The sequence below is a fragment of the Salvia miltiorrhiza genome, chromosome 1, assembly GCF_028751815.1.
Source record: "Salvia miltiorrhiza cultivar Shanhuang (shh) chromosome 1, IMPLAD_Smil_shh, whole genome shotgun sequence".
Lineage (NCBI taxonomy): Eukaryota > Viridiplantae > Streptophyta > Magnoliopsida > Lamiales > Lamiaceae > Salvia > Salvia miltiorrhiza.
In genome coordinates, this window is record NC_080387.1 from 7460317 (window position 1) to 7532405 (window position 72089).

At 40.5% G+C, this 72089-nt stretch overlaps 1 long non-coding RNA gene and 1 other non-coding gene across 2 annotated transcripts; both read right to left on the minus strand.

Moving 5' to 3' along the window:
* Positions 1 to 9037: 9037 nt before the first annotated feature.
* Positions 9038 to 9953, minus strand: LOC131007160 (uncharacterized). The gene is made up of 2 exons (XR_009095934.1): positions 9821 to 9953; positions 9038 to 9244 (listed from the first exon to the last, which is right to left on the minus strand). It is a non-coding gene; the product is annotated as an uncharacterized LOC131007160 (long non-coding RNA).
* A 25551-nt stretch (positions 9954 to 35504) lies between these two features.
* On the minus strand, positions 35505 to 35611 carry LOC131007347 (small nucleolar RNA R71). The gene has a single exon (XR_009096051.1). It is a non-coding gene; the product is annotated as a small nucleolar RNA R71 (small nucleolar RNA).
* Between the last annotated feature and the right edge of the window lie 36478 nt (positions 35612 to 72089).

Consider the following 72089-nt stretch of genomic DNA (forward strand, 5'->3'; position numbering starts at 1 on the left):
GTATAGCTTATTTTTTTAAAATAATTAGATGATACATATAAATATGCACCATTAATTTTATCTAGACTATTATTATTATTATTATTATTATTATTATTATTATTATTATTATTAGTAGTATTATTATTATTATTATTATTATTATTATTAGTATTATTTTTGTTTCCTAATAGAACTAGAACTCTTTAAAGACTAGTATAAATAGAGGCATAATATCTACCCTAATAGAAAAGGAGACACACACGCAAATTCGAGCAGCCGGCTTCTTCTCTCGAATTTTTTTTCTATCGGTACGTGCGTGTGATTACATTAATTGCTTTGTTGTATTTTTTTCGTCAATGTCTAGCTGATAGGGTGGGCCAGTTTTCGATTCTCTGTTTTAATCAATGTTCATACGATGATTGAGGTTGTAATGATTAAATAAGTAATTCTTATATATATAGATTTTAGTTGTAAAACAAGTTAGCCTGATCGTTTTTTTTTTGTGAATTGATTATAATTAATATGCAGAACAAGTTTGAGATTGGTTTCTTTTCCAAATCACAAGTGGCAGTTAATTAGTCAACTAAGTCTTGTAATTTTATTATTCCATGTAATTTCATCTAGCAACAGTAGTTTAGATTAAATGATTTAACCATATTATTATTGTAAAAATTTCTTCAATTTCGAAACATGGTTAATTAAGTTTTCTTAATATTTATAAGATAAAACTTTGGCTTATTATATAATATAGCATGTATAGACGTACTATTATATAGGTTTGTTTATAGGATTTTAGTTTAAGTTAGGATTCATATTAATTAAAACATTTTATGTGATCGGTGCAGTGCAATTAGGATCCTCATTCCGGATTTAATTGAATTTATAGGCTTCGACTTTAAGGTGAGGGATTTTACGCTTATTCATATGGTTATATATGTTTTTTATTATCGCGTTTGATTACTTGTTTACGTGCATCTTATGACTATGTTGTTATGTGTGATCATGGGACCTAAGCCATTGATCTATGTTATGTGTGATCATGGGACCTAAGCCATTGATCTATGTTATGTGCGATCATGGGACCTAAGCCATTGATCTATGTTATGTGTGATCATGGGACCTAAGCCATTGATCGATCATGGGACCTAAGCCATTGATCTATGTATGTGTTTGGTCATGGGACTTAAGCCATCGACTCAAACTATGATTATGTTTGTGAAGGGGCTCTAGTCTCTTGGCGTATGTTTGCAAGTATGATAACGTGATTTAATTATATATGTGATGTATATGGATATTTGTTATGTTCCTCACTGAGTATATTTTCAATATGCTCACCCCTTATCGTTTCAGTTTTGCAGTTTCAGAGTCGAAGTGGCCATGGAAGTGGAGAAGGACTAGGGATAAGAATTTCTTTTACATTGAACATTTTAGTTGAACTTGTTAAGTTTTAGTTTATCGTTTTTTTTTTATTTCACTTTTATGTTACTACTTTAGTTTGGCAAATTGATTTTTTTTTATTAGTTTAAATTTTTCCTTATAAATCAAGAAATTATTATTTTACTATCTTTTGTTCTCTAAATTTTTTAAATAGTAAAGTTTATGAAAATTGGGGTGTTACAAGTGGTATCAACTGACTACGATGTTCAGTTGATCAGTAAGTATTTCAAATGCTTACCTTTTAAAATCAGTTATTTCAGTAAAGAGTTTTAAGTTTTTAGTTCAAAATCTTTTCTCTAACTGATCAGTTTCTTTCAAAAACTTTAACTGATTGTTGGAATTGTTGGAAAATGGAATATCCGAGAAGGACAAGTTTTTTTTTTAAAGGGAAAATCTGTTTTGATTGAACTTGTCCTGACCTTTTTGCCAAAAATCTTTCCAACCTTTTTGCCTCTACAATAAAATTTCTTGAAAACCTCATTGACATGACATAATGCAATGATGCCTTTCAACTTTTTGAAGACGCAGTCCCTCGCAGTGACGGCGGACGTGAATTTTCTCTTCAATTGCATTTCTGGCACAGTTTTCGAAAAACTATTTCATCTTCTTACATGGTTCAAATCTTGTCTATTTATACCATGTTGTCTTCACGATTTTTCTGCATCAACTAACAACTCTCCACAGCCTTCACTGTGAGAAAAATTTTCAATCTTTCCAAAAGTTGCAGAGAAAAATTGTTCCGACTAAAGGAGAAATCTGTGACTGCAAAGTCATGGAGTGGAAGAATGACGCTCACACACCTGGTCTTCACCGGACCCTTCCACTGGACCTCAACGTCTCTCCGGCGTCAAAGTTTGCTCTACCCTCACTTGTATCTAGCGAAGCGAGCGTCTTCTATCCTCATGCCCGGTGCATCGACTTGAAGTATCTGTCTGAAATAACACAGACTTCATCGCTTTCACAAAAAGGCCTCTCGCCTACTGTGAAGCTTCGAAGCCAAGCAACAACAATGAGCAGGAGCTCGTTGTCAACCGAAGCAATATCGACAGTGTCTATCCTCACAATAGTCGCTGATTCGATTTTCCTTTCCCACACACTTCTCCTCATGTGCTTCTTTCTCTTCACCATCAACCCTCTCCTCAACCTGATCCCACCCCGTTCTTCGTATCCTTCATCCCTCCTCCCCTCATTTTTTTTTTCTAAACCCTCCGCATTCTCCATTTACCTCTGACCCTCAGCATCTTTCTCTGGACCATTCTGCGATTCTGTTTCCACGCAGTGGTCTTAGCTTCACCATCAACCCTCTCCTCAACCTGATCCCACCCCGTTCTTCGTATCCTTCATCCCTCCTCCCCTCATTTTTTTTCTTTTCTAAACCCTCCGCATTCTCCATTTACCTCTGACCCTCAGCATCTTTCTCTGGACCATTCTGCGATTCTGTTTCCACGCAGTGGTCTTAGCTTCATCCTTCAGTCAATATCCCACCTTTTTGATGTTGCCAAAAAGGGGGAAATTCTTAAGAGACTTATTCTCAAAAGACTGAAGACGATCAAGCAAAATGATCATCCTATTTCATCAGGATGATCATGAGAAAGATTAGCCTGAGGATGAGACCTCAATTCAACGGAACACAAGTGAGAGTGGAACAAGCTTAGGAACATGAAGACACGAAGACAGAAGATGAAGATCAAGAAATTCAAGGCGCAGCCAAGCAGACTGCTGGAGTCCATGGGTTTCCCATGATGTTTTTGTTTTTCTTTTTACTCCAATGTAAGTCTTGCTCTGTACCTCGACTGATGGCTTATCAGTCTTCTTTAATGAAATGAACTTCTTATTGATCTCAACCTGAAGACAATGACTCTTTGTCCAGGCTCTGATTATGGTTTTTCTGTCTTCTTCTTGTTCTGTTTTAGAACTGTTTTCGTTCTTGCTCTAAGTACAAGTTTTTAGGTTCTATTGTTAAGGGGGAACTGTTTTCACCCCAGTTTTAGAACTTGTACTGTGAGTTCAGTCTTTTTGCTGTCTAGAACTGCTGTGTGGTTTTGGCATCATCAAAAAGGGGGAAATTGTTGGGAACCTTGTGGAATATCCTAACCCTTGTTTTGATGATACCAAAATTCATAGGACTTAACTGTAATAGACTAGAATCGTTTTGAACTCAAATGTTATAGTTCGTTTCTAGTTTAGCTTGCGGTGTCGAAGACTGAAGACTGAAGACTGAAGAACGAAGACTGAAGACTGAAGACTGCAGATACCAACTGAAGTATCAGTTGAAGAATCGGTTGAAGACTGATTATTTAATGCGCGCAAAGGACTGATACTAAAGTCAAGTATCAGTTGAACATTCCTCCTAGGACTGATCTTCCAACGTTCAGAGGAAGCCACGTACGCACAAGTACAGCCGCATTTATTCCTCCTAGGACTGATCTTCCAACGTTCAGAGGAAGCCACGTACGCACAAGTACAGCCGCATTAAATGTAGAGATCTCAGAATATCTTATCTCTGCAGAGGTCATTCCTATCTGGTGGTTACTTTTCAGAGACGTCACATCTCCTGTCCATCAAAGAGAGTCGTTTCCACACAGACAAGGAACCTCGAAGATTGAAGCGTCAGCCCAAATTCGAATTGCTCTCCAACGGAAGAATTCTTGAGGACGATTTACGCCAACGGATCTATTCAAGAGTTCTCCTACAAATAGCGCTCGAGGATCACTTCAACCTTCACCGATTCAACGACATAAGCTGAAGCTCTGCCAAAATTGCTACTCAGCCTAAAGCTTAACCGCCCCAAAGCTTGAATCGAAGAAGAGAATTCCAATGCCAAAATCAGTCACTCCTGATTACATACATTCTCTTAGACCCTAGGCATATATCTGTTTACCCAGAAGCCAAAGGTCAAACTTGCTTCAAAGAACTTGTTCTTTGTAAGTATAGTTGGCACTCGTTCAAACCTCCCCCCCATAAGAGTGTTTGAGTGGTTCGGAGTTCAGGAAGGTACTCTGAACTCTGAGTGAAAAGTCTGAGCACGAGGTGTGCTTAGCAGGGAAATCCTACGCGAGGTTGTGTGGGTGCTGAAGAAGGGTTTTCTTCAGTTCACGGTTGTGTGCACCAGGCAAGCACACGGGTACGGTTTGCAGTGCACCAGTGAAGCACTTGCGGAGTGGATTGTTGGTCTGATCAACCAACCGTGGATGTAGGAAAGGGTTTTTCCGAACCACGTAAAAGTCTTTGTGTTGTTTACAGCTTTCAGTTTTACATTCTTAATTGTGTTATTTCATTTGATAAAACTGAACACTGACTAACAGCAAAGAGAAACCTTAAACAAACAACCTGCTCCACCGAGGCTATTACGAAACTAAGTTTAATTTTCGCTGCGTATGATATCGATCTAACTGAACTATCCTCTGATAGTCAGGAAGAGTGATATCATCTCTATCCTAGCAAACACGACTGAAGCCCTTACTTGCATCAGTTAAGTTCCAGCAACTTAACTGATAACTCATTACTGAAGAGCTTTTAGTATCAGTCGTCAACCCTGTTGGTCAAAACTGATTTCAGTAAAACAGGAGTCCTTGTTTGCGTGCAAAGTTTCGTTTTGATCTATGACTGAGATCACTCTGATTGAGGTCAGTAGATTGTGCAAAAATAGCCTATAGGTGTATTCCCCCCCCCCCCATACACCTATTCGAGACCCACAGGACCTAACAATTGGTATCAGAGCAGGTTGTTCGCAAGAACTATCTGTATCTGACTAGGTTCTATTTGAACTAGATCCTTTTTCTTAAAGGTCTCGAAAAAGTTTTACTCTTTCTTTTTGTGTTTGCTATCTGCTCTATCTGCTGTTATCTGTTCTCTCTTTTTTGATGGAGACTAACCACAGCAGATTATCTTCTCTACCTATGTTTAGTATTGAAAAACACGACATATGGAAGTTTCGGCTTGAAAACTTCCTCACCGCCCAACATTGCCGAATGTGGGAAGTCATCACCAGCGGACCGATCACCATCACCGAAGTTATCAAAAGGGTTCCTGCTGATCTCCATCAGGATCCTTATGATGAGGTCCAGCCCAAGTCAAAGGCAGACTTCACCACAGAAGAAAGGAAGCAAGATGAGTTAGACAACCTCGCCAAAAGCATCATCTCCGGCACCGTTCTCGACAAGCATGTCATGAAGATCATAAAGTGCGGAACTGCAAAGGAGATGTGGGACATTCTGGAAAGAATGTGCGTAGGTTCCGAGGAAATCAAGGAGAATAAGCTATCAATAGCTTGCCAGAAGTTCGACTCCTTCCTCATGCTCAAGAATGAATCTGTCGAGGAAATGGAACAAAGATTCAATCTTATCTTGAATGAAGTTCAATCCATTTCCAAAGACAAATACACTCAACGAGAAATCAACCTGAAGATTCTTCGAGCACTGCCACGTGGAGAATGGCAGATCTACTCAGTCGCTCATCAGCATAAGCCAGGATTCAGTCAGCTCCCGACAAACAAGCTTTTCTCCGGTCTCATGGCAAATGAGTTCGACCTTCTGAGAAATCTTGGTAACAAGAAGGCTGGAGGATCAGACGAAGATGGTCCATCAACCTCAAGAGGAGTTGCACTGAAGGCCTCAACAAGATAAGGCAAGAAGCAGATCAAGGAGCCAACGGAACTCAACCCAGAGGACTTCTTCAGTCAATATGCTTTGTTGACTGAAAGATTCAACAAGATGGAGTCCAAGTTCCGGAAGTACAGAAGGTTCCACAAGGAGCACTACAAAGAAAAAGAAAGAGAAGGCAACTCCAGACATTCCACAGATCGAAGCGGAGAAAGGAAGTCAGCCGCTTACGACATCAAAGATATGGAATGTTTTGGATGTAGAAAGAAAGGGCACTTTCGACATGAATGCCCTGATCTGACTCCAGCTGAGCGCAGAGAACTGAAAGCTAAGAAAGATCGTAGCTTTTCGAAGAAGAAAGCGATGATTGCTGACGATGCTGACTCTTCCAAAGACACATCAGAATCATCTGATTTCGACAGTTCCAGCTCAGACGATGAGAGCCGAGCCCTGATGGCCAATGAATCAGAAAGCGTGGCTGACAACAGCTACGACAATGGAATGAATGGCTCAGAGGTAAACTCTCACTCAAAAACTCCTTATACTGATAACTTCCTGATGCTTTCAGGAGACCACTCAGAATCTGGAGGTAGCTCATCCGATGAAACTGACGAGTTTGATCAGCTCATGACTGATCACTGTCAGCTGAGGAAAATGTTCGAAGATCTCCTCAAGCAGAATCAAAAAATGGACAAGGAGATCAATGATGAACGAGCTAAGAATCAGACAATCATCTACTTTCCGGATGAAACTTGTCTTGATCAGCTAATCATGGAGAACAGCCGACTGGAAGAAGAGCTCAGAATCTCCAATTCAGAATCTGAGAGAGCATCTCATGAGATCAAGAGGCTCAATCACAAGCTGGAAGAAACGGTCAAGAACTGCATGATGCAGTCTCCCATGATGAGCAACTTTCCATCGAAAGGCCTGGTCAACAGCATCGGAGGAAAGGTTGCAACTAACAAAGAAAGGATATCATGAAGTTCGCAAGCGCAGACTGATGGCTAGATCAAATGTTCCACCTCCACGAAGCTACAGGCGAGCTAAGGAGGCCCCCAACCAGATCATTCTACTGAGAAGACTGGAAAGCAGATTTCAGTCAAAGATCCGGGAAGGAACACCAGGAGTCAAGAAGAATCTTCCTCATCAATCCAGGGGGAAGAAAGGCCACATCAGTCAGAGACTGACATCAGTTCAATTTCAAAAGGAACAACATCCATGGAGACCAAGCAATGCTGAGTCCAGACGAACCAAGAGCCATCCACGACAACAAGCTACTGGACATCAGCCAAGTCTCCAAAAGTCTGCAAAGACTCGAGTATCTCAGGGAAGATACTTCGCCGAGCAAAGAAGACCTCAACCACTCATCAGACAGAACTGCTACAAGAGTGAGGCCTTCAAAAGGATTTCTCAACAGAAGAATGCTCATGTGCCACCTGAAGCACCAACGACGTCAATTAGACATTCAACAAAGCGCAAGAGATCAGCCAGACCAATTCTGAAGCAGATATGGGTTCCAAAGGGAACTCGAGCTAACATCGAAGGACCCAAAGCTTGATTGGGTGCCTGAAGAAATTCTTCCTTGCAGGTCAATGCCAGGAAACACAAAAAGAAGGAAGAGGCCAAAGCTTCAATCAGAACATGGTATCTGGACAGTGGTTGTTCAAAGCACATGACGGGCTACAAAGAATATCTATCTCAGTATGTTGAGAAAGCTGGATCCAAAGTTGCATTCGGAGACAACTCAATCGGAGAAACAAAAGGCTACGGTGTGCTCAACATGGGTAACGCCAGTATCAGTAATGTTAGCTTTGTTTCTGGTCTTAAACATAATCTATTGTCTGTGAGTCAATTTTGTGACAGTGGTTTCACAGTGAAGATCAAGAAGGATGAATTCACTGTTAGAAACAATCAAAAGAAGGTGGTTCTGAAAGGATTCAGACAAGGGAGTCTCTACGTCGTTTCTTGGGAAGACAGCCCACCAGAAACGTGCCTCATCAGCAAGAGCAGCTCGGAGCTCAATTGGCTATGGCACAAGAGACTCAACCATCTCAACTTCAAGACGATCAACAAACTTGCTAAACATCAACTGGTAGAAGGCCTTCCTTCTATTGTGTTCCAGAAGAAGCAAGAATGTGAAGCATGCCTCAGAGGAAAGCAGACACGGATGTCATTCAAGTCAAAGTCAGGACATTCCTCTGAAAGGATTCTGCATCTACTTCACATGGATCTGTTTGGCCCGATCACTCCAAGAAGCTACAACGGTAGGAAGTACACCTTAGTAGTTGTGGATGATTATTCACGATATACTTGGGTTATCTTTCTCTTCAAGAAGAAAGAGACACTGGAGGAACTGCAAAAGCTGCTGAGAAGACTGAGCGTTGAAAAGGAAGTCAACATCATCAGCATCAGATCAGATCGTGGGACTGAGTTCCTCAATACTGTCATTCGTAAGTATTGTGATGAACAAGGAATCAGTCATCAAACTTCTGCAGCAAGAACTCCACAGCAGAACGGAGTTGCAGAAAGAAGAAACCGGTCTCTAAAGGAAGCAACAAGGACGATGCTAGCCGAGTCAAAACTCCCCTTGAAGTTTTGGGCCGAAGCAGTCAACAACGCATGGTACACGCAGAATCGCTCCTTCTTCACTCAGAGACATGGAAGAACTCCATACGAGTTATGGAAGAACAGAAAGCCACCGATTGCCTACTTTCATGCTTTCGGTTCTAAGTGTTTCATAGACAACAATGATAAGAAGAGATTGAACACTTTCGATAGCAAGGCTGATCCAGGAGTTTTCCTTGGATAGTCTGGAACAGAACGTTCAAGCAAAGTCTATCGAGTGTTTAATACTCAAACTCTTTGTCACAGCCCACTTATCCCAAGGACGGTTTAAATGGGTTTATGACTTGGGGTAAATATAAGAAGCGGAAATTGAGGGATTTAGACACGAATTCCAAGGAGATAATATTTAATTAACAAACTAGTAATATATAAACAACTGCTTGGGTAATTTACAAACGATTATGCCATAACGACTAGACCCAAGTGAAAGTTAAACAAAAAGAAGGAGTAATAAGTTCCACAATACGATAACAAATTCAGAGTGTTTGCAGCGGAAAAACGTGTGAGTTATGCATATGGAGATGCATACTCAAGGTTTCATTACATATCCATCAAAAGAATTCCCGCTCAACACCAAACCATTCCATCGCCTGCTCAACCTGCACATTTAGAAATACATGCAGGGCTGAGTATAAAAATACTCAGTGGCATATGCCGAAAATACAATCATGCATACATATATAAATTGAACTGCCAACAGTAACACACAGGGGTTTTCTTGAATGACCTGCGCTTACTTAAAACATTTCTTTCATTTTCATAAAGGTGGATGCATCCCATTTGCAGTCTATATGATCCATATCTGTCCTTTCTGTCACGCGCCGGGAAGGAGGCCTCCTTACCACGGACGCCAAGACCGGTCGCAAGCGACTCGCGGTCTCCATGAGTGTACACGTTAACCCTAGCTAGCGACCTTTGTCTAGCATAGGATCCCAATTGGATTTCCTTTAAAGTTGGCGAACCAACACAGATAGGATACATATAAAAACATAAACATTTTTGGCAGTCAATCATTTCATAAACATTCCATCTCATTTCATAAACATTTTCATTTTCATAAAGGGCATAATAATAAACTGAAATTAACAGTTAAAATCATCTCATGCATATATTCGTATAAGAGGCCTACGACACGCAGGGGATCTCTATATACGTATAGTAAAAGTAATGCCCACCTTAAACGTTCTTAAAGCTGGCGTGGATTCGCTACTTCTTCGGCTTCACTTTCTGTCGCCCAGACCTTCATTGATGAAGAATCGATAAGTTCGTGAAGAAATTGTCATAAGACAAAGTCTAATTCTACGTGCCTAGGGTATCTTTTAAAGTTTTAGGGTTCTAGCATCCATAATTCATCTCATTAAAGACAATTAAAAACCAACATAAACTTGACTAATCATGACCTCACGTAAATCACATAACAAACAAGATAAAAGAAATCATGCACTATTATTCGTTTACAAATAACTTAAATAAACCATTTTAATCCTTTTAAAAAAATCCATACTCATAAAGCCTTGAGGTATTATAATAAATGAGGGCTTAATCCCAAAATATTTCTTTTAAAGTCCATCAATAAATTTAAATATATATATATATAAAAAAAAAAAAAAAAAACGGACTTCATTTAAAATAAATAGTCCCAACTTTCAATATCAAAATTTAAATCAAGAGATTTAAATTCACTAAAATAATTTAGTGAAATTCAAACACTTTTAAAAGAAATAAGGCCAAAATTCGTAGGCTTTATTAATCAATTAACAGCCCAAAATCAATTTAATTAAAAACCCATCAGCTTTTAAAACAAAATGGGCCCAGCAGGATTAACTAAATAAAATCGGCCCAACACTTAAAAAAAACTCGGCCCAAAGGAAAGAAGAAGGGCTTGAGCCCCAAAAGCCTAACCTAACTCTAATACATTCATACACACACACAGCACACAAAACACACACACACCTCACGCCACTCTCACTCTCCCTCTCGGCTCTCTCTCTCTCTCACGCCTCTCTCGCTCTCCGTGTTGGTTGAGGGCGGCGCCGCCTCCGGCGCGCCGCTTCCCGTCGCCCTCGTTCTCTCTCTCTCTCACCCCCTCGGTCTCCCCTTCGCTCTAACACTCTGCCTCGCCGGAAGTCAGCCGCACGCCGCCGCCTTCGCGTGTCGCTGCCGCTTCCGCCGTGGCCAAGCACTGCGCCGCCTGGTCTTCCTCCTTCGACCTCTGCTCGGAAAAGTGCGCGGGTAGCCTCCTCTCCATCCCCTCGTCTGGAACAGGGCATCTGCCCTCTCCGCCATAGGGAGCGCACGGCCGCCGCCTGGCCGCCTCCTCCGTCGTCTTTCGTCGCCGGACTCGCAGGTAAGCCCTAGCCTCTTCTCCCTTCATTTCTTCTCTTTTTCTTCTTTCCCCCCTTTTTTATAATCTAACCTCTCCCCCTTTCCCTTCTCTCTTGTTTCAACAGTAAGAGGAAAAAAAAAGGCGGCGGCTGCCGCCGCGCCGCCTCCGGCCGCGAGCAGCCGCCGGCTGCTCTCACCCCCATCTCTCCAATCCCGGACATACACAGAAGACAAAGACACAAGAACCCCCAAATTTTTCAGTCTAGAATCAAAATATAGAACAAGTTAGGGTTTTTGTTTTAAAACTGTTCTTTCTCATTTTTTCTATTTCCTCAGCAAAAATCAAACCTTGTAAATGTAATAGCTTAGAAAATGTATGGACATGTGTGCGTGTGTATTCTACTGTTCTTTGGTGCTTGATTCGAAATTAATCAAGATGGAGTGGAGAGGAGAGGAGTTGCAGTAACCTTGATTTGAGTAAGAAATGAGTAAATCTGAATTCACCAGAACGGGATCTGCAAGTTTATTCAGCCAAGTTTAAAACTTAAATTTTGGATCTGAATATATAAAAGAAGTTGGAAGAATTACTGATGGTTTAAAACATTAATCACCTTCTTATGGATTCGGAAATTTGGACTGCACTGGAAGAACCTTGAATTGTCGACTTTGAACAGAATTTACTTGGAAATTGGATGAGCCGTGAGTGAAGAGTGAGGAAATGGTGAGGGTGATTTAGGAGATTAGAGAGAGAAGATAGAATGTCTTAATGAGTAAGCTTCTATTTAATAGCTTAATAAGGAAGCCAATTTGAAGATAAGAATGGGTAGACCTTTTTGGAATAAAAAAAAAATAGTTTAATAGCAAGTGGGAGAAGATGATAAGAATAATCAAATTGAAAAATGTGGGATGTTTAAGTGGATGTCAATTAAGCACAAAAAAAAAAAAAATTAGTGAACAAGATGTACTATCAAATTTAAATAAACCCATGACTTCATTAAAATTAAAAGATCAAAAATAAAATCTTTGAAGTAAAGCATTTGATAAAAATTAATATCCCATTTAAAAGGAATTTTATGACTTTATGCCCGCTTTAAAAAAAAAATCCATGTGGCTCATATAAATATGCTCAAACCACTAATTAAACTTGTGCACCATATTTATAAAAAAATCCTTTAAAACTCAAACGGATTCAAATAATATATAAAAATAAAAAAAAACAAGCGCATCAAACACACATATAAATTAACTAAATCACATCAGATAAATCAAATCAGTTATATTATTAATGGATGCCGAACCCTAATTATTAATAATTAAGCCTTTAATCACTGATTAAAAGCCGGGATATGACACTCTTTGTGTTGAAGAAACACCTCATGTGATCTTTGATGAGTCTACAGATGGTTTCAGGGAACATGAAGCTGAAAAGTGTGTTCAGAACACTGAAGGTTCCAAAGCTGAAATCCACAACACTGAGCCCTCTACTGTCTTGGTGTGGGGACCTGGCAAAGATGATGATGCTGAGATGCTTCAGTATCAGAAGATCAACCAAAGGTCTGAAGTTCAGACTGGAGCCAATGCAGATGGCATCAGTCAAGGGGGAACTCCAGTTGCCGAAGTCCGAGTTGAACGCGCAGAAGCCGCTCCAGCTCAACTCTCCCCTGCTCCAGAAGGTGCTCAACACCTCAGAACCATTCTGACCGAAGAAGCCCCACCATCTCCAGAAGAGATCAAGAAGTATCGAAGATCTTTTGAACTCCACTCAAAGGAGAACATCATTGGAGAACCATCAGATGGCGTCAAGACTCAGAGATCAATGTGCAACCTCGTCTTCGACATCAATCAGAACTGCATCAACGAAGATAAGAATTTCAACTGTTTCTTATCAACTACAGAGCCCAAGGATATTGAAGAAGCTCTGAAGTCTACTCAGTGGGTCATCGCAATGCTAGAAGAACTCAATGAATTCAACCGGAATTCAGTTTGGGAGCATGTGGATCGACCAGACGATGCAAAGGTGATTGGCTTGAAATGGATTTTCAAGAACAAGGAAGACGAAGAAGGAAACGTTGTGAGAAACAAAGCAAGGCTAGTGGCTAAAGGATACAGTCAAGAAGAAGGAATCGACTACGACGAGACGTTCGCCCCAGTTGCCAGATTGGAAGCAGTCAGACTCTTCTTAGCCTTCGCAGCTCACAAAGGTTTCAAGGTACACCAAATGGATGTCAAGTGTGCATTTCTCAATGGAGTGCTCACAGATGAAGTCTATGTAGAACAACCTCCAGGGTTTGAGGTTGCTGGACCAGAAAAGGTGTACAAGCTGAAGAAAGTGCTCTATGGATTAAAGCAAGCACCAAGAGCGTGGTATGATACTCTCTCAGAGTATCTTGTTGAACAAGGCTTCAAAAAGGGATCTGTGGACAGAACTCTGTTCACTCTCAAAGAAGGAGAAGATCTCTTGCTTGTTCAGATTTATGTCGATGACATAATTTTCGGATCCAAATCCGAACGCATGTGCAAGAAGTTTGCTGACATCATGACCAACAAGTTTCAAATGTCCATGATGGGAGAAATGAATTTCTTTCTCGGATTGCAAGTCAAGCAGACCAACGAAGGAATACTGATCAGTCAGTCCAAGTATGCCAAGGAACTGATAGCTAAGTTCGGTATTCAGCACATGAAGTCAGTCAAGATCCCAATGAACACAAACTGGAAAGTTGATCCAGGTTCAGAAGGAAACTCTGTCTCTTCGAAGAAGTACAGAGAAATCATTGGATCTTTGTTGTATTTGACTGCGAGCAGACCAGATATCGCATTTGCAGTCGGGGTATGTGCAAGATATCAATCAGATCCTAAGGAAGCTCATTTGGATGCAGCAAAGCGGATTCTGAGATATCTCAAAGACACGCCCAATTTAGGATTGTGGTATCCAGCAGACGACGACATCAAGCTCACCGGATATTCAGATTCAGACTTCGGTGGATGCAAGCTTGATCGCAAATCAACCTCCGGAACATGTCAATTCCTAGGCAACAAGCTCATTTCTTGGTTTTCAAAGAAGCAGACTTCAGTCGCCACCTCTACAACTGAAGCTGAATATGTTGCTGCCGGAAGCTGCTGCTCACAAATCATGTGGTTAGTCCATCAACTAAAGGACTATGGGATCGACGAAAAGGAAGTTCCTATCTTTTGCAACAGCTCCAGTGCTATTGCAATCTCCCAGAATCCAGTTCATCACACTAGAGTGAAGAATATTGCTATTCGACATCACTTCATTCGTGATCATGTCGAAAAGAAGGATATCTCTGTGGAATGGATTCCCACTGCTATTCAGAGAGCGGACCTGCTGACCAAGGCTCTTCCAGAAGAGAGGTTCAATGATCTATGTGCAAAGATCGGCCTCATCAACCCTGAAGAGTGATGCTGTGTTTGAAGATCTTCTCAAACAGTCATGCTGACTGGTGGTCAACCAACTGCTGATTCAACGATCGCCGACGTGGAAAGCAATGAAGTCTGAATGCTCATCTGAAGAAGAAGTCATCCTGCTGAAACAACCAGGATCAAGTGGTGTAACACCCCGATAATTTAGATTTATTTTATAAGTTTAATTAATAATATTTTTTTTTCTAGTATAGCTTATTTTTTTTAAATAATTAGATGATACATATAAATATGCACCATTAATTTTATCTAGACTATTATTATTATTATTATTATTATTATTATTATTATTATTAGTATTATTTTTGTTTCCTAATAGAACTAGAACTCTTTAAAGACTAGTATAAATAGAGGCATAATATCTACCCTAATAGAAAAGGAGACACACACGCAAATTCGAGCAGCCGGCTTCTTCTCTCGAATTTTTTTTCTATCGGTACGTGCGTGTGATTACATTAATTGCTTTGTTGTATTTTTTCGTCAATGTCTAGCTGATAGGGTGGGCCAGTTTTCGATTCTCTGTTTTAATCAATGTTCATACGATGATTGAGGTTGTAATGATAAAATAAGTAATTCTTATATATATAGATTTTAGTTGTAAAACAAGTTAGCCTGATCGTTTTTTTTTTTTGTGAATTGATTATAATTAATATGCAGAACAAGTTTGAGATTGGTTTCTTTTCCAAATCACAAGTGGCAGTTAATTAGTCAACTAAGTCTTGTAATTTTATTATTCCATGTAATTTCATCTAGCAACAGTAGTTTAGATTAAATGATTTAACCATATTATTATTGTAAAAATTTCTTCAATTTCGAAACATGGTTAATTAAGTTTTCTTAATATTTATAAGACAAAACTTTGGCTTATTATATAATATAGCATGTATAGACGTACTATTATATAGGTTTGTTTATAGGATTTTAGTTTAAGTTAGGATTCATATTAATTAAAACATTTTATGTGATCGGTGCAGTGCAATTAGGATCCTCATTCCGGATTTAATTGAATTTATAGGCTTCGACTTTAAGGTGAGGGATTTTACGCTTATTCATATGGTTATATATGTTTTTTATTATCGCGTTTGATTACTTGTTTACGTGCATCTTATGACTATGTTGTTATGTGTGATCATGGGACCTAAGCCATTGATCTATGTTATGTGTGATCATGGAACATAAGCCATTGATCTATGTTATGTGCGATCATGGGACCTAAGCCATTGATCTATGTTATGTGTGATCATGGGTCCTAAGTCATTGATCGATCATGGGACCTAAACCATTGATCTATGTATGTGTTTGGTCATGGGACTTAAGCTATCGACTCAAACTATGATTATGTTTGTCAAGGGGCTCTGGTCTCTTGGCGTATGTTTGCAAGTATGATAACGTGATTTAATTATATATGTGATGTATATGGATATTTGTTATGTTCCTCACTGAGTATATTTTCAATATGCTCACCCCTTATCGTTTCAGTTTTGCAGTTTCAGAGTCGAAGTGGCCATGGAAGTGGAGAAGGACTAGGGATAAGAATTTCTTTTACATTGAACATTTTAGTTGAACTTGTTAAGTTTTAGTTTATCGTTTTTTTTTATTTCACTTTTATGTTACTACTTTAGTTTGGCAAATTGATTTTTTTTTATTAGTTTAAATTTTTCCTTATAAATCAAGAAATTATTATTTTACTATCTTTTGTTCTCTAAATTTTTTAAATAGTAAAGTTTATGAAAATTGGGGTGTTACAAGTGGTATCAACTGACTACGATGTTCAGTTGATCAGTAAGTATTTCAAATGCTTACCTTTTAAAATCAGTTATTTCAGTAAAGAGTTTTAAGTTTTTAGTTCAAAATCTTTTCTCTAACTGATCAGTTTCTTTCAAAAACTTTAACTGATTGTTGGAATTGTTGGAAAATGGAATATCCGAGAAGGACAAGTTTTTTTTTAAAAGGGAAAATCTGTTTTGATTGAACTTGTCCTGACCTTTTTGCCAAAAATCTTTCCAACCTTTTTGCCTCTACAATAAAATTTCTTGAAAACCTCATTGACATGACATAATGCAATGATGCCTTTCAACTTTTTGAAGACGCAGTCCCTCGCAGTGACGGCGGACGCGAATTTTCTCTTCAATTGCATTTCTGGCACAGTTTTCGAAAAACTATTTCATCTTCTTACATGGTTCAAATCTTGTCTATTTATACCATGTTGTCTTCACGATTTTTCTGCATCAACTAACAACTCTCCACAGCCTTCACTGTGAGAAAAAATTTCAATCTTTCCAAAAGTTGCAGAGAAAAATTGTTCCGACTAAAGGAGAAATATGTGACTGCAAAGTCATGGAGTGAAAGAATGACGCTCACACACCTGGTCTTCACCGGACCCTTCCACTGGACCTCAACGTCTCTCCGGCGTCAAAGTTTGCTCTACCCTCACTTGTATCTAGCGAAGCGAGCGTCTTCTATCCTCATGCCCGGTGCATCGACTTGAAGTATCTGTCTGAAATAACACAGACTTCATCGCTTTCACAAAAAGGCCTCTCGCCTACTGTGAAGCTTCGAAGCCAAGCAACAACAATGAGCAGGAGCTCGTTGTCAACCGAAGCAATATCGACAGTGTCTATCCTCACAATAGTCGCTGATTCGATTTTCCTTTCCCACACACTTCTCCTCATGTGCTTCTTTCTCTTCACCATCAACCCTCTCCTCAACCTGATCCCACCCCGTTCTTCGTGTCCTTCATCCCTCCTCCCTTCATTTTTTTTTTCTAAACCCTCCGCATTCTCCATTTACCTCTGACCCTCAACATCTTTCTCTGGACCATTCTGCGATTCTGTTTCCACGCAGTGGTCTTAGCTTCACCATCAACCCTCTCCTCAACCTGATCCCACCCCGTTCTTCGTATCCTTCATCCCTCCTCCCCTCATTTTTTTTCTTTTCTAAACCCTCCGCATTCTCCATTTACCTCTGACCCTCAGCATCTTTCTCTGGACCATTCTGCGATTCTATTTCCACGCAGTGGTCTTAGCTTCATCCTTCAGTCAATATCCCACCTTTTTGATGTTGCCAAAAAGGGGGAAATTCTTAAGAGACTTATTCTCAAAAGAATGAAGACGATCAAGCAAAATGATCATCCTATTTCATCAGGATGATCATGAGGAAGATTAGCCAGAGGATGAGACCTCAATTCAACGGAACACAAGTGAGAGTGGAACAAGCTTAGGAACATGAAGACACGAAGACAAAAGATGAAGATCAAGAAATTCAAGACGCAGCCAAGCAGACTGCTGGAGTCCATGGGTTTCCCATGATGTTTTTGTTTTTCTTTTTACTCCAATGTAAGTCTTGCTCTGTACCTCGACTGATGGCTTATCAGTCTTCTTTAATGAAATGAACTTCTTATTGATCTCAACCTGAAGACAATGACTCTTTGTCTAGGCTCTGATTATGGTTTTTCTGTCTTCTTCTTGTTCTGTTTTAGAACTGTTTTCGTTCTTGCTCTAAGTACAAGTTTTTAGGTTCTATTGTTAAGGGGGAACTGTTTTCACCCCAGTTTTAGAACTTGTACTGTGAGTTCAGTCTTTTTGCTGTCTAGAACTGCTGTGTGGTTTTGGCATCATCAAAAAGGGGGAAATTGTTGGGAACCTTGTGGAATATCCTAACCCTTGTTTTGATGATACCAAAATTCATAGGACTTAACTGTAATAGACTAGAATCGTTTTGAACTCAAGTGTTATAGTTCGTTTCTAGTTTAGCTTGCGGTGTCGAAGACTGAAGACTGAAGAACGAAGACTGAAGACTGAAGACTGCAGATACCAACTGAAGTATCAGTTGAAGAATCAGTTGAAGACTGATTATTTAATGCGCGCAAAGGACTGATACTAAAGTCAAGTATCAGTTGAACATTCCTCCTAGGACTGATCTTCCAACGTTCAGAGGAAGCCACGTACGCACAAGTACAGCCGCATTTATTCCTCCTAGGACTGATCTTCCAAAGTTCAGAGGAATCCACGTACGCACAAGTACAGCCGCATTAAATGCAGAGATCTCAGAATATCTTATCTCTGCAGAGGTCATTCCTATCTGGTGGTTACTTTTCAGAGACGTCACATCTCCTGTCCATCAAAGAGAGTCGTTTCCACACAGACAAGGAACCTCGAAGATTGAAGCCTCAGCCCAAATTCGAATTGCTCTCCAACGGAAGAAATCTTGAGGACGATTTACGCCAACGGATCTATTCAAGAGTTCTCCTACAAATAGCGCTCGAGGATCACTTCAACCTTCACCGATTCAACGACATAAGCTGAAGCTCTGCCAAAATTGCTACTCAGCCTAAAGCTTAACCGCCCCAAAGCTTGAATCGAAGAAGAGAATTCCAATGCCAAAATCAGTCACTCCTGATTACATACATTCTCTTAGACCCTAGGCATATATCTGTTTACCCAGAAGCCAAAGGTCAAACTTGCTTCAAAGAACTTGTTCTTTGTAAGTATAGTTGGCACTCGTTCAAACCTCCCCCCCATAAGAGTGTTTGAGTGGTTCGGAGTTCAGGAAGGTACTCTGAACTCTGAGTGAAAAGTCTGAGCACGAGGTGTGCTTAGCAGGGAAATCCTACGCGAGGTTGTGTGGGTGCTGAAGAAGGGTTTTCTTCAGTTCACGGTTGTGTGCACCAGGCAAGCACACGGGTACGGTTTGCAGTGCACCAGTGAAGCACTTGCGGAGTGGATTGTTGGTCTGATCAACCAACCGTGGATGTAGGAAAGGGTTTTTCCGAACCACGTAAAAGTCTTTGTGTTGTTTACAGCTTTCAGTTTTACATTCTTAATTGTGTTATTTCATTTGATAAAACTGAACACTGACTAACAGCAAAGAGAAACCTTAAACCAACAACCTGCTCCACCGAGGCTATTACGAAACTAAGTTTAATTTTCGCTGCGTATGATATCGATCTAACTGAACTATCCTCTGATAGTCAGGAAGAGTGATATCATCTCTATCCTAGCAAACACGACTGAAGCCCTTACTTGCATCAGTTAAGTTCCAGCAACTTAACTGATAACTCATTACTGAAGAGCTTTCAGTATCAGTCGTCAACCCTGTTGGTCAAAACTGATTTCAGTAAAACAGGAGTTCTTGTTTGCGTGCAAAGTTTCGTTTTGATCTCTGACTGAGATCACTCTGATTGAGGTCAGTAGATTGTGCAAAAATAGCCTATAGGTGTATTCCTCCCCCCCCATACACCTATTCGAGACCCACATGACCTAACAGGTTATAACTGGTTTGCTTGCATGAATTAAAGTTATGTTTGCATCAATGATCATAATAATTAAGCTAGGGTGGACTTAATTGATTGCTGGAATTTTTTATTAATTGTTGGATTTTTTATTTATTTATTTAATATTTGAACCATTGTAATTCTTTTGAATTTTATTTATTTATTTCTATTTTAGCATTTCATACTTTCCCCATAAATCTCGTTTTTTTGAGTTTCTTTGCAGGTTGAATTTTAGGAGAATTCTCGCCGATCCCTTGGGAGACGATCTTGCTTACTGCTGTCTGCGCAGTGTGGGCATACAGGCTGACCGCCGGGTATTTTTTATGTAAAACGACGCACCAAATTTTGGCGCCGTTGCCAAGGATCGGTTTTTAAGTAGTAATTTTCCTATTATCTCAATTAACTTTTTACTCCCTCCGTCCCGCCCAAGATGCTAAATATTCATTTTTGGGTCGTCCCAACGAAGATGCTACATTTCTGTATTTGGCAAAAATAAGGAATTTTAAACACTTAATTAACACTAATTAAGTATTTTTTATTACATTCTCTCTCCTACTTTATCACTTTATTACCTTCTCTTTCTTACTTTATCACTTTATTACTTTCTTTCTCCTATTTTATCACTTTATTATTACACACTTAAAACATTAATCTACAACTCCTTAAATCCCATGCCGAAAAGCAAATGTAGCGTCTTGGCCGGGACAGAGGGAGTATTTTTTTTATTTTTTTTTGTTTGATGTTGATCTAGAGCTGAAGTTGAAATGTCTGAGGATGAGGACGATGATTGTGATGATATTCTGCCACCACCACCGTTGATAAGAGAGCTGGGCCGCCACAGGAGAAATCATCCACTTTGCTTTGTGTTGCCCACGATTAATCAAAATGCTGAAATAAAGCCCGATTTCATTCAAGTGCTACCCAAGTTTGGTGATCTACCTGGAGAGAGTGCACACAAGCATCTGGCTGAATTTGATTTAGTTTGCACTACTTTACGCCCTTAAGGTTTTACTGAAGATCATTTAAGATTACTATCTTTTCCTCATACATTGCAGGGTAGAGCTCGAGATTGGTTGTTTGATCTATCACCTAGCTCAATCAGAACTTGGAACGATTTAGAGCAGCAGTTCTTGCGTAAATTCTTTCCAGAATCAAAGGCTGCAAATCTAAGAATAGCTATTAGTAGCATCAAGCAGAGGCAAAGAGAATGTTTGTCTGATTATTGGGAGAGATTTCAACAATTATGTCATAGATGTCCTAACCAAGAATTTTCGGATTATCAGTTGCTCATTAATTATTTTTACTGTAGTATGTCTTCTTTTGATAGGAGGATTGTTGATGCTGCTTGTGGAGGAAGTTTGACCAAGAAGACCTTGGATGAAGCAAAACAACTTCTTTTTGATATGGTCTCCAATGGTCAACAATATGATGATGAGGATGATGATAGGTACAGGCCTGTCAACGTAGCAGAAGATGCCGATGTGAATGAGAAACTCGATGCTCTAACTTCCTTAGTAAGAGGCTTTGTTGGAGCTCAAATCCAGAAGGATAACCGTCCAAACTTCAGCTGGAGTCAAAATTCGCTCGAGTTTTTCATTCAAGAACAGCAGCTGGTTGAGCGGTATGTGACTCATCCAAAAACACCTAACGGATGGACTCGAATTTATACGAGGTCGTCCTAGGGTGGTAAGGTGACTCAAGTCGTCTCACAAGGAAGACTTAGCAGGGCTCTAATCGTATTGCTCACAAGAAACTTAAAAGAAACCTAAACACTCTAATCGGGTAATTGGGTCTGACACTTTCTCTCCGATTAACTAATGCGTAATTAAAATAAAGCATATAAGTTAACTAGGCAAAAGATAGGAAGCCAATAAGAACGCAAGAAGGAAAACAAAGCTAAGGTTCTAAACTAGCAATCTAGAAAGCAATCATCAATTCAACACCATAAACAATGATTATCTAGGCGAAATAACATATTAACATTTAATCAAATGAATGTAAAGCAAACACACACAATCCAAGAGAATTCCGCAAGCAACTCAACAACGAACTAACTAGAACATGGTATTTGAACATTAACGAAATCAACAAGAGTTTCCAACTCCAACACTAAACCAAACGATCATAAACTTGTAAACATCAAATATTAATAACTACCTAGGCAAGAAACTAAATCAAGCATAAGATTCGAATGCAAAGAAAATCTTAATCTCCATAAAAAGAAATCTCTAAACTTTCACCAACAAGAAGGGAAAAACGTAAGCAATAGCAACGAACTACGAATCACGTAGATTATCTAAACTCAACAACAATCATCTCTAATCCTTACATCCATCAAAAGTATAAAACAAGGATTCAATTAACCAAAGAATTCATATAATCAAGATTATCTAAACTCAACAATAATAATCTCCAATCATCACATTCATCAAAGCATAAAACACAAAACTTAATTAACCAAAAGATTCATAAACAAAGAGAATCAAAGGGAGTTCTTACAAAACATAGCAATCCAAGGAAATCCAATCGGATGAAATGTTAATTGACATCCAAAGCAATCCAATGAATCCACAATCGAAAGTAATTGATTTGAAACTCTAAAAACCTTAAGAAGAAGGTGGAAATCGCCTATGGAGGCTGCTGGGTTCGTGAATGATAAAGTAAAACCCTAGAAAGGGGTTTTTAATCGAAAAATCGTGCTGTCGGATCTGCACAGAGGCGGCCGCCGCCGTGTAACGGCGCCGCCGTGAGGGCCTTTCGCAGAATGGGCACGGCGGCCGCCGTCCCACGGCGCCCGCCGTCTACTGCAATGCGCAGCGGTTTTGTTTTGGCCTGTTCTCCCTCGTTTCAAGTCGGATTTTGGATCCGTTTTCGCCTACGAACTCGTATCGAGACGAACTTTGATTCTTCTTCAGACCATTCAACTAAATTCTGACTTTAATTTTGTTCACATATCAATCAATGTGAGCACAAAATCCTGAGACAACAAAATTAGCACAAAAGCTCAAATCATTCAACTCTTAAGTGAAAGAGACCAAAATAAAAGTCAATATAACACGTAAACACCCAGAGATTCATCACAAAATAGGGCTAAACAACCCCCCCACACTTGATCCTTTGCTTGTCCTCAAGCAAAGTCACGACACCAAAAGATAGTTCACAAGAAAACTTCCTCACCATTCACATCTCCAACCAATCTAAGTCTCTTAGCCTTTCACATTCCTCACGAGATGTTCATTGTTAAGATTTTAAGAAGCAACAACCACATGATAAAATTCAATCCGATCAGACCCAATTCTCCGCTAGAGGTGAATTCCCTAATGTGATTGCCTTTATAATCAAATCCCATTTTCCTTGAAGATGATAAACAATCAAACCAAATCAAATTTTATACATCTTTCTTTTAAAGGTGATGTTATTCCATTCTCAATAGATGGGCCAACTTTCGTGAGATCAACACTTTTGGAGGTAATCCAAAATGTTCTCACGTGGTTTTCCATGCTCATAACACTACTGTCAGAGGAGCAGAGACCCAAAGCTATAGATAACTTCACAACAAACCAACATTCAAACTCAAGGGATAAGATCGTAGGCTATCACAATGAAAACACTCCCTCTAGCATCTACTGGACAAATCACGTCAAGAATAGCTCATAAGGGTGTTGCATCCAAAACATTAAACAACTTACATCAAGAGAGGAATATGCATAGCCTGAGAGACAAAGATAGCAACCAAGCCAACACAAAGCATGAAATTTACTTGTGAACAAATCATCAAAGTGTGCATTATTACTTGAAGCCAAACAACAATCAAGATAAAGGAGACCATTTGCCCCACACAAGAAAGCCCAAGAACACAACAAAAAGACACCCACAGGATTCACAACTACCAACAAACACCCCCCCCCCACTTAAAATCTGGCACTGTCCTCAGTGCAAACAAAAAGAGAGGTGAAAGAGGAACTTCCCTAAATACCGATCCAGTGGTGAGTCTGTAGTGTCCCACGATGTCTGCCTCTCTCTCATCCATAGAACAAGCAGTCTCCAACGCAACAACCTGCACCAAACAGCAGAAGCAACAAAACACAACACAAACAAAACGAAAGAAAAACGAAACAAGAAAAAGCAAGAAAACATGGGTTGCCTCCCATGCAGCGCTAGTTTTTAAGTCGCCAGCCCGACTAAGAGAACCCCTTAACCAAAATCCGATTGAAGATCCAGCTGCCTTAGCGCCCTTGTAAACACATCTTCTTGAATTGCAGCTGCGGGTCCTCCAAATGAGTCCTCCATGCTCGTATCCTGGGATGGCCCTCTATCCACACATCCCACGAGATTGAATGACCCAACCTCATCAAGCTTCTCTTCTAGGAGCAAGGCACACAGAAAGCCTTGCTCAATATCACCTTCCTCGTGCAGCTTATCCAGAGATTCCTGCTCAATGTCAGCTTCATCCTGCAAGGTAGCAAGGAATTCCTCCACAATCTCGTCCTCCTCCTGAAACTTATTAAGGAATTCCTGCACAATACAATCCTCATCCAAAGCATCAAATGTTTCAACATAAGAGCAGATTTGAATTAAGGAAGTGGGGGTAGTAGGTTTTTTATCAAAAACTGAGAATGTTACCGCTCTACCTGCCCCTACCATACTTACAGTTCCCGTACCCACATCGATGCGAGTATGGGTGGTAGCCATAAAGGGTCGGCCAAGTAGCACGAGATGCCCATTCTCGCCTCTAATCCCTTTTCCCACATCAAGTACAACAAAGTCAGCTAAAACACTAATCCCCCTCACGACTACCTCAACATCCTCGACAAGGCCTCGTGGGCTGCTAATGGAGCCGTCAGCTAGTTCTATCTTAATGTTCGTGCATTTCAGCTCTTTATTTCCCAACCTCTCAAAAATATCAAGCGGCATCAAATTGACTGCCGCGCCCAAATCAAGCATTCCCAAGACCTTTTCAACCCCTCCTAAGCTAATATCAACGATAAAGCTACCTGGATCTCCTTGCTTGGGTGGTGGTTGGTCTGGTGCAACAGTGACAGGTGGCAGTGGCTCACTGGGGCATTGGGTTGCCTTGATTGCTTGCACGGTTCTGCTTCTCCATTTCCCCGTGGTTATTGGGGTAGTTTCCTTGATTACCGCCACGGCATGAGCTTGACGCGGCTGTTTGTCCTGGTTTAGGAACTTCCCAGTTGGCTGTTCTTGCTGCAGCTGATTTAGGGCTCCTGTAAGTTGCCCAACTGTAGTCTCGAGGCGCTTGATGGTAGCACTCTGAGACTCCATGTTCTGTTTGGTCATCTCCATGAAGGACTGCATGGTGTCCTCGAGAGACGGCTTCTGCGGTTGAGCTTGCTTCTGACACTGTTGGGAGGCATTCTGGTATTGCTGCTGCTGCTGAAAATTCCCTTGTTGCATAGGGAACTGTTGATACTGCTGATACTGCGGGGGCTGCTGCTGCTGATAAGCTTGAGTGTAGTTCTGCTGCTGAGCTCTCCAACCCGAATTGGAGCTTTGTTGCCCTTGATTAAAGATAGGCCTCTGTTCAAATTGAGGCCTCCCCGGATAGCTCTGAGCAGCATAGACCTCTGCTTCTCCTTCAGGTGTGAATCCCCCCATGCGATGGCACGCGTTGGTTCCATGACCAAAATCGCCACAAATTCCACATCCTTCTGCTGGTGGCGCGTGAACTGGTGGGGCTTCTGCCTGGTTCATCTTGAGGTGCTGAACTTGCCTCATCAATTCTGCTACTTGCTTCTGAAGCTCATTGTTGGGAGCTACTGCATTGGCTTCAACCCTCCTTCCTCTAGCTGATTTCTGTTGGGAACTCGCTGCAAGTGTGTTGAAAATCTCCTTGAGCTCATCAGCTGTCTTCCGGGCAATGTTGCCCCCTGCTGTACTGTCCACCATAAACTGTGCCGTCTGAATCAATCCGTCATAGAAGAACTGCATCAACATGACAGGTGGTAACTGGTGTTGTGGGCACTGGCGGAGGAGCTCTTGGAATCTCTCCCAAGCCTCGTGGAAAGGCTCGTCAGCTCCTTGCATGAAGTTCATTATTTGGCTCCTAATCTCTTGAGTCTTGTGATTAGGGTAGTACTTGAGCATGAACTTCTCACTTGCCTCTCCCCATGTGGTGATGGAGTTCGGCGGCAAGGACAATAACCACGTTCTCGCCCGGTCCTTGAGTGCATAAGGTAAGCACTTGAGTCTCAACTGATCCTCGGTGAGCTCCAGCAGTGGGAAGGTCTGCACTTGGGTGCAGAAATCACGGATGAACTGCAAGGCGTCCTCACTGGGCATCCCGTGAAAGAGCGGCAGCAGGTTTGAGTCGTTGGGCTTCAAATTATAATTCCGGACCGCCGTGGGAAACACTATCGCAGAAGTGCTAGTGGTCCCAATAACTGGCCTGGAAAAATCTCCCATGTACTGGACATTCTGCTCCGCCATTGCTTCTTGGTCAGGATTGGGCCGAGCTTCTTCTTCTTCTTCAGAATGCACGGAAAGTGTCTCCTCAACGGCTTCCAGAATGGGATTGGAAGCAATTCTCTCTTCACAGTTTTCCTCACTAAACTGTGATTCCACAAGGCTTCTCGAACTGGACTCGGACTCCTTCTCCAGGCTTGAAAGGACCTCACGAGGTCGATGAATGTTGTCAAAGTAAGGCACTAGCTTTCTCTTCAAGCTACGACGACCTTGCATACACAACACTAGCAAACCAAATCAAACGCACCGGAGGGAGAAAATAACCGAGTCAAAAGAAATAAACAAAAGAAAACACGGAAAACAATGCAACACAATCAAATGCCTAAAGCCTTCCCCGGCAACGGCGCCAAAATTTGACTCATCCAAAAACACCTAACGGATGGACTCGAATTTATACGAGGTCGTCCTAGGGTGGTAAGGTGACTCAAGTCGTCTCACAAGGAAGACTTAGCAGGGCTCTAATCGTATTGCTCACAAGAAACTTAAAAGAAACCTAAACACTCTAATCGGGTAATTGGGTCTGACACTTTCTCTCCGATTAACTAATGCGTAATTAAAATAAAGCATATAAGTTAACTAGGCAAAAGATAGGAAGCCAATAAGAACGCAAGAAGGAAAACAAAGCTAAGGTTCTAAACTAGCAATCTAGAAAGCAATCATCAATTCAACACCATAAACAATGATTATCTAGGCGAAATAACATATTAACATTTAATCAAATGAATGTAAAGCAAACACACACAATCCAAGAGAATTCCGCAAGCAACTCAACAACGAACTAACTAGAACATGGTATTTGAACATTAACGAAATCAACAAGAGTTTCCAACTCCAACACTAAACCAAACGATCATAAACTTGTAAACATCAAATATTAATAACTACCTAGGCAAGAAACTAAATCAAGCATAAGATTCGAATGCAAAGAAAATCTTAATCTCCATAAAAAGAAATCTCTAAACTTTCACCAACAAGAAGGGAAAAACGTAAGCAATAGCAACGAACTACGAATCACGTAGATTATCTAAACTCAACAACAATCATCTCTAATCCTTACATCCATCAAAAGTATAAAACAAGGATTCAATTAACCAAAGAATTCATATAATCAAGATTATCTAAACTCAACAATAATAATCTCCAATCATCACATTCATCAAAGCATAAAACACAAAACTTAATTAACCAAAAGATTCATAAACAAAGAGAATCAAAGGGAGTTCTTACAAAACATAGCAATCCAAGGAAATCCAATCGGATGAAATGTTAATTGACATCCAAAGCAATCCAATGAATCCACAATCGAAAGTAATTGATTTGAAACTCTAAAAACCTTAAGAAGAAGGTGGAAATCGCCTATGGAGGCTGCTGGGTTCGTGAATGATAAAGTAAAACCCTAGAAAGGGGTTTTTAATCGAAAAATCGTGCTGTCGGATCTGCACAGAGGCGGCCGCCGCCGTGTAACGGCGCCGCCGTGAGGGCCTTTCGCAGAATGGGCACGGCGGCCGCCGTCCCACGGCGCCCGCCGTCTACTGCAATGCGCAGCGGTTTTGTTTTGGCCTGTTCTCCCTCGTTTCAAGTCGGATTTTGGATCCGTTTTCGCCTACGAACTCGTATCGAGACGAACTTTGATTCTTCTTCAGACCATTCAACTAAATTCTGACTTTAATTTTGTTCACATATCAATCAATGTGAGCACAAAATCCTGAGACAACAAAATTAGCACAAAAGCTCAAATCATTCAACTCTTAAGTGAAAGAGACCAAAATAAAAGTCAATATAACACGTAAACACCCAGAGATTCATCACAAAATAGGGCTAAACAGTATGCGCATACCACCTGCCCAGAGCCCAGTATGAGCGACATTCTTAAGAGTTTGGCATAGAGCAGCCAGATTATTAACAATCTGGTACAAAGTCAGCAAGCTTTCTAGCATGAGACGCAGGTTGCGTTAGGTAGTATGGGCACATAGATCACTCAACTCGCCAATCAAGTGAACAAGTTGCAAGCTAATCAAGTCAAACCTCCATCTCAAATAGAAGTAAATCTTAAGGAGTATGTTTATGCTGTGAATTTAATGAGTGAGGAAGAGTTGTTTGATCCAAAGCCTAATGACGATGAAAAGAAGAAAGAAGAGCAAGAAAAAGCTCAGAATGATGAAGTTGTCAAAGTGGCACAACAATTTGAAAATCTTTCTTTTTCCAAGGTAAATGTAGAATCTAAAATTTCTAATTCTAAAACACTACGTTCTTTCCCTTTTCTATTCAGGTTGGCCGAAAACAAGGAAAAAGAATGTGGCAGGGAGATTCTGAAAATATTCAAGAAAAATAAAGAACCACCAGAATGTTATGCTGAAATTCAAGGGTATAAAGTGCAGTTGAACCCCACCAATGAAGTTCGCACTTGGCATTTGTCGTGCGGTATGCCCTTACCGACCAGCACTGAACCTATTGTGCCTTCAATTGTGAAACTTCGAAGCGGAAATTGAAACCACTTGATGATTGATGCAGTTTCAGGGAAGTTTTTTTTTAGTTTGCTTTCGTTTTTTTTTTCTTTCTTTTATGCTTTCTTTGTTTTGTGTATTTGTTCTTAGTTTTTCACACACAATAAGGACATTTGTTATCTAAGTGTGGGGGAGTTTTTATGTCCTTTATCTTGAGTTTGTGTGCTCGTTTTGTTTTGGTTATTTTTTTTGTGTTTGTGAGTCTGTCTATGGCAACTTTTCATGCGAGCATTTTGATTTGTTAGGATGATCATATTGATATGGATTGTTTGATTGTTTTCTTGGATGATACAAAAATGTGTTGAAACTCATATGTGTTAGAGGATGACGAATGTGAAAATTGATCAATTTTGTTGAAAACCACTCATATTGTGAGGATTGAGCCTTTAGAGCAATAACTTGAATGCTCATTGCTTGTTTTTTATGAGTGTTATGCATGCTTGACTTTTTGATATTCAGTTTGCCATGTTGTCATAATCAAAAAAAAATTTTGGAATTGGACTCATTTGTGAAGGTGATTTAGGCATTAGGAATAAACCTAATTGGCCTTAAAAATGTCCTACCTTTCAATATCCATTAGTGAGCCATTTTGAAGCCTTGAACCTTTTTATTGTTATATGATGGAAGCCTTGAAAATTTTAGCCATTAGCCTTCTTTTAGCCTTGCTTTGTCCATTTTCAACATGATGCAGGTGGTTTTATTTTGTGATATTACTTTGTTGGAATAATAAGGATGATTGAAATTTAGTGCTTGGTTGGAATGATTGAGGATTGAAATTGAAAAAATGAGGTTCTGAGTTATTTAAGAATGAGGTGATGTTATGATTTTAGTGATTTTTCAAAAAAAAAAAACCGAAACAATAAGAGAGAGAGAGAAAAAAAAATCGTGAAAAGTACCATCTGCAAAAAAAAAAAAAAAAGAAGAAAAAAAATGAAAAAAGAGAAGAGAAGGAGAAGAAAATATTGGAGTTTGAATGCCTATGTATTGGGAATAAGGTAGAGGTGGCCAAAAAAATTGAAACCGGCAACCGAACCGAAAAACCAGAACCGTGATACACTGTTCTGAACCGGAACCGAAACCGAAACCGTGCTCGGCCGGTTCGGTTACGGTTCGGATTTCTCAAACCGCCGGTTTCCAGTTCCGAACCGGAACCGGAACCGAACCGTGGAACCGGGTACCGGGAACCGGGATGGAACCGTGCCAGAACCGCCTTGGAACCGTGGTCTTTATGCTTATTAAAAGTAATTATTGTCTTATAATGAGTAATTATTCACATGAAGAAATGTAATATTTCAAAATTATTACTTTTTTCACGAAAATTATTATTTTTAGTCACGAAAACTTGTAATTTTAATGATTTGGTCAAGTAATTATAGTCGTAAGAAAAAATAATCATTGGTATGAATAAAGGTAATATTTTTTAAAAATTAAAAAAATAGAAAAAGAGTAATTATTGACTTAATAAAAATTAATTATTCATTTGAAGAAATGTAATATTTCAAAATTATTAGTATTTTTTTCACGATAATTGTTATTTTTACTCATGAAAACTTGTAATTTTAGTTATTTGGTCAAATAATTATTGTCGTAAGAAAAAAAATAACAATTGAAATGAATAAATGTAATATTTTTAGAAAAGATGAAATAATTGGAAAAAAAGAAAAAAATATAAAAAATGTGAAAATAAAAAATTAACGAAAAAATAAAAGAAAATAAAGAAAATCCTTTACTAAAGTAATTATTATTATAAAAAAAAGAAGTAACTATTAATATGATGAAATGTAGTCTATAAAAAATATTACAACATTTTTTCATATTGATAGTTATTTTTTATCATAATAATAATTACTTTGAAATAAATAAAATAAAATAAATATTGTAAAAAAAAGTAGAATAGAAATAAAAAAAAAAATGAAAAAGAAACAGCAAAAAATGAAAACAAAAAAGAAAAAAAAAACAAAAAAGAATTTTTTTGAAAAACTAAACAGCAAAACATAGACAAAAAAACGAAAACAACTTAAAAGTGCTTCTAATGGGTTTCGAAATTCGAACCCACATTTGAGGATAAGAGAAGGACTTCATGTCCAATTCCAAATCCGTGAGGCGTGCGCTGCCACTTATGCATGCATAGAAATATGTGCATTTTTTCTCACTTTTGCAGGTCCTCTTGTTGCATGCATGGCAATTGCAGGTGTTGCAGCCATAATGGAGACAGTGTTCAATGTAGGAATTCAAATTTGAATTTCAAATCAGACGCTCCCCTCTTCATTTATGCTATAAATACCTCCCCAATCTCCATTATTTCTTCACACCAATATCTCTCTACTCTTTCTCTGCATTAGTAAATCTCATCACTCTCTATAACTCTTTTTATTTAAGCATTTTTTTATAGTCTAAAAGCTCTCTCTACAAAAATGGCTGCTTCCGGTTCCGGCTCTGGTGATGGTGGTGGCAAGGGTAAGGAAAGAATACCCGTTGACTACACTGCTACCATTGGAAATAAACCCCACGCCCCTCGTCGTCTACGTGGGGTTGTTATTCGAGATTATCCCGACGAACCAATCTATCTTGGGAGTGATGATCCTACTTCTCAATTCCAAAGGGTGCCCAACCGCCGTGAACGTGAAGAAATGGAGGAGGCCCAAATCCGTGCCGATGCGAAAATGCGGAAATGGCAGAGCGCCTTGCTCAACAACAATCCGATGAAGAAATTCCATCCATGTACCAAATGCAACAAGATGATGCTGATGCCACTGATTTGGAGGACGAGATGAATGAGATGGACGAGTTTGGAGTTGGCCATCGGGCTAAACGATCGACGGCGGGTATGACTGTAAGCTCCGATATTTGGACATGTGCATTTCAACATAATTCTTATATGGGTATGACTGTGCATTGGGTTGATTTGCAATGGAATTTGAACAAACGTGTTATTGCTTTCAAAAAATTTAATTGTGCGCATACCGCTGAAAATATCGCTCTTATTATCTTGAAAATTTTGCAACAATTCAAGATTACTGAAAAAATATTTTCACTTGGTTTTGACAATGCAAGTGCCAATACCGCTAGTGTGCCTTCTTTAATTGCTGCATGTAATCCTACTTTACAAGGTAAATATTTTCATACTCGTTGCATCGCTCATATATTAAATTTGTGTGTTCAAGATGGCCTTAAGCATTTACATAGATCAATAAAACCAATTAGGAAAGCTTTTGAATTATTACGTGATAAACAAAAATTACATAGGTTGTGGCTAAAATTTTGTAAAACTCAAGCAGGACGTAGCAAGTGCTTTAACATAGACGTGTGCACTAGATGGAATTCAACATATGAAATGTTGAATTCAACATACGAATTTAAGGATTTATTAATAAATTTTTTTACAAGTGATGTGAATTCTATGATTTTATTGCCTATTTATTGGGATGAATGCTATGATCTTGTTCAATTACTTAAAGTTTTTGAGACGGCTACTAACGATTTATCGGGTGTGATGAGGAGTAAGTTTTTGAGACGGCTACTAAAAAGTGGGAATTTATTAACTTAATTATAAAAAAACTACTGACCATGACAATATAGGGCTATAACTGGGACATGGAAGCGAGAGTCAACAGCGCCGACTTCCGCTTAAGTCACACCTAGTTTAAAGAGCGTAGATGTGCTACCAAGTAATCAGAAGTGGAGGGGCCAACGGCGCAGACGAAGGTCGGCGCAGACTAAAATTCACATAGAATCAGCAAGGCCAAAGGGCGGCTCGGCCTTGAGATAATGCCCGAAGAAGACTCAGGAAAGGAAACATCCCTAGCCGAAGCAAGAACTAGAAAGGCGGCTGCGCAGACAAGACCAGACGGCGGCGCAGACGAAGAGTTCGATTATGTCAAATAGAATATCAAGGTGAAAAGATGAAGGCTCACTTAGACGAAGTCAGTGCAGACGAAGGGTGAAAGAAATCAACGCTGATGGAATGACCGCACGTTCACCATAAAGCTGCAAATTAGTTAGAAAAGGCTTCTGGTAGATAGTGACTCACGGTTGTACACCGCATGCGGAGTACGTGAGTGATCTATAAAGTCTGATTTGCCCTTCGCCCTAATGTAATTCTATAAATTCCTCATGTAATCCACCGTTATTCATACGCGAAAATATCTTAAGAAATCCAGAAGTTCTTCATCTGCAAGTTTTCTCTCCATTTTTGACTACACGGGTTAATCCAAACGCCTTTTTTACTCGTCTAGATTTAGGTATGAATGTTAGACATCATCAACTGGCGCCGTCTGTGGGAATATCTGAGCTAGGGCGAGAGTTTTAGAAATGTATCTGGGTGTTCTTATGCATGCTCTTGCTAGATCTGTTTGTTCAAGTATAAATCTGGGTGGGAATAGGAGTTCTATTGTTAAATCTGCGTTCATGTTTATATTTGACCGTGTCTGAATGTTATGTGCAAGAAGGGATGAAATAATTATATGATCTATTCATAAATGCTTAGCGTAGCTCATATTGCGCTTTTGATCGATGAGATATACCTGTTGTTCTGTTTTGTTAATCTACCTATTCGGATTTTTGAGATCTGGTTGGCTTCGGCCATCTTGCATGAGTGATTTATGCTTAATTTACACTATTTTTAAGGGTTTGAATGTGCGTGTTTAAAGATAATCTTCTGGAATTTGGTGCGTTTATGGTGTATTTTATGCTTTGCAAGAGATTTAGGCTCTCGAGATGGAAGAATGCAGTTTTGGATGAATTTGGATGAATCTAGCGTTTTCCAGAGGAACCGACATCTCCAGAGCAGAGAAATCAACATTTCACTGGAGTCAGAGGAATCAAGTCTCTAGTGCAGAGGAATCGAAGCGAGTGCGGAATCGCCAGAGAAATCACTTCGCCAAAGAAATCAACCATAGCAGAGGAGTTGCTTCCCCGCTGACCAGAGCTGACGAAGTACCAGAGATATCACCCATTCCTCTGGCGATAGCAGAGAATTCACCGTTCCTCTGGCGAATGCCAGAGAGATCATCATTCCGCTGGCGACCCATTTCTCTGGCGAGGTCAGGGAAATCATCCATTCCTCTGGCGAGAGCTGCGAAGTCGGCGCGAGTGGGAGAGTTTCTTCGGAGTGCGCATCTAGCTGGAGAGTTGCCTTAATTCACACGATTCTATTACCATTAGAATTCTACTTTGCATGGCAACTTTCATGGTGATCCGAAGGAAATCTGAAGCTTATAAATAGGCCTTCCTTTGACCTATTAAAGAGGAACCCCAGAACCTTAGCATTCATATTTTTTAGTTTTATAGCGTTAGAATTTTATAGCTTTCTAGTTTTCAAGGCTTGGATCAAGATTGAAGATTCAAGTCGCTACTTCAGTTTTTTCATTCGGTTTTTATACAATTCAGTTTTTACAATTGCGTTCTTGTTAATTATGTTTAAGTTTTATTTTGCTATGTCTGACTAGTTTCCTTTAGCTGATTCTAGGGTTTGTAAATAGTTGATTGAATTTATGTGATTTATTTGTTAATACCTTTGTGCCTTCCAACTTGTGATTCATGATTCCTGGTGCTTAATTTCTTGTGAATTATTTGGCCAATAATTTACATGTCTAGCTGTTCAGTTTGAGTCTTGAATGCGATAATTGTTCAGCCGATTCAGGAATGCATGTTATAGTAGTAGCCTTGACACTTGAATGGGATAGGTGAAACTATAGGGAGCTATTCTTAGTGTACGCTTGGGAGTTAATTTATTCCTTGGAGTCTTGAATGTGAAGGGGGGTAAATTAATCTACTTTCATAGGTGTTCGTTAGAGAAGCTTGTGAATAGTTTTGTGATCTCTCATCAGGGTTGGATTAAATTGGTACATAGGATTAATAGATTTATTGCATAGATTTAGTTAATGAATTTACTACCCTAGGATCAGTTGTCTTTTATAGTTGATTCTTCTACGTGCTTTTATTTACTACTATTTGAGTTTAGTGTTAATTGAACCTTCCTACTTTCGTTTGCCTGAACATTACTAGAGTTTAATTAGGATTACTTAGAGTGATTCGTTATAATAGTCCCTGTGAATACGATACTCGGTTACTAATTATTTGCTATAATTGCATCGTGTTAGTTGCGATATTTGTTGCTAAGAAATTAGTGATCAACTTTTTGGCGCCGTTGCCGGGGACTATTTAGAATTGACTTTAATATTTCTGATTAGACTTAAGCATTATTTCAGGCGTTTTAACTAGTTTTTAAATTTCTATTTTTGTTAGTTGTCTCAGGCGTGTATGATCACGAGATCCAAAGGAAATGAACATCTAGTGCCTTTGAACTTGGAAATCGAAAAGCAGTACAAAAGAGACAACCGCGAAAAGAATAAGCAAGCAATGGCAGAGCAACAAAATAACATGGACCTTGAAACTCTTGTGCGAGCCGTGACACACCTTCAGAGGCAGCTAGACGAAGAGAGAGAGCGCAACCGGGCTCCTCCACCAGAGCCACCACTGAATCATATGTATCAGCCTCGGGTTGATCAATTTCAAGGAGGCCGATGGGGACCAACTGTGCAGGCCAACACATTCGAGCTGAAGCCGGGATTGATAAACATGGTGCAAGCTGAGCAGTTTAGTGGAGCGGCTTCTGAAAATCCGCATGCTCACATTACCCAGTTCCTAGATATCTGCGACACCATTAAGCAGAATGGAGTGCCACCTGATGCCATCAGAATGAAGATGTTTGGATTCTCTCTTAGGGACAGAGCGAAGGAGTGGTTCAAGAGTCTGGACAGAGGTGCTATCACTGGATGGGAGGATTTGTGTAGAGCTTTCCTAGCAAAATACTTTCCTGCCTCTAAAGCTCAGAAAATCATTGCAGAGATTTCTCACTTTTCCCAGCTAGGAGATGAGACCATTCATGATGCCTGGGAAAGATTTCGTGAGCTGCTCAGGAACTGTCCACAACATGGTTTCACGGAGGATCAGCAAATCATTCACTTTTATAATGGTTTGACTGGTCTGACAAAAAGTATGGTGGATGCTACTGCAGGTGGATGTCTTCTCCATAGAAATACAAAGGAGACTTATCGTGTGATAGAAGAGATGGCCTCCAATAGTTATCAATGGCCGAATGACAGAAATTCTACGAGAAAAATTGCAGCTGTAAACGAGGAGAGAGATGATTTTAAAGAGAAATACGAAGCTCTTCAAAAGCAGTATGAGTTGGAGAGAAAAGCACTGCTAGCCAAAATCCCTCAGCAGCCGATTTTATCCGATGCGGCACAGTCTGAAGATGCTAATTTTGTCCAGCGGCAGTACCAATTCCATAGGCCAAACTATCAGGGACATCAGGGTGGAAATCCCCCGTATCATCCAAATAATAGGAATCATCCAAATTTTTCCTATTCAAATCCCAACAATGCTTTGCAACCTCCACCAGGATTTTCTGTTTCTAGTGGGGGAGTAATCAATGAGCCAAAGAAAGATTCAATGGAGGAAATGATGAAGCAAGTATTGGTAAAGGTCACCGAGATGGAGGCAAACTCGGCAAACTTGGGAACCAAAATGTTCAGCGTGGAGCAAAATATGTCAGCACTGTCCAAGCAAGTGCAGATATTGGAGACTCAAGTTGGTCAGATGGCCAACCAAGCAGCTGCGCAGCACAAGCCAGGCCAATTTCCTAGCAACGCTCAGTTCAACCCGAAGAGCCAACATCAACAGCCTCAGCAAAATCAGCAATGTCATTCCATCCGGGTGGTTGATAATTAAGTTGAGGATGAAGAGCAGAGGAATCACCATTCCTCTGCAGAGCAGAGGAATCGTACAGAGCAGCGGGACGGCAGGGACGGCAAGGAAAAAAATGTAGAGATTATGGAGGATGATGACCTGGAGACGATTGTGTGCGATTAGCCACCTACTTCTAAGGTATCGTCGAATACCTCTGCTGTTAAGAAGCCTATTCCTACTCCTACGTTTCCCAGGCCAGAGTACAAGCCTGTAGCACCTTTCCCTCTTCCATCCCCGAGGCCAAGATTAGATGAGCAAAGCTCCAAATTTTTGGAGACATTTAAGAAGTTGGCTGTGAATATTCCTTCCGTGGAGATCTAGAGAAATAAGCCAAATGAGGTGCAAATTGTGAAGGCTGTGATGGAAAAGAAGAGTGCATTCAATGAATTTGAGGAGGTGCTCGCAGTGAAGGAGTATCAGTTGGCTCCAAAGAGAGAAGATCCGGGCAACTTCAATATTCCTGTGAAGATTGGAAAGTCATTATTTGAGAAAGTAATGTGTGACACCGGAGCAAGCATAAATGTCATGCCTCTCAAAGTGTATAGGAAGTTGCAGCTGGGGGATTTGAAGCCAACTAACAAGACAATTCAGCTTATTGATAAGTCTTGCTCTACACCTCTAGGAGTTGCGGAAGATGTGGTTGTGAAGTTTTCTAGCAAAGTCGGAGGACGAAGAAGTTGAGAAAATGAGCTGCCCAAGGATGAAGCCAAGAAAAAGATTCCAAAACCAAAAGAAGTTCTGACTTTTGAGATGTGTCTGTTTTTGGAGCATGATGGGGGGTCTTTGAAAACCCATACCCCCAAGAAGAAGAAAGTGAAATTCCGGATTTTTCGGAACAAGAATGAGAAGGGGGCAATGCTGGTGGAGGATGTTCGAGCCAAGAGAAGTGTTTTGGTGGAGAGGGCACCCAAGAGTAGAAAAGCTTTCCAATGGTTAGAGTGTTGTTTCCGACCTCCATGAGTTTTTGAGGTATCGTCGAGCTCTAGACGTTAAATTAAGCACTTGTTGGGAGGTAACCCAATTGTTTTTCTTTGTTTTGTTTTCCTTTCTTTCTGTTTCGTTTTGTTTCGTTTTGTTTCTTTGTTTAGTTTGGGGGCAGGTGTTCTCTGCCAGATTTCTGGTGGTTTTCATGTTCCAGCGCGGCCATTTTCCTCACTGCACTTTTCCACGCTGCACATATCCAGCGGAGCCACTCACTTCGCTGCCCCGTTAAGCGCTGCTCTTCCAGCGATATACTTATCCGCGCTGCTCTGCCAGCGATACACTCACTTCGCTGCTCTGTCCAGTGCAGCCACTCTCTACTCTGACCAAGGCCGCAAAACCCACCTTTTCACCGCCACCCACGATGGTTCAGTGTTCCAATGCTAATAAGCAGGGATGTTTTCTATACTCTTGGTATTTCTTTTATGCCCTGAGGACATGGCATACTTTAAGTGTGGGGGGGGTGTTTCTATGCTTATATTTTTCAAAAATTGTGCGAAATTGATTTTTCTATGCTTAGTTTTTGGTCTCGAATCTGACTAATTTTATGAATTTGTGGAAGAGAAGATGGTTTTCGATGTGAATTTCGGGTTTGTGAATGAATGGAGGATATTCTTGTTTTACCTTTGATATATGTTTCTTGATTGTGCAAAGAATTATGAGTTTTGTTGCAACACTTTTGTAAGTTAGTAAAACGTGATTTGTCCGGTAGATGCTAGAAGGAGTGTTGTCATTGTGATTGCCTACGATCGTATCTTATCTGTGAAAAATGTTGGACAAATTGCCAACTTCAAAATCGCCAGCTCTGAAACATCTGGCCTGTTCTAAAAACGTGATAACTCTGAGTCTCTGCTCCTCTAGTTTAACTATGAGCATGGGAAACCACGTGAAAAGACTTTGGATTACATCCAAATAGTTTTATTTCATGAATTATGGCTCAACTGTCGAAGAAATCTCAAGCACACAAAGTGTGAAAAATGGTGATATTGATTATAAAGGTGATCACATTAGGGAATTCACTTCTAGCGGAGAATTGGGTCTGATCGAATTACTTGCTTTACTCTTGTGTTGTTGCTTAAACTTTAAGTTACTTGCATGACCGAGAGATGTGTGTTGATTGTAAAGTGTTGAATTGACTTTGTGAATGTTTGGATGGAAATGAACATTGTTGAAATCAATCTCTTCCTAGGATTCATATAGATTTTGCTTGAGGACAAGCAAAAGACTAAGTGTGGGGGAGTTGATTTATGCTTAATTTACACTATTTTTAAGGGTTTGAATGTGCGTGTTTAAAGATAATCTTCTGGAATTTGGTGCGTTTATGGTGTATTTTATGCTTTGCAGGAGATTTAGGCTCTCGAGATGGAAGAATGCAGTTTTGGATGAATTTGGATGAATCTAGCGTTTTCCAGAGGAACCGACATCTCCAGAGCAGAGAAATCACCATTTCACTGGAGTCAGAGGAATCAAGTCTCTAGTGCAGAGGAATCGAAGCGAGTGCGGAATCGCCAGAGAAATCACTTCGCCAGAGAAATCAACCATAGCAGAGGAGTTGCTTCCCCGCTGACCAGAGCTGACGAAGTACCAGAGATATCACCCATTCCTCTGGCGATAGCAGAGAATTCACCGTTCCTCTGGCGAATGCCAGAGAGATCATCATTCCGCTGGCGACCCATTTCTCTGGCGAGGTCAGGGAAATCATCCATTCCTCTGGCGAGAGCTGCGAAGTCGGCGCGAGTGGGAGAGTTTCTTCGGAGTGCGTATCTAGCTGGAGAGTTGCCTTAATTCACACGATTCTATTACCATTAGAATTCTACTTTGCATGGCAACTTTCATGGTGATCCGAAGGAAATCTGAAGCTTATAAATAGGCCTTCCTTTGACCTATTAAAGAGGAACCCCAGAACCTTAGCATTCATATTTTTTAGTTTTATAGCGTTAGAATTTTATAGCTTTCTAGTTTTCAAGGCTTGGATCAAGATTGAAGATTCAAGTCGCTACTTCAGTTTTTTCATTCGGTTTTTATACAATTCAGTTTTTACAATTGTGTTCTTTTTAATTATGTTTAAGTTTTATTTTGCTATGTCTGGCTAGTTTCCTTTAGCTGATTCTAGGGTTTGTAAATAGTTGATTGAATTTATGTGATTTATTTGTTAATACCTTTGTGCCTTCCAACTTGTGATTCATGATTCCTGGTGCTTAATTTCTTGTGAATTATTTGGCCAATAATTTACATGTCTAGCTGTTCAGTTTGAGTCTTGAATGCGATAATTGTTCAGCCGATTCAGGAATGCATGTTATAGTAGTAGCCTTGACACTTGAATGGGATAGGTGAAACTATAGGGAGCTATTCTTAGTGTACGCTTGGGAGTTAATTTATTCCTTGGAGTCTTGAATGTGAAGGGGGGTAAATTAATCTACTTTCATAGGTGTTCGTTAGAGAAGCTTGTGAATAGTTTTGTGATCTCTCATCAGGGTTGGATTAAATTGGTACATAGGATTAATAGATTTATTGCATAGATTTAGTTAATGAATTTACTACCCTAGGATCAGTTGTCTTTTATAGTTGATTCTTCTACGTGCTTTTATTTACTACTATTTGAGTTTAGTGTTAATTGAACCTTCCTACTTTCGTTTGCCTGAACATTACTAGAGTTTAATTAGGATTACTTAGAGTGATTCGTTATAATAGTCCCTGTGGATACGATACTCGGTTACTAATTATTTGCTACAATTGCATCGTGTTAGTTGCGATATTTGTTGCTAAGAAATTAGTAATCAATGAGCAAGGGATAAATAACAGGGGAGTGAGAGAATTTTTGAAATGTTTTCGGGAATTGTGCCATTTTGAATTTTTGGGAATTCTATGTCCATGTTGTTCATTGATTTTGTCCGCCTGAATTTAACGTGTTTCCGATGTGAGCCGATTTAGGTAAATTTCATTCCCTGTTTTCGATAACTCGCTATTTATCATGACTAACTTTTGTGCTTTTCCGAGAATGTACTCTGCCGGAGAATACTTTTTATTATGAGAATATCCTTTATCTAAATATAAACGGCGGGAACTCCGTATGCTTTTCTGGGTTTATTTCCCAGAAAAGTAGGATGTTCATCTCAGATGAGCTTCAAAGAGGATTTCTATAAATTTCTTTCTATCTACGGGTCTTCGTACATTTGATCTAGAATCATTCTATGGGCCGGAGTTTGTGGGTCTTCCGGGGTTTATCTCTATTATTCAGATGTTTATGGGCCCGTTTATCATGGAAAGGGAACTGCATGCAAAAACAAGAGAAGTCAGCGCAGCTTGTCTGCGCTGTTACATTTTTGTTCTTAACTTATCATTTTTCTTACGACTACACAGTGAACAGGTACTACGCAATGGCAACCAATGAGCACCGCAAAGATCTGAATAAGGATTTCGAAGCAGCTGCGGAGAACATGGGTATTAAACTTATTGGTGACTCATCGACCAGAGGAGTTGATTTGGCTGGGCTCACTCCGCCGGGTTTTACTACGGTCAATAACGCGGTCCCGAGCTCCGCGCAGTCTAATATGGGAACAATTACACCCGCTACTGCTACCACTGCTCCTACGTCAGGACCGGTCAATGTCCCTATCACTGAACAAATGCTAGCCATGCTCAATTACGCAACCATGCGCTCACTAATGGGCATCACCCAGCCCATCACCACACCAGAGGGAATTCTAACTACTCAAAGAACAGCTCCCACGGTTGCGCAGGCCAAAGAAGGAGGGGAGGCGGCGGCTGCGCAGACAGGGGAGAACAGGGTGGAAGATGGGGGGAGAAGCGGAAGTTCATCACGAATAGCGTCTAGATTGAGGATGCAACTGATTCAACTAGTGGGACTACTCCGCAGCGCAGTCTGGGAGTGAACAAAGGCAATGACAAACTTAAAGAGAAGGTATCATTCCTTCGAAGCCAGCTGAAGAGTTTGGAAACAGAGCTTAAAGAACATGATCGTAACACGAAGGTGAATGAGTTTTCTGATCAATACGAGCCGAGGTTTGAAGAGCCCAGGAGGGAGCTCCCCAAAAGAAGTCGACGCAGACCTACTGAGACCATAATTACGAAAGAGAGGGAAGGGCGCAACATCGGCATTCCTACGATGCCTTTGATCAACAAGAGTCCGTTTTCAGATGAAATACTACTGGAGCCTTTACCGGCAAACTACCGTCCCATCTCACTAGACTACGATGGTACTACCGACCCAGAGGTACATATGGCCCGCTTTGAGGGCCTAGCTGCGTTGCACCAGTATAGGGAGGGAATCAAATGCATGATCTTCGCCACAACTCTATCTGGAATGGCTCAACGATGGTTTCATAACTTGAGGAGTAACTCTATTCAATCCTATGGTGATCTTTATCTCATGTTCATGAGACAATTTGCCAGTTCAAAGAGGGTCGGGAGAATGGCCATTTCATTAATGGATATCAAGCAGGAACCGTAAGAAATGCTTCGAGAGTACGTGGCTAGATTTAATATAACATCGCTGGACATACCAGAGGCGGAATCCCAGATCAAGTGGTACGCTTTTGCTAGGGGACTAAGGCAAGGTCCGCTCTTCGAAGCACTTCAAATCAAACCGCCGACCAGCTTCGAAGACATTATGGCAATAATATCGGGGTATCTTCAGTTGGAAGATGCGAAAATGGCGAGAAAGGCGGAGGCAGAAAAACTCAAGCCTAAGAAGCAAGACAGCGCAGACGCTGGGGACTAGTACATCACGAGAAACCCATATAGGGGATTAGCCCCTAGAGTACCAACCATGGCAGTAGAGACTGAAGCTGCTCCGTTAATGGCGGCGCAGCCAGAAAGGAGAGAGGAACACGGTAATTATCGAGATGATCTATGGAACCGGACCCAGTGGAATCATCACACCGACGAGATCTTTCACCGGATTAAGGGGAAGAATTATTTCAGAGCTCCAAGAGACTACCACCCGGGTATGCCAAGGCCAGGGAAGAATCATCTATTATGTGAGTATCACAATTCTTATGGCCATTCCACCCGAGACTGTGGACACTTGACACATCAACTGGAAATATTAATGAGGAAGGGATTTCTGGATCAATACATAAAGAGGCCCCGGGGGCATCCAGAGAGCGCCGTTATGATGAACACAAAGGAGATAGGGATGACGAGCGGTGCGGATGAGATGACATTCGCCGTGATCATGGCGGTAGGGACAAAAGGGACAGACATGAAGAGATGAGGGAAATGAGGGATCATAGACGAAACAGTCAGGATAGACACAATCCGGCGAATCATGCTCAATATGATAGAGAAGTACGTATGATTACGGGGGAAAATAATATACCAACATCTAACAGAGCCAAAAAATAAATCGCCCGCGCCGTCAATTCCGGGTACTACGATCAGTCAGTCATAGCAGTTAGCACTGCATCAGATGAGCCCATAATATCTTTCGGGCCAAGGGATGCTAGGCCTTTATTTTATCCTCATGACGACGCCTTGGTGTTTTCTGCAAATGTGGCGAACGTATTGGTGCACCGCATCTTTGTTGACTCAGGCAGCGCCGTCAACATATTATACTTAAAATGCTGGCGAGCGATGGGATTGGAGGCTAAACTGGAATCCACTGTGGCTCCTCCTTACGGTTTCTCGGGGGAATCCGTAATACCAGTGGGAACAATCGAGTTGCCGGTAACAATAGGGCAAACAGGTGGAAAAAAAACTCGCATGGTCAGATTCCTAGTTATCGATGCACCAAAACCTTCCTACAACATAATCTTTGGGAGACCAACATTGAATTCTTTCAAAGCAGTAATTTCTACCCTTTATCTGAAGATGAAATTCCCATTGGAAGGAGGGAAAATTGGAGAGGTATGGGGAGACCAGGCTGTGTCGAAAAAATGTCATGTGCGAGTGTTAACTCAACACTCGGGGCAGAAAAGGGAGAGATCGGCGCAGCAAGCAAAGATAATCAAAAAAGGAAAAATCGGAATGGTTACGGCTTCAGAGCCCGAATGTAAAGAAATGGCAGGGTTACGGGGGGGGAATGATAAGATCCCTCTCGTCACCACTAGTGACATGTGCATGGTTGTCGAACTTTTCGCGGACAAGGAGGGATTCACTACCAAAATCGGGGCACACATGGAACCAGAATTACAAAAGAAAGTGATTGCTTGTCTGCGCAGAAACGCGGATATCTTTGCATTCAGCACAACGGACTTAAAAGGGATCGACAGGGAACTGGCTGAGCATCGATTGAATGTAGACCCCACAGTTAAGCCTGTGAAACAAAAGATGAGGCACTTCGGCGCTGAGAAAGATGCCGCTATTCGGGAGCAGGTGCAAGCATTACTAGAAGCTGGGCACATTGTGGAAGTCCAGTATCCAGAGTGGGTCTCCAACGCAGTCATGGTAGAAAAGAAAGTTAAGGTGTGGAGGATGTGTGTAGACTATCGTGACCTCAACGCAGCTTGCCCGAAAGATTGCTACCCGTTACCGCGAATTGACCAATTAGTGGATGCCACTTCGGGGTGTGAACTTCTATCAGTGATGGACGCTTATCAAGGGTATCATCAAGTCAAGATGCATCGGGACGATGTTATTAAGACAGCATTTGCAATCTGCGCAGGGATCTTCGCATATTCGAGCATGTCATTTGGATTCAAAAATGCGGGAGCCACGTATCAAAGGATGATGGACAAAAATTTTCGGGACCAGCTAAAGAGGAACGTATCGGTCTATGTAGATGATATGTTGGTGCGTAGTATCGAAGCACATACACATGCTAACAACTTGGAGGAAATCTTCTCGGTAGTGCGGAAGCACAAACTCATGCTTAATCCGGCCAAATACACTTTCGGGGTTCAGTCGGGAAAATTTCTGGGATACAAAGTCACACCCGAGGGGATAGAGGTGAATGCAGACAAAGTTCGAGCTATTCTGGACATGACGGCGCCGCAGAACATCAAAGAGATACAAACATTGAATGGAAGGATAACTGCGCTGAGCCAGTTCATATCAAGGTCAGCAGAGAGAAGCTTGTCTTTCTTCAAAATTCTAAGCAAATGGAGCCGGTTTGAGTGGACCAACGAATGTCAACGAGCCTTCGAAGACCTCAAGAGCTACCTTACGGAGCTGTCCATTCTAACCAAGCCGGCGCCGGGAGAGCCACTGTATCTATACACTTCAGTGGGGGTAGAATCACTAAGCACTGTGCTAGTAAGGGAGGAAAAGGGGACCCAGAAGCCAATATACTTTGTGAGCAAAATCATTCAGGGGGCCGAGCTTAGATATACCGCAGCAGAAAAGACAGCCTATGCTATCATGATCACGGCAAGAAGATTGCGTCCCTACTTCTTATCACACAAAGTGATTGTTAGAACAGCGCTGCCTTTCCAACAGATTATGGGAAGACCAGACCTCGCAGGAAGAATGGTAAAATGGGCTATTGAACTGGGAGAGTATGACGTGGTATTTGAACCCCGCACAGCCATCAAGGCACAAGCCTTAGCCGATTTCATTCAGGATATCACAAGGTAGCCACTGCGAGGGTCGTGGACAGCGCAGGTCGACGGTTCCGTCACCAAGGAAGGGTATGGAGCCGGAATTTACATTGAATCACCGGAAGATGGGATCTACCAGTTCGCGATCAGATTTGAGGACAAATTATCAAATAATGAGACAGAATATGAAGCAGTGATCAGGGATGCCCACATCTTGAAAGAGCTCAGAGTAGATAGAGCCATTATCAAGACCGATTCTCAGTTGGTAGCGCAGCAATTAAGGGGTGAGTGTGAAGTCAGAGATGACAGGATGAGAGCTTACTATGATCAGATGCAGGAAATCAAGAAAAAATTTGAGGAATTGAAAATAGTACAAGTACCCCGGGAGGAAAACCAAAAGGCGGATTTATTAGCGAGAGTTGCCAGCGCAGTCGAACAAACATGGAGCGATGAGATCACACTCCTATTTGAGCCAAAAAGGGGTTCAGCAGCGCAGACCTGCGCAGTTGAAATTGGAAATGATTGGAGAACTCCAATTATCCATTTTATTGCCTGATCAGCGATCAACTCTACAAAAGGTCTTTCACGCATCCGTTCCTTAAATGTTTATCACCGGAAGAGGCACAGTTCGCATTAAAAGAGGTCCATCAGGGCTGCTGTGGAAATCATGCGGGGTACAAAGATCTAACCAGGAAGATCATCAGAGCTGGGTTTTATTGGCCTGGCGTTGACAAAGAGGCCAAGGCTTACGTGAAGAAATGTGAATCTTGCCAGAGACATGCTCCAAGGATTAATCTCCCAGGGGAGGAAATGGGGATAATGTACTCAGCATACCCTTTCGACAAGTGGGGAATTGATATTGTAGGCAAATTGCCGACAGCGCCGGGAGGAAATTGCTTCCTAGTAGTAGTGGTGGATTATTTCTCGAAGTGGGTGGAGGCAGAGGCCGTAATGAAAGTAGATGACGCCACCGTCGAAAAATTCATCTGGAAGAATATCTGTTGCAGGTACGGGGTGCCTAGAGTTTTAGTATCAGACAATGGAGCTCAATTCACTAGCCAAAGAATCGAGGATTTTTGTTCAAGGATGGATATCAGGCAAAGATTCGTCTCAGTAGCTCATCTCCAAGCCAATGGACAAGTGGAATTGACTAATCGTACTATCTGTGAGGGTATCAAGAAGAGGTTGGAAAGGAGCATGGGACGTTGGGCAGATAAACTGGATACGGTTTTATGGGCACTACGTACCAGCCCAAAAACAGCAACGGGGGAAGTTCCGTTCACTTTGGTTTACGGTTCAAATGGGGTCATACCCGTAGAAGTAAGGTTAGAATCCCATAGGATTTGTGCCTATGACCCAGCGCAAAACAAAGAGCTGCGCCGACTCGAGCTAGATTTGATAGACTTAAAAAGGGAAGAGGCTCAAATCAGAGCAGTCAAATACAAGAGTATTATCAAAGTAGGATACGACAAGAGGGTCAAGCAACGCTGACTCCAGAAAGGGGACTTGGTGCTCAAGCGCGCAGATGCTTTGAAACCCACCGGGAAATTTGAAGCTAATTGGGAGGGACCTTACATCATTACCGAAGTTTTAGGGGGCGGGGCTTATCACCTGTCCGATCAAGAAGGGAGATCTCTCACAAGGCCGTGGAATGTTAATCATCTCAAGAAATTCTACGTGTAAATTACAAATATGTTCTCTCGCTATGTAGACCAGATACTCTTTTTCCCCATAGGGGTTTTAACGAGGTCTGGGACCATGGTCATCATCAATAAAGATCTATGGTTTTAGGGAACATCTGTCTCTTTCATATTATCGCTTCGACAAGCATAATCTTTAATATTGGCCTCCATGGCTGCGCAGACATAGAAGCGAACTGACACTGCAAAAATGAAGGCATTAATTGCACGACGAAGGCATAAATTGCAAAAACTAAGGCATTAATTGCACGACAAAGGCATAAATTGCAAAAATTAAGGCATTAATTGCACGACGAAGGCATAAATTGCAAAAACTAAGGCATTAATTGCACGACGAAGGCATAAATTGCAAAAACTAAGGCATTAATTGCACGACGAAGGCATAAATTGCACAACTCAGGCATTAATTGCACGACGAAGGCATTAATTGCAAAAACTAAGGCATTAATTGCACGACGAAGGCATAAATTGCAAAAACTAAGGCATTAATTGCACGACGAAGGCATAAATTGCACAACTCAAGCATTAATTGCACGACGAAGGCATAAATTACAAAAACTAAGGCATTAATTGCACGACGAAGGCATAAATTGCACAACTCAGGCATTAATTGCACAACGAATGCATAAATTGCACGACGAAGGCATAAATTGCACAAATCAGGCATAAATTGCACGACGAAGGCATAAATTGCACAACGAAGGCATGAATTGCATAACGAAGGCATGAATTGCATAAACTAAGGCATTAACTGCACAAAATCAGACATGAATTGGCCAAACTCGGGTATCAATTGTATAAACTCAGGCCTGCATGGCATATTACATAAAGGGAAATTCCTACAGCGCAGACTTCAGTCGGCACAGACCTAAACCAGTAAGATAAAAGTAGCTTCACTACACGAATTTCCGCACAAACTGGAATCACCATCGTAAAATTTTGAACCACAAAGATTCAAGCCTCTAGGCAGCGCAGACTGTTATTTCAAGCCTACGTAGACAAGCGTAGCGTATAAGATCATCAGTCGAAGTTCTGTTACTAAATTATCGGTTCAAAGATTCAAATCTGCACAGATGAGCGGAGCATTAATCAAAGACGTTGACCATAATTATCGTCTAAGTATAGTTCAACCTTGCCACTCCTCTTACATCAAAGTAGAAGGATTGTGAATAATAAGCAGCATTTACGGATACGCAGCGCGGAAATAACGAATAACTTGCAAAACAAGAAAAGGTAAAGGGCATCGCAAAGGAAAGATATAAGAAGAAGCCATCTATTAAGATAGGAGGTACATCATCCCAGTTCGCCATCAAAAAAGAGTTTACATCACCATAATAACATTCAAGTTTTTTCTACAACAAATGTTGAAACATGTAAAATCTAGGGGTTGGGAGTCGGGTTCGGAGGGTCCTCCATGTGCAGAGACTCGTCCGCACTGCTGCTGCTGTGGCCGCCAGAGGGATTGGGTTGCGCAGGGGCAGGCTCGTAGAACACCCGCCACCAGGGAAGTTACCCCGCACCGACCGAATTCGGGAGCGAATGGCATCGAGGTAGGGTGTCCTCACGAAGGGCTCTTTGGGTAGTGGATCAGTGCCGCGTCCCATCACAAACAGGCGAATAGCCTTGTCTACGACCGGGAACCACCACACCGGCGATCTCGACGCATCCGAGTTGATACCCAGAATTCCTCCAAGGCCGCTTGAGTCAACGGCATTCAGCACCGCATCATTCTCGCACAAGGCCCGCTTTTTAGGAGAGGCCTGTGTCAAGTTCAGGGTGACACGGGCAGATTCCCTGACGAGCCATTGCAGGGCCGAGGCCACGACATTTAGCAACTCGGGGGTGTGGAGGAACTCGTTGATGGTTTCCATCAGGATGATGCGCAGAAATTCATGACCCTCCGTGGAGAGGAAGTAGCGCAGTCGATATTGGTCGATTCCCCGCTTGAAAGCTTGGTTCTCCTTGGTTACGATTTGCTTTTCAAGGGCGGACATCTTCTGCGAGCAGTCCTGAGTAATCGCCGTGATTTCCTTCCCCTTTTCGCGGTTCACGCGCGCCAACTCCTCTCGAACCCGGGCCAGCTCCGCGTCGACAGATAGCCTCTCGGCCTTCAGTCTCTCATTCTCCTCTCGCAGGTGGCGAGTCTCTTCTTCGGCGCTGGTACATCTAGCCAGCGCCGCCAGAAATTCTTTGTCATTTTCCTGGATCTCGCCCTCCGCGCGGAGAAGGCTCCGGGAGTAAGCTAGGCACTCGACCCTAGCCTGCGCAGACAACGTGTAAGAGAAATTAAGGGGACGGTAATAAAATCCGGTATAAGGGGATATGGATAATGTAACATTACTGCTTCAATCATCAATACGATGTTGTCGGCCATCTGCCGACGCTCCAAATACTCCCGAGACTAGAGATCGGAGGGAGCAATTTGGGCAATCATCTAAGACCGGCATTCCTCGCCGGTCAAGTCTGCAAGGGCACGGGGGGTAATGCCCGCCCCAGAGGTCATCCCGCCCTCGAAAGGGCGGGGGGAAAAGCGAGGATCCTGGTAGAAGAGCCGGCATCCTCTGAGTCTAGTTGCACCGGTATTGGCTGCGCAATCGGCACCGTCTTCTTCTGCTGGGGCTGTTTTTTTTGTGGAGGCCCCTTTCGTTTTCTTTGTACGAAGGGAATGTTATCCCCCGTATCTTCATCATCCTGCTCCTCATCACGAAGATGAGGGGGATTGTGGGAGGGTTGAACGGGCCGAGGTTGACGAGGCACCGAAGAACCCGCTGCGATGGCTTGGGCAGCGCTGCCAACTGTCTGCGCAGCCCAAGCAGCATGGCCAGCTCTCGTTTGAACGACGCTGAACTGGGAGATGGCGCCGTGTTCGGCTATCTTCCACGCATCCATACCTAGCACAAATTAACCAATATGAAAAACACATCAGAAGTATATCTCAGGAAACGGCACAGGCATCAGTAAGATAAACAGCGCAGATATGGGCACAGAACAAAACAGATATCAATATGAAATACAAATAACACATATAATACCCGCAGCGGTCAAAGGATAGCGGGAGAATAAGCCTGCGCCGGCTAAAACGGAGGGTTTAACTACTAATTCCTTCACTTTCAGAACATTCGCACTGCGGGCCTCAGCTAATGCCTTTAGGAGGCTATCCTCAATGTCGGTAACGTGTTCGGAGTCGGAAGGGGCGAGATGCTTCGTGCGGTGCCACTAGACTTGGGTGTCGGCGCCGAGAATGTCTGGCCAGGAGCCATGACGGGTTTGGACGAAAAAGTATTTGTCATGGAAATTTTTGTCTAAGGAGGTCAGCTTATTTATAAAAGCCATATGCCCCCCGGGTTTGGAAGTAAAATTATAATGTGATCCAGTCCTCTTCAAGACATGGGTCTTATGGAAGAGAGCGGCGCTATGAGGATAATTATTAGCGGCGTAGACTATATGTAAAAAATGGGCCCAGCGAATAGAGGAACGAAAGAGTTGGAAAAAAAGGATTTTGTAGCGGTTACATACATCAAGCAAAAAAGGGGAATGGGGGAATCGCAACCCTACATCAATCTGATGCACCCAAATCGGAATAGTGTTGGGATTAATGCCCCGGCGGGTGTCTGGCATATCGGAGTCGGGGTCAGCCGGATTTTGGATTCGGACTCCGGATCAGCAATTTCAATGCGGAGGGTTTCCCTCACTACTTTCATGGCCCGCTGTCAAGGGTAGACTGAGGAAGATGGAATCCCGTGGCGGCCATGGATTACACAGAACTTCGAAGAAGGATAAAGATAAAATGGAAAAGGGAGATAACGAAAAGGTCGTCGGAAAAATATTAAAGTACTACGAACCAGGAGAAGGAAGAGAAAATGGGTACCTGGAATAAGCTTAGCGGTGGAGAAAGTAGGAAGAGGAATGGGGGCAGCCGGCGAGAAAGAGGGAGAGGTCGAGGAGGGACGAATCACCAGAAAGTATCAGGGAATGAGAAGAGGGAAAGACGAAGAGGACATTAGGTATTTATAGGGAAGGAAATTCAAAGGGACGAAAGAGAGGGAAATCATTAGGGCTGATATTTGTGCAGAAAAAGAAGGGCTCAGATTACGCCGTGAAGTGGCGGTTAAAAACAAAGGGCTTAGATTGAGCCGGGAACTGCGAAAAGGTATGTACGGGGAACAGTGAACATGTCAATCATTAAATGAGGGGACGTCACTAGAAGAAAAGTCTTGCGCCGATGGGATCACGTCGAAAGCCTTGTGGAGCTACGAAAATTCAAAAAAGACTTCTTTTCATAGACTAGGGGGGAGTAGCTGATGAGGAGTAAGGATCTCGTCAGCACCGCTATTCTAAAAAGTGGGAATTTATTAACTTAATTATCAAAAAACTATTGACCATGACAATATAGGGCTATAATAGGGACATGGAAGCGAGAGTCAGCAGCGCCGACTTCTGCTTAAGTCACACCTAGTTTAAAGAGCGTAGATGTGCTACCAAGTAATCAAAAGTGGAGGGGCCAGCGGCGCAGACGAAGGTCGGCGCAGACTAAAATTCACATAGAATCAGCAAGGCCAAAGGGCGGCTCGGCCTTGAGATAATGCCCGAAGAAGACTCAAGAAATGAAGCATCCCTAGCCGAAGCAAGAACTAGAAAGGCGGTTGCGCAGATGAGACCAGACGGTGGCACAAACGAAGAGTTCGATTACGTTAAATAGAAGACCAAGGTGAAAAGATGAAGGCTCACTTAGACGAAGTCGGCGCAGATGAAGGGTGAAAGAAATCAGCGCTGATGGAATGACCGCACGTTCACCATAAAGCTGCAAATTAGTTAGAAAAGGCTTCTGGTAGATAGTGACTCACGGTTGTACACCGCATGTGGAGTACCTGAGTGATCTATAAAGTCTGATTTACCCTTCGCCCTAATGTAATTCTATAAATACCTCATGTAATCCACCGTTATTCACACGCGAAAATATCTTAAGAAATCCAGAAGTTCTTCATCTGCAAGTTTTCTCTCCATTTTCGACTACACAGGTTAATCCAAACGCCTTTTTTACTCGTCTAGATTTAGGTATGAATGTTAGACATCATCAAGGTCTCTATTATCCTACTTGCTCACGTGTTCTTGTTCATTGTACTATGATTGTAGCTCAATTGGCACAATGTAGTATTAAATAAAATTTACAAAAACCTGTTACACTTATGGTTATTAAATGGTTAAAATATTTTAAATATATTCCTAATGTTTTTTTAATTGCAAAATGTTTAGATCCATCTTTCAAATACGAAGGTGTGTGCAATCTTTTAGAAATTTATTATCAATTTTTTTGAGATATAAAATATTGTGATGGTCTTACTTATGAAGCTTTAGATTTGCCAAACTTTATAGATGTCAAACTAGTCTTTATTGTGATTTTCAAAATCTTTTTTCAAGATTTTACTTCAAAATATGGTGCAAATGTTTCACGTAAACAAACTGTTAGGAGTAGTGGATCATCTTCTTATGGATTTGACACTAGCACTCAAGCGAGTCTTATGCTTCAAATTTTTTTTGCAAACAAAGGTCATAGTAGTAGTAGTCAACAACAATTTTCCGAACTAGAAGAGTACCTTAGGGAGCCAAAGGGAGGGGAATTACTTAATGCAGGGCCAAATGACGTGAACGTGTTAAATTGGTGGTCAATTAAGCAAGGACAATACCCCATCCTTGCGGTGATGGCGAAAGAGATATTCTCTGTCCCGGCATCAACTGTAGCGGTCGATTAAGCTTTTAGCGAAACGGGATACATGCTCGACGAACGAAGATCCCAAATGGCACCGCATAATCTTGAAGCTCAACTATTGCTCAAAGATCATACATTACCCGAAGCAAGAGAGCAAGAAAACAAATGGGATGATTTGTTCGTGGAGTACCCCATATCCACCACCGAAGGCGATACCACCGATGCGAGCGAGTCATCTCAAAGCACTGAAGGCGAAGACTTCGACGACGACTTCGATGACGACTTCGATGACGACTTCGACTTCGACATGTAGAAGATTTCATGATTATGCGGTGTCACTAAAGGTAAGACGAATGTAAAAGAACTACATGGACTTTGATTCCTTCGGGATACGTAGGCAACTCAATTACTCCCTCCGTTCTGACCAAGACGCTACATTTGCTTTTCGGCACGAGATTTAAGGAGTTGTAGATTAATATTTTAAGTGTGTAATAATAAAGTTATAAAGTAAGAGAGAGAAAGTAATAAAGTAATAAAGTAAGAAAGAGAAGGTAATAAAGTGATAAAGTATGAGAGATAATGTAATAAAGAAATACTTAATTAGTGTTAATTAATTGTTTAAAATTCCTTATTTTTGCCAAATATAGAAATGTAGCATCTTCGTTGGGACGACCCGAAAAGGAATATGTAGCATCTTGGGCGGGACGGAGGGAGTATAACTTAAATGTTATAATTAAGCTAAAGTCCTATTTCCTTTATTTCTTTTTTTCTCCAATAACAAGTTGTAAACTAAATTGCCTTAATTTTATTTTAGTATTCAAATGTTGTAATTTGTAAATTTTATTTATAAGAGTTGTAAGGTGTAACTTTGAATTATAAGTTCAATTTAGAAAATAATGTATATGGACTTTATATTTTCTTGTGTCATTTATTTTATTAAAGCAAATTTCATTAAATTTTACACAACAATACATAAAATAATACAAATTACATTTAAAAAAAATGGACGGTTCTAACGGTTCGAACCGGAACCGCCTGTTCATGGTTCGGAACCGAAACCGTGAGGGTTATTTTTTGGTTTGGTTTCGATTCCAGTTTTTGGAACTGGGAACCGGCGGTTCTGGTTCCGGTTCGAACCGGGAACCGAACCGTGGCCACCTCTAGAATAAGGGTTGATTTGATTGAGTTTGATTTTGGGATTCGAATATGGTGAACTACTTGCATTTTGTTGGTTTTATTAGCCTTGTTTATCCACTTTTGTTTATCCTACCTATGCACCCTAGCCCCATTACAACCTTGTGGAAAGACCTATTGATTCATGGATGAGTTCAGTTTTCGAATTAGAGATATTGGCATATTGACAAACTTATAATGGATAGAGTCGAGTTGCATGTGAGTGAATTTACCTTACCTTTTGATATTGAGAGATTTGAGCGAACTTGGTGAGGCTGGATTGATTTGCACACTTTTGATTCAAATGAAGAGTGAATATATATATATGTTGATTCCAATAATGGTTTGAGGAAAAGGATGATTGTATCTTGTCCTAACTTTGAGATTTGCTTGTTATGATTATTGTCATGGCTAGTCGTTGTTAGTTGAGTCTTGTCTTGTCTTGTTTTAAGTCTTGAGTTTGGTTCTTCCCTTTGTTTTGTTTTTCTTATGCTCGAGGGCGAGCATTGTCTAAGTGTGGGGGAGTTTGATTGGGCATATTTTATACGTATATTTTGGGTGTTTTAGTATGATTTATATGCTTCATTATTTATATATATAATCCTTTTGGTATAATTTCAGATCTTAAGTGGTTCTTAATGATTTTTGATAGGTTTTGGAGAAAAGCTTCAAGTTCTGGGAAGAGTTTTTTGAAGTCGTAAAATTATAAAGAGAAAGTTGTGCGCGTATGCTGAGCGGTGTGCCCATACCGTCTGAACGTCCGAACTGGCTTATTTTTGCTGACTTGGCGAGATTTTGGGCTGTCATTTACTTTCTTTTATGGGCTCCATTATTTTATTATTAGTGGACTTTATTATGTTTTTTGTTGATTAGGGCCTATGCGCCAACTTCTTTACTCCATAATTAGAGTAGTTTTTTATTTCCTTAACATATATATTAGGGAGATGACATTCATAACGAGGATCAGACGCCGAATTCTGGGAAGCAGGTGGACGAGACTTGTTTTCTCATTATTCAAGTTTTTCTTTTCTTTCATTCACTCGAAATTTATTTATTTTATTTGTTTTATTTTATTTGTGAGTTCTAGCTAATTTCATTTATTCCAGCAACGATTAGAGAAGCACTAGCAAATTATTATGTGAGATCTAATTTGTTCTTATAATTTATTTTATGCTTGCATCTGTGATTCTCTGTGTTTAACGTTATTAATTGTTTTAATCCATTAGGTAGTGCGCAATATTTAGTGGGTTAAAATTAATTATACAGCCAATTAAATCGGCCATACATAATCGTGGTTTAGGTTTGATTAGTGGTAAATTGACACGTCAGGGTCAAGGAAAAAGCAGTCTTAATTCAATAATCATGCGTCAGAGTTTATTGGTTTTGAATCGGGTTTCTCTAGAAATTAATGCTATCGACTCATTAAATCTATAAAGCGTCTCTTACGGTTGTCAGTCGATTAGGGTAGTAATTAGTGAAGCGTCTTCCTGGTTATCGAATAATTAAGGAGAAATAAGATCACGTCAGAAGCGTCTTCGGTGGTTATAACTGGTTTGCTTGCATGAATTAAAGTTATATTTGCATCAATGATCAAAATAATTAAGCTAGGGTGGACTTAATTGATTGCTGGAATTCTTTATTAATTGTTGGATTTTCTATTTATTTATTTAATATTTGAACCATTGCAATTCTTTTGAATTTTATTTATTTATTTCTATTTTAGTATTTCATATTTTCCCCATAAATCTCGTTTTTTTGAGTTTCTTTGCAGGTTGAATTTTAGGAGAATTCTCGCCGATCCCTTGGGAGACGATCTTGCTTACTGCTGTCTGCGGAATGTGGGCATACCGGCTGACCGCCGGATATTTTTGGTGTAAAACGACGCACCACTATCCACCACTTTCTTAAAATTCGTGTAGCCCACAAAGTGGAAACAATATCATGTACGAAGAGAGTACAACTTTTACATATAAGGAAAAGTTGTGTAGCTCATACGTAGATACATTATCAAGAATTAAATCTTAATATAGTACAAAGCTAAATACTAATTGTTGTGCCAAAAAATAACGAGTAATAACAGAAAATAGTAAAACACGGGAAAAGACGCTGAAAAGGTAGAAAGTTGTATTGAATATAGCGTAAGGCTTTGAAAGTAAGTGAATAATGATCGTAGATGATCTTTTCGTTAGGTTCTACACATATTCATAGGCTAAGACTAAGAATTCTAGTAGGAATAGGACTTTATCTCCAAGTCTCACTCGGATTAGGGCTCTTTGTGCTTATCCTCGTATATTCGTGTCAATCTTGGGCTCGAATCCTTCTTTGAGTAGGTTCTTCTTCTGGATTTCGAAAGTGTTCTATTGAAAGTAGGATAATCTTCTCGTTACAGGGTTGATTTGGGCCCGAAAGGCCAGTTCTAGGTTAAACGAGCCAAGTTGGGTTGAATCAAGCCTGCTTGGGCTAAATCAAGCCTTTTTGGACCGAATCCTCATTTTTCTCCGTTTATTGGCATCTGATAATGAAGGAGTGCATATTTTTATCCTCATCAGCTCCTTCCCTTCTAGTCTAGTCAAAATACGATTTTTGGTATTTTGTTGGACTAGAGAGTTAGTGTGGCGAGATTGGTTCTTCTAACCTGGGATTTATTATTTCAATTCAGAGCGAATCAAGGTTGTATATAGGTTCGTCTTCATCTTTACTAGGTTGACCTGCCGGTAATATGATTGATTTTGCTTAAACAGGGTTGATTCCATAGGGTATGCAAACAAGTTTCGCCTCACGTCCAACATCATGACACATGTCTAGACACGTTTCTGCGCGTGAGAACCGTTCACCTTCTCACGCGCCCCTCTTTTGTACTCACTTTGACTTACTCGCTTTTAGACTGCTCATGTCCACATGTTTTGCCGCAATTTTGCTAAAACCCTATTTTCTCTTCGATTTGAATTTTTACCTTTCACTTTCACTTTTACTTTGTTGGTTTCCATCTTCTTCTAACTCTCGTTGATTACCTTATGTCTCCTGAGCTCGTTTTCCCGGCGTAACCCTAGTTTTTCAAGTACCTTTCTTCCTCTTTTTGCACTGTTTAATCATGCCTCGTCGTGCTCCTAGTGCGAGCATGGACTACGCGAATCTAGAACCTTCCACAGTTCATGTGACAGAACTTCGCAAAATAGACGAAGTTCTGCGTCTTCCTCATGCCAATTTCATTCTCCATACTCAAAGCAGAGCCTTTAAGAAGCCCGACAATGATGACCTTCCTCCGACTATCATTCCCATATGGGAAACCCAAGTAATTTTGGGTCTACGTCTGCCGCCGCTTCGATTTTTGATCGAGGTGTGCAATTTTTACAACATCCCTTTCTTTCAAATTTCCCCATCTGCATCAGGCGAGCCTTAGCCTTCCACATAGTCTTGAACTATTTTGGGGTAGAAAATACTGCTAGGGTGTTCTATGAAACCCAAGCGATGAAGAAGACTGATATATTTTTATCATTTTTCTTCTATCTCTTCATATAAAATTCATTTCTTAAACTGTTTCGACTTTTATGATCGGGATTGGAAATATAGGTATTTTTTCGTTGAAGTAACCTAGGGTGAATGGGCTAGAAACTATCGCCTATACCGTACTAAGTGGCAGCGGGAGAAAGAAGACTATACTCCTCCTTATACTACACACCTACAATGGGTAGAAGACCTTTTACCCCAGATTAAAGGCTTAGATATTAAGTATATTACCCGGGATAACTCAGCCCTCGCTGCTTCAGGGCTATTCGACAGATTTCTTACTGACACAAGGTGGCAGGAGTGTGCCAAGTAAAGACGATTGGAAGCCTTGAACAGGGCTACACAGGCGGAGACATCTGCCCGAGGGGCTAACCAAGCAGAAGGTATTGTGATAACTGCCTCAGAATCTACCCCGACTGAGGGAAGATCAGGTACTGCGGGTGGATCCAGCACTGCGGGTGACTCGCAGGGATCACCGGCGAAGAGTTCTCCTATATTTGCCTCCCCAATCTCACAAGTTCCCTTGCCTTCATTCTCATCGAGCGGGTGCATGCCTACTCGGTCTTTTCCTGGTGGAGTCCCACCACAACACTATTCCAATCCCTAGGAGGCCTGAGCATCCCTTTTACCATCAGAGATGAAGATGAGGGGGCAAACGACATCAGGAGCGGTTGTGGCTTCGGGGAAGCGCAAGACTGCTGGTGGTGATGAAGAGCCTCGGCAGACCAAGAGGTCGAAGAAATACCACTTGAAGGGCCTATCGAAGTCGGCAGGGAAGGCTGCAAGTGGCCAGGATGAAGACAGTGATTTTGGCCCTATTCTGAGCATGACTGGGCCGGAATTATATCATCTATTCATGAACCGTGGCCATGCTGTTGATATGGCCAAGATTTCGGTGGAAGATAGCAACAAGTTGTGTGTCGACGCATCAAAGAATTTTTTATACGTGAGTCTAGCTTTTATCTCTGTCTGTTGGTGATTTTGCATTGAATCCTGTTTGTTACCTCTTTAAGTTTTTTCTGAAGGATGGCCTTGTAAATTTTTCAGTATGAAGCACGATTTCATCACATGATGTTACGGTGTTAAGAATTGGATCAAGTAAGGCTGAGCTAGCCCAAACTAAGGCTCAGTTACAAGAGAGGTGTAACACTCGACATTTTCACTACAGTATATATTATTTTCTATTTTCTATTTTCTATTATCTAAAAGAAGAAAGAGGAGTAGAATCACTGAGATGAGATGAGATGAGATATTATTATAATACCCTGAGCTTTTAATTGAGTGATTAATTGCATAATTTGAATAGTTAAGTATGCTTGCAATCCTTTATTATTTTCATACTTGGAAGCGAGTTTATAATTCCTAGTTGAAGGGATTATTTTATTATTTTCAGAGATGAGAATGGTGATAAATACGAAATATTATTAGTCGACTTATTGTTCGATTAATTGAAGTGACAAATGTTACTTAATTATTTGAGTATTTCGTATTAAGTTTATTGATTTAGTAATCAAGATCAACTACTAAATCAATAGTGGGAATAGTATATGAATATTTGTTTATTTTTAGAGTATGAGATTTATTATTCTTTCACTATTCTAACTTTTTAATTTAGAATTTCATTATAGTAAAGATATATATATATATATATATATATATATATAGGAATATGATCATGTAGTATCCAAGCTTATGGTAGTACCGTATGACCAATTCATGACCACACATTTATGATATGTGGCGCATCAAGATGGTGACACGTGGCAAAGAGCTTCCAAGCATTCCAAGGCAAAATCTGGAGAGGGATAAAATTGGAATATAATTTTCGAAAATAAAAATTAAAAAATATATATATATTTTTAGATTTTCTCAAAATAGATATGTTTAGATGCATAAAGTCTCACACGAAGATGCATAAAGTTTTCACATGAAATGCATAACTTTGAACAGAAAAATGCATTTGATTTTTACAGTTTTGGTATTTTCACCACCCCATCCCATACCACCCCCCAACCCACCCCACACCACCCCCCAACCCTCCCCATTACCACCCCCAAAAAATAGGCATGTTTCACATGCATATAAAATCAAACAAAAATGCATAAAGTTTTCACATAAAAATGAATTAAATTATACAAAAAATGCATTTCATTTTAATAAATCTGGTATTTTTGCCACTCCACCCCTGCCCCACCCCCCACTCCCCAAATTTTTTTTTCAAAAACTGATTTTCTGATTGCTGACCCACCCCCACCCACCCCTCCCCCCAAGCCAATTTTTTTTTTCAAAAACTGATTTATGCATTTATATTTAACAGTATATGCATTTTATTGTTCTTGATTATGCATTCTTCTTTTTTATATACACACGTTTTATAATATTTTATTTTAGGGTATAGGGTTTAGGGTTTAGTGTTTAGGGTTTAGTTTTTAGTATTTATTTTAGGGTTTGAGTTTTAGTATTCAGGGTTTAATGATGTTTAGATTTTAGTGTTTTAGTGTTTAGGGTTTAGTTTTTAGGTTTTAGTGTGTATGTAGTGTTTTAGTGTATATAGGTTTTAGTGTTTAGTATTTATTTTAGGGTTTTGGTTTTAGTGTTTAGGGTTTAATGATGTTTAGTGTTTAGGGTTTAGGGTTTAGTGTTTAGGGTTTAGTGTGTAGTGTTTTAGTGTATAAGTTTTAGTGTTTAGTATTTATTTTATGGTTTGGGTTTTAGTATATAGGGTTTAATGATGTTTAGATTTTAGTGTTTTAGGTTTTCGTGTGTAGTGTTTTAGTGTATATAGGTTTTAGTGTTTAGTATTTATTTTAGGGTTTAATGATGTTTAGAGATTAGTGTTTTAGTATTTAGGGTAGTGTTTAGGGTTTTTTTAAAAAAATGTATTTGCAAAAATAATTATTTGTAGTTAATTATTTCCAGCCAAAAAAATTAAAATTTTTCAAAAAATGTAATGCATTTTTGTGTGAAAGTACATGCATTTCAGAAATTCAGTTTTTGAAAAAAAAAATTGGGGGGAGGGGGGGTGGGGGTGGGTCAGTGGTCAGAAAATCAGTTTCTGAAAAAATTAAAAAAAAAATTGGGGGGGTTGGGGTGGGGTGAAATCTTATGCATTTTTATTTGAAACTGTATGCATCTTAGTTTGAACCTTTATGCATCTAAAATATGAATATTTTGAGAATATAAAAAATATATATATATTTTTAATATACGAAAATATTTTCCGATTTTAACCCTGCCCAGATTTTTGTCTTGAATTGCCTTGGAAGCTTCTTGTCACGTGTCACAATCTCAATGCACCTCTAATCCAAATCATGTGGTCAAGAATTGGTCTTACAGATCTACCATAAGCTTGGATATTACAAGAATCCAACCCAATATATATATCGGAAATGACATTTGGCCACCGAGTGTCCAAGACACTCGGTCAAAACCCGATTTTTTTCAATTAACCAAAATGGGTCGGTTTTGAGTGATTTGTGTATTTACTAATATATCCCTTATTAATTTTAGGAGATTTTATTGTTTTTTATTTTCGGTTTTAAGATATCCGAAAATAATGTTTTTCAGTTTCCTTATTTATTGTTTTTTTGTTTCATTATTTTTTGGTTATTTATTTTCCAAAATTATGTAAATCATATTCAAAGTTTATTTCTGGAATTCTTTTGATTATTTGTTTCTTGTTAAAATAATCCTATATTTGTTTCCAGCTTTTTTTCTGAAATTAATATTATTCATTTTTATTGATGATTAAATTATTTATTTATATTTGAATATTATGTCTTATTTATTTGTTTCCACTAATTTTATGATTATCCTAAAAATAATCCTATTTTTGTTTCCACATATTATTTTTTTTTGTTTCGAAAATATTTTTTTTCTGAAATTTTGTATTTTTATATTAAAAAATTATGTTAGTTTTTTCCGAATATTTATTATTATTTTTTTGAAAATTATGTTATTTTTAGTTGTTTCTACTAATTTAGAGATTTTCATTCTCCAAAAAATAATCTTAGATTTGATTCCAATAATATAGATATTCTTCTAAAAAAATCTTAGATTTATTTCCACATTTATTTTATTTTTTATTTTGCGATTTTATGTTAATTTTATTTGTTTCCACTAATTTAGAGTTTTCCTTCAAAATAATCTTAGATTTGTTTTCATTTATATATATATTTTTTCCAATATTTAAAAAAAAAAATCGAAGATGAATTTTTTTTTAACAAAAAAACTGAAATACAAGAAAAAGGTGATTGGTGGAAATAATCCTAGATTTGTTTTCAGTTATATATATTTTTTCATATTTTTTTTTAAAAAAATTCGAAGATGATTTGAAAAAAAAAACTAAAATACAAGAAAAATGTGTTTGGGGGATTTGAACCTGAGACCTCAATAATATGTGAGTGGCAACCGCATTAATGAAGCGTTAGAAATAAAAATAAAATGAATCATATGATGGGGCATCGATCGAAAAAATAAATAACATATACTTGGATTAAATGTATTATAATAATACAGTAAACGCGATATAATAATAGGAAATAAATTTTAATTAATTAATTGAAATAAATTTGTGAACTTGAAAAAAAAATTGTGAATAAGATGGGATATCGCTCGAAAAATTATATAACATATACTTGAAGACAACGTATTATAATATAGTATTGAAGTAGATTTGATAATAAGAAAATGAACCACTATTGTGTAAGTAACGAAGTTGAAATAATTATACTCAATGAAATAAAGTTTAATTAATTAGTGAAGCTAGTTGTAATAAATAAAAAAATGATTTTTTTCCAATAATTTTTAAAAAAACATTTTGAAGATGAATACAAGAAAAAGGTGCTTGGGGGATTTGAACCTGAGACCTAAGTAAAATGTGAGTGATACTTTGCCACCTTGTCCGATAGTGGCAATCACATTAGTCAATCGTTAGAAATAAAAATAAAATGAATCATACGATGGTACATCAATCGAAAAATTAAATAAAATATACTTGAATTAAATGCATTATAATAAAGCAGTAAATGCGATATAATAATAAGTAAATTGAACTAGTGTGAGTAACGAAGTCGAAATAATTATACTTAATGAAATAAAGTTGAATGATATAATAGAAATGAATTAGTGAAGTTGAAAATAAATATAAAAATAACATAGTGAATACGATGAGACATCGCTCGGAAAACTATGTAATATATACTTGAAGACAATGTATTATGTTGGGAACCTTGTGGAATATCCTAACCCTTGTTTTGATGATACCAAAATTCATAGGACTTAAATGTAATAGACTAGAATCGTTTTGAACTCAAGTGTTAGAGTTCGTTTCTAGTTTAGTTGCGGTGTCAAAGACTGAAGACTGAAGACTGAAGACTGAAGAATGAAGACTGAAGACTGAAGAATGAAGACTGAAGACTGAAGACTGAAGACTGGAGTTACCAACTGAAGTATCAGTTGAAGAATCAGTTGAAGACTGATTATTTAATGCGCGCCATAGACTGATACTAAAGTCAAGTATCAGTTGAACATTCCTCCTAGGACTGATCTTCCAACGTTCAGAGGAAGCCACGTACGCTCAAGTACAGCCGCATTAAATGCAGAGATATCTCCATATCTTATCTCTGCAGAGGTCATTCCTATCTGGTGGTTACTTTTCAGAGATGTCACATCTCCTGTCCTTCAAAGAGAGTCGTTTCCACACAGACAAGGAACCTCGAAGATTGAAGCATCAGCCCAAATTCGAATTGCTCTCCAACGGAAGAAATCTTGAGGACGACTTACGCCAACGAATCTATTCAAGAGTTCTCCTACAAATAGCGCTCGAGGATCACTTCAATCTTCACCGATTCAACAACATAAGCTGAAGCTCTGCCGAAATAGCTACTCAGCCGAAAAGCTTAAACGCTCAAAGCTTGAATCGAAGAAGAGAATTCCAAAGCCAAAATCAGTCACTACTGATTACATACATTCTCTTAGACCCTAGGCATATATTCTGTGTACCCAGAAGCCAAAAGGTCAAACTTGCTTCAAAGAACTTGTTCTTTGTAAGTATAGTTGGCACTCGTTTAAACCTCTCCCCCATAAGAGTGTTTGAGTGATTCGGAGATTCAGGAAGGTACTCTGAACTCTGAAAGGGAAGTCTGAGCACGAGGTGTGCTTAGCAGGGAAATCCTACGCGAGTTATGTAGGTGCTGAAATCCTATACGAGGTGTGTAGGTAGGGAAACCCTACGCGAGGAGTGTAGGTACTGAAGAGAGTTTATCTTCAGTTTACGGTTTGCAGTGCACCAGGCAAGCACTTGCGGAGTGGATTGTTGGTCTGATCAACCAGCCGTGGATGTAGGAAAGAATTTTTCCGAACCACGTAAAAGTCTTTGTGTTATTTACAGCTTTCAGTTTTACATTCTTTACTGTGCTATTTCTCTGATAAAACTGAACACTGACTAACTGCTAGAGAAACCCTAATCCAACTATCTGCTCCACCGAGGCTATTCGAAACTAAGTTTAATTTCCGCTGCGTGTGATATCAATCTGACTGAACTATCCTCTGATAGTAAGGAAGAGTGATATCATCTCTATCTTTGCAAACACGACTGAAGCCCTTACGTGGATCAGTTAAGTTCTTGTGACTTAACTGATAACTCTTTACTGAAGAGCTTTCAGTATCAGTCGTCAACCCTGTTGGTCAAAACTAATTTCGGTTAAACAGGTGTCTGGTTTGCTAGTAAAGTTTCTTTTCTATCTCTGACTGAGATCCCTCTGATTGAGGTTGGTAGATTGATCAAAAATAGCCTATAGGTGTATTCCCCCCCCCATACACCTATTCGAGACCCCCCCCCCGGACCTAACAATTGGTATCAGAGCAGGTTGTTCGAAAGAACTATCTGTCTCTGACTAGTTCCTACTTGAACTAGATCCTTTCTGAAAGGTCTCGAAGAAGTTTTACTCTTTCTTATTTTTGTGCTTGCTATTTGCTTTATCTGTTGTTATCTGTTCTCTCTTTTTTGATGGAGACTAACCACAGCAGATTATCTTCTCTACCTATGTTTAGTATTGAAAAATACGACATATGGAAGTTTCGGCATGAAAGCTTCCTCACCGCCCAACATTGCAGAATGTGGGAAGTCATCACCAGCGGTCCGATCATCATCACCGAAACTGTAAAAAGGGTTCCTACTGACATCCATCAGGAACCTTACGATGAGGACCAGCCCAAGTCAAAGGCAGACTTCACCACAGAAGAAAGGAAGCAAGATGAGTTAGACAACCTCGCCAAAAGCATCATCTCCGGCACCGTTCCTGACAAGTATGTCATGAAGATCATCAAGTGCAGAACAGCAAAGGAGATGTGGGACATTCTGGAAAGAATGTGCGTAGGTTCTGAGGAAATTAAGGAGAATAAGCTATCCATAGCTTGCCAGAAATTCGACTCCTTCCTCGTGCTCAAGAATGAATCTGTCGAAGAAATGGAACAAAGATTCAATCTTATATTGAATGAAGTTCAATCCATTTCCAAAGACAAATACACTCAACGAGAAATCAACCTGAAGATTCTTCGAGCACTGCCACGTGGAGAATGGCAGATCTACTCAGTCGCTCATCAGCATAAGCCAGGATTCAGTCAGCTTCCAACAAACAAACTTTTCTCCGATCTCATGGCAAATGAGTTCGACCTTATGAGAAATCTTGGTAACAAGAAGGTTGGAGGATCAGACGAAGATGGTCCATCAACCTCAAGAGGAGTTGCACTGAAGGCCTCGACCAGAGAAGGCAAGAAGCAGATCAAGGAGCCAACAGAACTCAACCCTGAGGACTTCTTCAGTCAATATGCCCTATTGACTGACAGATTCAACAAGATGGAGTCCAAGTTCCGGAAGTACAGAAGGTTCCACAAGCAGCACTACAAGGGAAAAGAAAGAGAAGGGGACTCTAGACATTCCACAGATCGAAGCGGAGAAAGGAAGTCAGCCGCTTACGACATCAAAGAATTGGAATGTTTTGGATGCAGAAAGAAAGGGCACTTTCGACATGAATGCCCTGAATTGACTCCAGCTGAGCGAAGGGAACTGAAAGCGAAGAAAGATCGCAGATCTTCGAAGAAGAAAGCGATGGTTGCTGATGATGCTGATTCTTCCAACGACACATCAGAATCATCCGACTACGACAGTTCCAGCTCAGATGATGAGAGCCGAGCCCTGATGGCCAACGAATCAGAAAGTGTAGCCGACAACAGCTACGACAATGGAATAAATGGCCCAGAGGTAAAATCTCTCACAAAAACTCCATATACTGATAACTTCCTGATGCTTTCAGGAGACCACTCAGAATCTGGAGATAGCTCATCCATTGAAACTGACGAGTTTGATCAGCTCCTGACTGATCACTGTCAGCTGAGGAAAATGTTCGAAGAAGAATCAGAAAATGGATAAGGAGATCAATGATGAACGAGCTAAACATCAGACAATCATCTACTTTCCGGATGAAACTTGTCTTGATCAGCTAATCATGGAGAACAGCCGACTGGAAGAAAAGCTCAGAATCTCCAATTCAGAATGTGAAAGAGCATCTCATGAAATCAAGAGGCTCAATCACAAGCTGGAAGAAACAGTCAAGAACTGCATGATGCAGTCTCCCATGATGAGCAACTTTCCATCGAAAGGACTGGTCAACAACATCGGAGGAAAGGTTGCAGCCAAAGGAAAGAATATCATGATCATCTCTAAGAATGATCCTTCTGAAATCACAACCTCAGAAGAATCAAGAGATCATGATATGGATGAAGTTCACAAGCGCAGACTGATGGCCAGATCAAATGTTCCACCTCCACGAAGCTACAGACGAGCTAAGGAGGCTCCCAACCAGATCATCTTATTGAAAAGGCTGGAAAGCAGATTTCAGTCAAAGATCCGGGAAGGAACATCAGGAGCCAAGAAGAATCTTCCTCATCAATCCAGGGGGAAGAAAAGCCACATCAGTCAGAAACTGACATCCTCAGTTCAGTTTCAGAAGGAACAACATCCATGGAGATCAAGCAATGCTGAGTCCAGTCAAGCCATGCCAATTCCTCGACGACAAGCCACTGGACGACAGACAAATCTCCATAAGTCTGCAAAGACTAAAGTATCTCAAGGAAGATACTTCACCGAGCAAAGAAGACCTCAACCACTCATCAGACAGAACTGCTACAAGAGTGAGGCCTTCAAAAGGATTTCTCAACAGAAGAATGCTCAAGTGCCACCTGAAGCGCCAACGACATCGATCAGACATCCAACAAAGCGCAAAAGATCAGCCAGACCAATTCTGAAGCAGATTTGGGTTCCAAAGGGAACTCGAACTAACATTGAAGGACCCAAAGTTTGATTGGGTGCCTGAAGCAACTCTTCCTTGCAGGTCAATGTCAGGAAACATAAAAAGAAGGAAGAGGCCAAAGCTTCAATCAGAACGTGGTATCTGGACAGTGGCTGTTCGAAGCATATGACGGGCTACAAAGAATATCTATCCCAGTATGTTGAGAAAGCTGGATCCAAAGTTGCATTCGGAGACAACTCGATTGGAGAAACAAAAGGCTACGGTGTGCTCAACATGGGTAACGCCAGTATCAGTAATGTTAGCTTTGTTTCTGGTCTTAAACATAATCTGTTGTCTGTGAGTCAATTTTGTGACAGTGGTTTCACAGTGAAAATCAAAAAGGATGAATTCACTGTTAGAAACAATCAGAAGAAGGTGGTTCTGAAGGGATTCAGACAAGGGAGTCTCTACGTCGTTTCTTGGGAAGACAGCCCACCAGAAACGTGCCTCATCAGCAAGAGCAGCTCGGAGCTCAATTGGCTATGGCACAAGAGACTCAACCATCTCAACTTCAAGACGATCAACAAACTTGCTAAACATCAACTGGTAGAAGGTCTTCATTCTATTGTATTCCAGAAAAAGCAAGAATGTGAAGCATGCCTCAGAGAAAAGCAGACGCGGACGTCATTCAAGTCAAAGACAGGACACTCATCTGGAAGGATTCTGCATCTACTTCACATGGATCTGTTTGGCCCGATCACTCTAGGAAGCTACAACGGTAGGAAGTACACCTTGGTAGTTGTGGATGATTATTCACGATATACTTGGGTTATCTTTCTCTTCAAAAAGAAGGAGACACTGGAGGAACTGCCAAAGCTGCTGAGAAGACTGAGCGTTGAAAAGGAAGTCAACATCATCAGCATCAGATCAGATCGTGGGACTGAGTTCCTCAATACTGTCATTCGTGAGTATTGTGATGAACAAAGAATCAGTCATCAAACTTCTGCAGCAAGAACTCCCCAGCAGAATGGAGTCGCAGAAAGAAGAAAACGGTCTCTAAAGGAAGCAGCCAGGACGATGCTAGCCGAGTCAAAACTTCCCTTGAAGTTTTGGGCTGAAGCAGTCAACAACGCATGCTACACGCAGAATCGCTCCTTCCTCACTCAGAGACATAGAAGAACTCCATACGAGTTATGGAAGAACAGAAAGCCATCGATTGCCTACTTTCATGCTTTCGGTTCTAAGTGTTTCATACACAACAATGATAAGAAGAGGTTGAACACCTTCGATAGCAAGGATGATCCAGGAGTCTTCCTTGGATACTCTGGAACAGAACGTTCAAGCAAAGCCTATCGAGTGTTCAATACTCAAACTCTTTGTGTAGAAGAAACACCTCATGTGATCTTTGATGAGTCTACAGATGGTTTCAGGGAACAAGATGCTGAAAATGATGTTCAGATCGCTGAAGGTTCCAAAGCTGAAATCCACACTGTCGAGCCATCTACTGTCTTGGTGTGGGGACCTGGCAAAGATGAAGATACTGAGATGCTTCAGTATCAGAAGATCAATCAACGGTCTGAAGTCCAGACTGGAGCCAATACAGATGGCATCAGTCAAGGGGGAACTCCAATTGCTGAAGTTCAAGTTGAACGCGCAGAAGCCGCCCCAGCTCAACTCACCCCTGCTCCAGAAGGTGCTCAACATCCCAGAGCTATTCTGACCGAAGAAGCTCCACCATCCCCTGAAGAGATCAAGAAGTATCGAAGATGGTTTGAACTCCACTCCAAGGAGAACATCATTGGAGAACCATCAGATGGCGTCAAGACTCGGAGATCAATGTGCAACCTCGTCTTCGACATCAACCAGAACTGCATCAACGAAGATAAGAATTTCAGCTGTTTCTTATCAACTACAGAGCCCAAGGATATTGAAGAAGCTCTGAAGTCCACTGAATGGGTCATCGCAATGCTAGAGGAACTCAATGAATTCAACCGGAATTCAGTTTGGGAGCTTGTGGATCGACCAGACGATGCAAAGGTGATTGGCTTGAAATGGATTTTCAAGAACAAGGAAGACAAAGAAGGAAACGTTGTGAGAAACAAAGCAAGGCTTGTGGCTAAAGGATACAGTCAAGAAGAAGGAATCGACTATGACGAGACATTCGCCCCAGTTGCCAGATTGGAAGCAGTCAGACTCTTCTTAGCCTTCGCAGCTCACAAAGGTTTCAAGGTACACCAAATGGATGTCAAGTGTGCATTTCTTAATGGAGTGCTCACAGATGAAGTCTATGTAGAACAACCTCCCGGATTTGAGGTTGCTGGACCAGAAAAGGTGTACAAGCTGAAGAAAGCGCTCTATGGATTGAAGCAAGCACCAAGAGCGTGGTATGATACTCTCTCTGAGTATCTGATTGAACAAGGCTTCAAAAAGGGATCTGTGGACAGAACCTTGTTCACTCTCAAAGAAGGAGAAGATCTCTTGCTTGTTCAAATCTATGTCGATGACATAATCTTCGGATCCAAATCCGAACGCATGTGCAATAAGTTTGCTAACATCATGACGAACAAATTCCAAATGTCCATGATGGGAGAAATGAATTTCTTTCTAGGATTGCAAGTCAAGCAGACCAAAGAAGGAATACTGATCAGCCAGTCCAAGTATGCCAAGGAGCTGATAGCTAAGTTCGGTATTCAGCACATGAAATCAGTCAAGATCCCAATGAACACAAACTGGAAAGTTGATCCAGGTTCAGAAGGAAGCTCTGTCTCTTCGAAGAAGTACAGAGAAATCATTGGATCTTTGCTGTATTTGACTGCGAGCAGACCAGATATCGCATTTGCAGTCGGGGTTTGTGCAAGATATCAATCAGATCCTAAGGAAGCTCATTTGGATGCAGCTAAGCGGATTCTGAGATATCTCAAGGGCACACCCAATTTAGGATTGTGGTACCCAGCAGACGACGACATCAAACTCACTGGATTTTCAGACTCCGACTTCGGTGGATGCAAGCTTGATCGCAAGTCAACCTCCGGAACATGTCAATTCCTAGGCAACAAGCTCATCTCTTGGTTTTCAAAGAAGCAGACTTCAGTCGCCACCTCTACAACTGAAGTTGAATATGTTGCTGCCGGAAGCTGCTGCTCACAAATCTTGTGGTTAGTCCATCAACTAAAGGACTATGGGATCGAGGAAAATGAAGTTCCTATCTATTGCGACAGCTCCAGTGCTATTGCAATCTCCCAGAATCCAGTTCATCACACCAGAGTCAAACACATTGAGATTCGACATCACTTCATTCGTGATCATGTCGAAAAGAAGAATATCTATGTGGAATGGATTCCCACTGCTATTCAGAGAGCGGACCTGCTGACCAAGGCTCTTCCAGAAGAGAGGTTCAATGATCTATGTGCAAAGATCGGCCTCATCAACCCTGAAGAGTGATGCTGTGTTTGAAGATTTTCTCAAACAATCTTGCTGAATGGTGTTCAATCAACTGCTGCTTCTACGATTGCCAACGTGGAATGCAATGAAGTCCGAATACTCATCTGAAGAAGAAATCATCCTGATGATTCAACCAGGATCACGTGGTATCAACTGACTACTATGTTCAGTTGATTAGTAAGTATTTTAAATGCTTACCTTTTCAAAAATCAGTTATTTCAGTTTAGAGCTTTAAGTGTTTAGTTCAAAATCATTTCTCTAACTGATCAGTTTTCTTCAAAAACTTTAACTGATTGTTGGAATTGTTGGAAAATGGAATATCCGAAAAGGACAAGAATTTTATAAAGAGAAAATCTGTTTTGATTGAACTTGTCCTGATCTTTTTGCCAAAAAATCCTTCCAACCTTTTTGCCTCTGCAATAAAATTTCTAGAAATGCTCATTGACATGACATATGTAATGATGCTTTTCAAAGGCCTTCGCAGTGACGGCGGACGCGAAATTTTTCTTCAATTGCAATTTAGGCACAGTTTTCGAAAAACCTTTTCATCTTCTACATGGTTCACATCTTGTTTATTTATACACCATGCTGTCTTCACGATTTTTCTGCATCAACTAACAACTCTCCACAGCCTTCACTGTGAGAAAAAGTTTCAATTTCTTTTAAAAGTTGCAGAGAAAAATTGTTCCGACTAAAGGAGAAATCTATGACTGCAAAGTCATGGAGTGGAAGAATGACGCTCATAGTCTTGGTCTTCACCGGACCCTTCCACTGGATCACAACGTCTCTCCGACGTCAAAGTTTGGTCTACCCTCACTTGTATCCAGCGAAGCGAGTGTCTTCCAGTCTCATGCCTGGCGCCAAGAAGCTTCACCGCTTCTGGAGGAGATATATAGTATCGCATATCTCGTGCTCCTCCCTGGCTTGCAACAAACAACGAGATCACTCTTGTTGTTGGCCGGCATCTTCAGCCGCACCGGGTCTATTCTTCACAGACCCTGGGTCGGCGAGTCGACGGTGTTAGTCTTCTCAGCTGCCACCGCTTCGATTCTTCCTTCTCACACGCTTCCCTCTTCTCTCTTTCTTTCCAATTCACCAACCTGATCCTTCTCCTCATAAGGCAGCCCTCTCCTTCTTCCAAGGCAGCCTTCTTCTATCTTCCGCCTTCTACGTTTTCTTGTCCTCCTCCACTTCTCCGTCTCCCTCATCTCCTCACCCCACCACTGACGTCCTCCTCTTCTGTTTATCCGGACTCACTCTGTTCTCAAATCTTCTCACGAAATTCTGAGACTAGGAGTTGGGTACCGTCTGATCATAGCCTCCATCGTCATCTCTCTCTTTTTGATGTTGCCAAAAAGGGGGAAAAGTTGGAAAGTCAGAAGTCAGAGAGAAACCTTTTCCTTGAGGTTGCTCCTGTCCTCTAACTCTCGACTGATGATGGAACAGCAAAGGATCACCAGAAGTCAGAAGGATGACGTTTCAGATAAGACCTCAATTCAACGGAAAACAAGTGAGAGTGGAACAAGCTTAGGAACATGAAGACACGAAGACAGAAGATGAAGATCAAGAAGTTCAAGGCGCAGCCAAGCAGACTGCTGGAGTCCATGGTTTAACCATGATGTTTTTTTGTTTATCGTTTTACTCCAATGTAAGTCTTGCTCTGTACCTCGACTGATGGCTTATCAGTCCTTTTAATGAAATGAACTTCTTATTGATCTCACCCTGAAGACAATGACTCTTTGTCCAGGCTCTGATTTATGGTTTTTCTGTCTTCTTTAAAGTTCTGTGTTTAGAACTGTTTTCGTTCTTGCTCTAAGTATAAGTTGTTTAGGTTCTATTGTTAAGGGGGAACTGTTTTCACCCCTCGTCTAGAACTTGTACAGAGAGCTCAGTCTTTTTAAGTGTCTAGAACTGCTGTGTGGTTTTGGCATCATCAAAAAGGGGGAAATTGTTGGGAACCTTGTGGAATATCCTAACCCTTGTTTTGATGATACCAAAATTCATAGGACTTAAATGTAATAGACTAGAATCATTTTGAACTCAAGTGTTAGAGTTCGTTTCTAGTTTAGTTGCGGTGTCAAAGACTGAAGACTGAAGACTGAAGACTGAAGAATGAAGACTGAAGACTGAAGACTGGAGTTACCAACTGAAGTATCAGTTGAAGAATCAATTGAAGACTGATTATTTAATGCGCGCCATAGACTGATACTAAAGTCAAGTATCAGTTGAACATTCCTCCTAGGACTGATCTTCCAACGTTCAGAGGAAGCCACGTACGCTCAAGTACAGCCGCATTAAATGCAGAGATATCTCCATATCTTATCTCTGCAGAGGTCATTCCTATCTGGTGGTTACTTTTCAGAGAT